General features: G+C 40.7%; 1 non-coding gene across 1 annotated transcript; it reads left to right on the top strand.

Moving 5' to 3' along the window:
- Nucleotides 1-46,443: 46,443 nt before the first annotated feature.
- Nucleotides 46,444-46,550, top strand: LOC131238300 (small nucleolar RNA R71). The gene has a single exon (XR_009167704.1). It is a non-coding gene; the product is annotated as a small nucleolar RNA R71 (small nucleolar RNA).
- The last annotated feature ends 25,539 nt before the right edge of the window (nt 46,551-72,089 follow it).

Below are 72,089 nucleotides of genomic sequence, written 5' to 3'. Positions count from 1 at the left end.
GGTGAAGGCCTAGTGACTCAAAGGCTATCAAAATTTGACATCTTATATAAAGCTTAGATCGTTAACTCAGGAATTAAATCCAAATAAGAAAGAGAGCTATTAGGCTTTGATACCAGTTGAAATGGCCAAGCTATATGTCCTAGAAGGGGGGAGGGGGTAAATAGGACTATGCCAAATTTAAAATAAATACAGCGGAAATAAGGAAAAAGATATAGCCTAATAAATAAATCAATACACAATGTAATCTCAAAATATTGATTGTTCGAAGGACAACCATGCACCATAAAAATGGCAGGGCAACCTTACTAGAACAAATAGAGAAACTGAAGCTCAAACTGATAATGAGATAGCAAGGAATAAATTGCATAAATATAAATCTAAACTATTACAACATTCCCCACTGAGCTTGAAATAAATTGATTACAACATTCACATCCACATATACATCCCACAAATGAATAATTAAAGATATGAAATATAAATCACACAACCACAAAACACAAGGGATTATAGTGGTTCGCCTGTGTGTACACCAACTGTTAATAAACAACCACATAGCTACTCCACTCCTAATATCCTCATACAGGGGATATCAGCGTTCACTATCAAAGATAAGTTTTCCAGGTTCACCCAAAACCTTCACAATTGTGTCTTTCTCTGTGGGCTTACACAATTAAAAAAACCCCTCTTCTGAGTTTTCCTGGCTCTCCTCAGATAACCAATACAATGAGATTTTTCTGGCAAATTCCAAAAGAAAACCAAATGACAGTAAATTACTTAAACGTAAAATGCCTAAATTTCTCCTTCGTTGTAGCAGTCCAGAAGAACCAAGTCGGAGTAGAGATTTGAATGTCAAAGTTCCATGTCCAATACTCACTTTATAATGGTTCTAGGTTCTAATAGGTTTTAAATTAAACCAAATGGGGCTAGCTCTAATTGATTTTGATTCCAGAAAAAGGAAAAATGAAACTTCCTCTTTTTCAGATTAGATTGGAATACAAGAAACAAAATCAATTTTAAAAGCTAAAGAAAGATAATATTAAACACGCACACTTAGCTTAAATGGAGCACAGACTTATCTATCAGAAGGCCGAATTAAATTAGCATGAATTTCTTATTTTATTATGAGATTCGTTCTCTATTTATAGGTGAGAAAATCACGTCTTTGATTAGTCTAAAGATCTCTAGACTGGTCGTAGAACTAACAGATATTTGAAAATTCAGATGCGATAAGATCTGGCGGTTTCACAACTGGTCGTAGGTCTCCTTCGACTGGTCGTGGGTTGCTCATGACTAGTCGAAGTTAGTCAAATTTCAACACTGTACTTTGAGTCATAGGTCTATGACTGGTCGAAGAAACAGTCAATATTGTTCATACGACTAGTCGAACAGTCCCTAAGACTAGTCGAAGCCTAATAGAAAATTTCTAAATTTTGTAACAAACTTACGACTGATCTAGGAAATTCTTAGAGAGATCGAAGCAGTGCTAGGACTAGTTAAACAAAGTCCAAGACTAGTCTTAGAATAGACTAAACTCACTTATATAAAATATATGAATTATGTATCCAAAATAGCCTACTCTAATGGTCAACCTATGGTCAGTCATACCTCAATAGTGAAGTAAGGACATTGAAACTTAGAGACGAGTGACCTTTGAAAGTAATGAAGCTTGAAGTCTTGATGTAGCTCAAACTTAAAAGCTTCTTGAGATCTTGAGGTTGAACTTGAAAGCTTCTTGAGATCTTATCTTGAAAACAGTGCTTGTCAATCAAAGTTGATCTTGAGTAGAGCTTTGTTCTTCACATATGGAAGCTTCATAATAGTGTCTTTGGCACCACAAATTTGACAACAAAAAGGGGCTATCAACTATAGCACTTACATTTTACATTTGTCCATACCCATTGCTGGACATTCCGACAAGAGGGAAGGAAAGAGAGGTAGAAGAAGAGAGAAGATAGAGAGAGAAAGGAGTAAGTGGGAGAAAGAAGAAAGAGAGGAAGGAAGAGGATGGTGAGTCGACTCGGCGGGTCATGGTTGAATCTGCGACTTGTCATTTGACCTAGATATAAGTCCTCATGTTGTGCTACCAAGTCTAGGTAAATCGAGACCTAGTTTAGTCGTTTTACCGAGTAAACTCAATGGGTTTTCACTGAGTCCATTGTTGTATATGACTGATTGTCAGTGGTTTCCCAAGCATTTTGACCAGGTCACAGACACACATGTAATGGTCAAGTTTAACTCTATTAGGTGGCGGTCGTGCTATCTAACGGGCGGTGTAACTAGATTGCTTGTTCGAGGTGAGGACTCACCCTTTGAGCATTCCACTTAAATTCATCAATATGGACATAAATGATGGTTTGATTTCTCTCATTTAGTATCTCCTAAGTTACTTGATTAAGTTACTTACCTCACTATTGAACATGCTAATTTATTGTGCAATTATTTCCTATGTTAAATGATAGACATTTCTCTTTAATTATATCAACCATAAATGATTTGATGGTAACATGAAATCTTTAGTTGTACATTTATTAATTAATTGTATGTTTGCCTCTTACGATTAAGTGATGAAATGAATGAAACTTGTCATGGACTCATAATTTTACAGTCCCTATTTGATTTACGCAGCCTTGATCGCACATTGTCCTTATGTGGCTTGGATCGCATATTTGCCCTACGCGGCTTGGATGGCTTATTTGCCCTTTATGGCTTTGATGGAACATTGGCGCCCTTTTGTCGCTTATTGGTTATATTCGCATATCTTGTTAATTTTCAGGTCATTATGCGGAGTTCTATATAATTTTCAAGTGGAGCTAAAGTTCGCTTGTCAATTTTTTAATCATCTTGCGGAGTTTATACGATTTTCAAATGACGTCAGAGTTCCTATGTTAATTCTCTCTTCATCTTGCGGTGTTCAGTCATATGGTGATTATCAGGTGGAGCTGAAGTTTGCTTGTTGATTTTCTAGCCATCTTGCGGTGTTACCATACGATAAGATTTTCGGGTGAAGTAGAGGTTTGTATGTTGGTTTTCTCACCATCTTGCAGTGTTCAGTCGTACTGTGATTTTTGAGTGGAGCTGAAGTTTGCTTATCAATTTTCTAACCATCTTGCGATGTTCTCATACGATATGATTTCCGAGTGGTCTAGAGTTTGTATGTTGATTTTCTCTTTATCTTGCGGAGTTCAGTCGTACCATGATTTTCGAATGGGGCTGAAGTTCGCTTATCGATTTTCTAACCATCTTACAAAGTTCACGGACGATATGATTTTCGGGTGAAGTAGAAGTTTAAAGCTTGATTTTCTATTCACCTTGTGGAGTTCGCTTGTATTGTGATTTCCGTGTGGAGTGGGAGTTCTCTTATCGATTCTCTAGCCATCTGGCGGAGTTCACGTACAATGTGATTTTTGGGTGCAATAGAAAGTTGTATGACTGATTATTTGACTATCTGGACATATTTCCCTACATTACGATTGTTATTATATTTTACTTATGATGAGTTTATGTTGATTGGCTTAATTTTTAAGTATATGATCATGATTATGAAGTGCACTGTTTAATATATCTAATCTCATGACTTGAGATTTATCCTAGAATATGAATGATGAGTGTGTAATTTTATAGGGTACTCCTCACTGCGATAGCCATTGATGCTATCAAACCATATCAGTTGATGCAGGCATAGAGCGAGCCGATGTTGTTCACCAAGTTGCTAGAGCAGATCGGGTAGTTGAGGAACAGGAGAGGGTCCCGGTGACCCATATTGAGCTCCATCATTAGATGATAGATCTCCATTTTTATTTAATGAACTTTGTTATTTGGGATTGTATAAGTCCTGTATGGGCGCTAAATTTGGATTTTTATGGTGATTGGAATGTTTTTATGCAATGCATGGTTTACTCCGCTTATGTTTGTTGCTAACTATGATTAATGATAAATGGTTTAAATTTAGACTGAATTTTAGAGGCCAACACTCGGGTTTTTAGAAAACGAGCAGTATACTCGGGTTTTAAAAACTGGGTCGTTACATGAGAAGAGACAGAAAGTCATGCCCCTCCAATAGAAAATTCAGTTGGTGGGACTTAGTGCGCAACTTCTATTATCACCAACCACTATGCGCAAAAAAATTGCTTGACCTATTTTCCAGCCATGGGTTGCCACATTTAGATAAGTAACTCAATTGGTGGGCATGATGAAACAACAACAAGATCAAATTGGTGCCTAAATGAACATAAAAGTTAATAGGGGTCAAGCTCCTCTAGGACAGAGGAATCCATCTTTTGTAAGGCAGGAGCAACTCCGCGAAGTGGACTTATTGGAGAAATTCACAAAACCATGACCGCCTATATTCAATGGAGCTTCAAATCGAACAACAATAGAAGACTATCTGACTTAAGTTGAGAATATTCTTGAAGTAGGAGACGTCCAGAGGACCAGAAGGTCCGGATGGCAACGTTTATACTAAAAGGAGAAGTGGATATATGGTGGTGAGTAGCAAAAAGGATGGTTGCAGTAGTTCACGTGTGGACCTAGAGTGAGTTTAGGAGTAAGTTTCACGAAAAATATTTATCCAAAACCTATTACCTTAAGAAGATGGTGGAGTTTTCAAAGTTGAAGGGGCTATGACAGTGGCCCAATACGAGGCAAAATTCGTAGAATCATCTCATTATGTTCCGAAGTTAGTGGAAGACGAAGAATATAAAGTTAAGAAATTTGAATAAAGACTCCATTAGAACATTAGAACCAAATTTTATTGCACAGATATCACAAAATATTCTAAGACCATTGATAAAGTCATATGAGCGGAAAGAAAGAGTGAACGGACCCATGCTCAGATGAGAGAGTATTAGAAAATGACAACACCAGCTCAGCAACAACCATTAGAAAAGAGGCAGTGGACCACCACCCCAATCATGACACTAAATAATAAAGAACACCAATTTGTCGGGAATTGCACATATTGTGAAAAATACGGATAAAAGACGCAATTTTGCAGAACTTGACTCAGAGATATCAGTTAGTTACTGCCACTCCAGCAGGCATCTTCATGAGTATCACCCCCTGCATCAGTGCGCACCAGTCTGTTCAATCACCCCAGACATCCATACCATCACACTCATACCCTCAAGCATCAAACTTTACACCATCTTGATTGCCTTAAAATTAGCATAACTGCCCTCATCAATCATCACAGTTTACAAACCCTCAAGGAGGACAACCGGTCAGATAGTAGCCTACATAAGCTAAAGTTTATGCCGTCACCTCTACTGAAGAAACGAAAACAGAAAACAACATCATAAAAGGTACAATCATATTGCATGATCAACCCATTGCCATATTATTTGATTCTGGAGTTTCATTACTTTTATTTCATCTGCGGTAGTTGAACAATTAGGCATGAAATATGTAGCTCTTAGTAAAACAATATTGGTAGAATCACTCGTGGTAAAGACTGTCACCTTAGACAAAATATGAAAATCTTGTGAAATTGAAATTGAAGGAACCCCAATGCCAGTAGATATAGTTGTGATTGGAGATGATGGGGTATGATGTTATCTTATGAATAGATAGGCTTACTACTTATCACGCTAAAGTTATTTATCAATCACTTTCTCCATTCTAGGGTGAGAGCCTTTCCAAATCTGAGGGCAGTAGAAAAATGAAGGAGTAGAATGCATTATGGTGTTGAAGGATGGAGAATCGCCATAGTTGATGATACAACAGATTTCGATTATGAAAGACAATACAGAGATTTTCCAAAATATTCCTCGATTGTCGCTTAGAAGAGAAGTGGATTTCAACATTGACCTTATGTCAGGAACCATGCCTATATCAATGCGGCCTTATTGTATGCCACCGATGGAGTTGTAAAAGCTTAAGAAATAGCTAGAAGAACTGAAGGACCAAGGTTTCATTCAACCAAGCATATCACCATGGGAAACACCAATATTATTTGTAAAGAAAAATGATATGAGTATGCAGTTATGCATATATTATCGTCAATTAAATGAACTGAATATTAATAACAAATATGCACTCTCATGTATCGATGACTTATTCGATCAATTAAAGGGGGCTTATTACTTTTCTAAGATTAACTTAAGGTCAGGATATATATAACCAGCTACAGATTAAGGAAGAAGACATTTATAAGATGGCTTTCTGGGCCCGTTATGGGCATTATGAGTTTCTGGTTATGCCATTTGGTTTAACCAATGCCCCAGCTGTGTTCATGGATCTGATGAATATGATATTTTAGTCGTATTTAGACCAGATCGTGATTGTATTCATTGATGATATATTGATTTATTCCAAGATGAGGGAAGATCATGAGGAGCACTTAGGAACGACGCTATAGACACTAAAAGAAAACCAAATGCACGCCAAGTTCTCAAAGTGAAAATTTTATAAGGGGAGTATGAAGTTCCTCGGGCATATTATCACAAAGGACGGAGTTACAGTGGATCTGGTAAAAATTAAAATAGTAGTTCAATAGGAGCAACCCACAACTGTATCTGATATCAGGAGTTTTCTTGGACTTGCCAGATATTACAGAAGATTAATTAATAACTTTTCAAAAATTTCTAACCCATTGACAAGTTTAACACAGGAGGGTGCACACTTTATATCTAAAGTGTAGGGCATGGCAAATTTCTTCTTCATTTAACCCTTAAAAGATATGTTATATATGACATTTATTTAAGCAAATGTTGTGAAATAATAATGATGGTTCATTTCCATCACTTCACCATAAAAATTGTGAAATAAATAGGCCTTAAGGGGTGTTTGAGGAGAACAACGATGAATAACTTGTGGTAAAAAATTTGTGTCACCAGAGATCCAATGACCAACAGTAACATTTGAATATTGATCTTAATCAAGCTTCTTTTGATCAATGGTGATCTTCACCACATGGTGTGGGACCACTTGATTTTTGTGCTAGGTGATCTTGATGGTGGGCAACCCTTTTTGCACTTTTTGGGTTAATAACTTACATGGTGGGTCTCATGGTCTGCAGTGGACTATTGAAATAAATTACTTATTTTTACATGGGCGATTTTATATTTGTCAATTACCGACATGTTATTAAGAGACAAGATTAGTAAGCCTCCTAGAATTTTCAACTTTTATCAATTGATTTTTTTCATGTAAACATAGCCTCCTTAAGTAGCTGAGAAAGCTTTCGTAATTCAATTTAATCATGCTGATATAGCTATTAGTAGAAATTGGAGTATTTTTACTTACCCTCTGCCCACTGTACGAAGCCCATCATGTGGATAGTTTAGCTCCCAATCCAACCGTTACTATATATGCTATTGCAATTACTTGGGATGTATTCTAGCAAACCCCTTCTTAGCCTGCTGACACAGGGATGAACGTGATGAGGTCGAACACCGTCTTCCTCAAGAGGATAATTATTCTGAATCCATGAAATTTCTCTCTACTCCTCACAAAGGCTTCTCAAATCCACAAGAAAGAAAGCAAGCAAAATAGAAAATAAATTCTATAAAATTTAAAATTGATTAATGAATGAAGTAAACAAGTTCACAACCCTTTAAATAGGGATACCAAGTAATGGGAGAGAAATTAGAAGAAAACTATAATTAAAACTCCTAGAATTCGTAACTTACTATAAATAGTAAACTTACTATTTATAGATGGTCGTGATGTCTACTAGTGCGCAAGGTTTTCTATTAAAATAGTAAGTGTCCTATTTAGCTTCACCAAGCTATTCTCCTTATTATTCTAAGCTCTTTTCACGTTGGGCGCAACTCCTAAAGCCCAGCTGATGAAGAGTTATAATCAAATTAAAAGTTACTATTTATAGTAAAAAATGGAATTAAAATAGGGAAATGACCGTTGATACAGGGGTATTTCACAAATTCGGCTTGCGCAACCAAGTGAAGTGGGATTATGTGGCTAAAGCAGCTCGTTCTACCTCAAAATCATATATTTTACACCCGATAACTCATTCCAAATTGTGAGATACGCCCGATCTAAGGTCCGACGGTCCAGATCACTTTTGCTGTCGATCGGGCCTTTTCTGATCCATCTTGGCTATGAAACTATCCGCGACCCACTCTACATCAGTCCCCTCCACTTCAAAAGAACTCGTCCTGCTGTGGTTCATGATACTCAGTCAGGTCTGCGACGTTGAAAGTCCATGAGATCGACATGTCATCTAGAAGATCAACAACATAAGCATTGTCATTGATCTTTCGGATGATTGGTATGGTTCAATTTTCTTATTCTTCAACTTTTTGTAAGTCCTAGTTGAAAATCTCTCTTTGTGTGGATGGACCATAACGCGGTCGCCCACCTCGAACATTTTTTTATCACCAATGCTTGTCCGCTTGTTCCCTGTACTTCTCGTTCGAGGCATATAGCTTAGTCTGCACTTCTGCATGGATGCCCATGATCCTATCTGCCATATGTTCTGCTGTAATGTTCATGCCTGGGAGCTTGGGTAAAGGGACTAAGTCAAGTGTGTGGCGAGGCACTCGTTCGTAGATAATCTGGAACGGTGATTTTCCTCTCTAGCGGTTCACCATGTTGTTGAATACAAACTCTACTTGAGACAAGGCCAAATCCCCCTACTTCCATTTTTCTCTTGAAATACAGCGAAGGAGGTTTCCCAACGTGCGATTCATAACCTTAGTCTACCCATCAGTCTGTGGGTGGTAGGCGCTGCTGAATTGAAGTCGTGTATAGAATCTAGTCCACCAAGTCCGCCAAAAGTGGATAATGAACTCCGTGTCATGATTAGAAGTAATGGTCTTAGGGACCCTGTATAGCCGTACGACCTCCTTGAAGAATAGATTCGCCATGTGTGTTGTATGAAAGGTCTTTTTGCATGGGATCACGAACATCGAATCCAAACCGTGTTGTGTTCATGGGAGATCAAGTACAATGTCCATAGATAAATCCTCCCAAGGACCGTCAGGTACAGGTAACAGGGTGTAGAGGCCCATATTCTGAGATTGCCCCTTGGAGGTCTAACAAACATGACAACGTTGTACGACTTTTCCCACATCACATACCAATTACGGCCAGTAATACCGTTCTTCCACAATAGCTAGTGTCTTATCTCGCCCAAGGTGTCCACCGAGGCCACCTCTATATAGCTCCCAAATAATCTACTCTCTCAGAGAACTTTGGGGGATGCACAATCGATTCCTTTGAAGAGGAAACCATCCTATATATGAAGGTCACTAGGGTGACCTTCTTAGCACTTCATCCAAGAATCTTTGAATTCCTTGTCCTTAGCATACAGGTCCTTGAGATTGTTAAAGCCAACCACCTCATTGCTCATCATAACAAGTAGTGATGCACGATGGTTAAGTGCATCGGCCACCTTATTATACTACCCTGACTTGTGCTTCAGAATGAACGTGAATTCTTGTAAAAATACAACCCATCTAAAATGCATACAATTCACATTAGTCTGACTAGTAATAAACTTTAATGCTTGACGGTCACTATACAAAACAAACTCTCTTTGAATCAAATAATACCACCAATGTCGCAATGCCTGAACAAATGTGTACAACTCAAGCTCATATGTCAACCACTTCTTTCAGGCTTCGCTGAGCTTCTTGCTGTAGAAGGCTACCGGCCTGCCTTCTTATGATAATACTCCTCCAATTCTGACATATGAAGCGTCACACTCAACCTCAAATAGCTTGTTGAAATTAGGAAGCACTAAGACTGGTGTTGTGGACAAACGATGCTTGATCTCATGAAAGCTCTTGTCAGCTTCATCAGTCCACTGAAACGGTTCTTTTTCCATACAATCTGTAATAGGCGCGACTATTGTGCTAAAATTTTGCATGAATCGATGATAAAAGGTCGCCAACCCGTGAAAACTCCTCACCACATGAATGTTTATCAGGATCAGCCATTCCCTAATGGCTCACACCTTTTCATCGTCCACGCGGATGCCTGTGGATGTTACAATAAATCCTAGAAACAATAGGTTGTTTGTTAAAAAGCTACACTTCTTCAAGTTGAGGTACAACTTGTTAATTTGTAGGACCTGCAGCACCTGCCCGAGATGTTTCCTGTGTTCCATCTCATCCTGACTATATATCAGTATGTCATCAAAATATACTACTACAAATCGGCTAGTGAACGGTTTTAGAACTTGATTCATCAAATGCATAAAAGTACTTGTTGCATTCGATAGACTGAAGGGTATGACCAGCCACTCATACAACCCTTCCTTGGTCTTGAATGTCATTTTTCACTCATCATCGGGTCGGGTAGGAATCTGATGATACTCACTCCTCAGGTCTAGTTTAGTGAATACCTTGGCCCCTTCTAGCATATGAGCATGTCGTCTAATTGCAATATTAAAAACTGATATTTGATGGTAATTTTATTAATTGCTCAACTGTCGACACACATATGCCAACTCCCATCTCTTTTTTGGCATTAATAGTGCTAGTACGCTACATGGTCTCATGCTCTCTCTCAAGAGATCCTTACGGATCAATTTCATCGCTTGCCCCTGAACTATCTCACACTTCTTTGGACTCATCCGATAATGAGGGCGGTTGGGCAGGTTAGCCCCATGAATGAGGTTTATGTGATGTTGAATATCCATCATGGGGGGCAATCCATCAGGTAAATCTTCAGGCCAGACTTCTTTGAATTCGTTTAGCAATAGTCTTAAACTTAGAGGAATGTTTGAGGGTTTTGATTCCTCGCCCTTCGCCACCACGGTGTATGCCTCGCCAGTTTCCTTGGATTCCTCCATGAAATCCCGAATGGTCAAGAGGGAACTCCCCTCCACTTTAGAGGCTTCAGGGTGGTTCTCAGGTGTCATAGGGCCAATGATTATTTTTTGACTATCCTTGACGAATATGTAGACATTACCTCATCCTCGATGAGCCGCATCACGGTCTAACTGCTAGGGTCGACCGAGTAACATATGACATGGTCGACCACATCACAAAGTATTTGATCCTTATAATTTTTACCAATTGAAAATGAGATAGTGCATTGTTTGGTTACCTTGGTCTCATTTACCTTTTTTATCAAACCAATTGAGTATAGAGAATGATGTTTTATCATTAATAACTGCAACTTTTCCTCTATCACTCTTAAGATAATGTTCTTGCTACTACCACTATTTATGATCACATCACAGACCTTTCCGTTCATAGTGCACCGTGTACGGAATATATTGTGTCGCTGTGGATGTAATTCTTTCTGTGGGGTATACAGTGATTGCCTCACAACTAGAGATTCGCCATGATCCTCGCCTATCAATTCATCATCATCTACTGTTTCCTCCATGGCTTGTTTATGTTCATTAAAGCCAGGGTCTCCTGTGGCCTCACCTTCAGTGCCCCTTTCGTTTATAACCATGTGTGTTGTGGAACGTTAAGGACATGTATCTGATAGGTGGCTCGGTTGGCTACATCGATAACAATTATTTGACCTTGGTCGAATGTAAGGATTTGAAATCCTACTATAAGGCCCATATCCTACTCCGTACCGTTCCATAGGTTCCCACGATCCTCCTAATCGAATTTCAGCAACCTTCGACCCTTATCTGACATTTGCACGTGATCCAAAGCTGAGTCCTGCAAACCAGAGTCACTCAACCTGAGACTTATACCCTAGCGATCGTGTCATTATCGGGGTTCCGATGCCGCGTCTCGCGCGTCGAAGCGATAACCAAGCCAGGAGATGTGGGCCCGCAGTCAGTTCGAGAAAACACCATGCATTTGCAAACCCAAGAAAGATTTCAAATCATGTCCCATCAATTCCATCAATCACACCTCATGTAAAGTACACATCACCCCATCCCCAAGTAACCCCTAAAGTCAACACTCTCTTACATAAAGTACACCTATTACTCACCTTTTCACCCATCACACCCATCTCTCTCTCTCTCTCTCTCTCTCTTACACCTCTCTCTCATCTCTCTCTCTCATTCTCCCAAGCAACCCCATGAGGGTCCATCGTCCAAGCTCCATGAGAGAAGCTTGGTATGGCCCACTCACTACCCCCCAATCCAACCCTTGGATCATCATCTCAACCGTCGAAATTGTCCCCTTAGAGCTCTATACCGCATAAGCGGAAGGAGGAGGAGATCAAAGGTGGGTGCTTTCATTTGTTGATTTTGTGATTTGAGGGCCCACTTATGGTGGGACCCATCTTGATGTATGATTTGTACCAAGAGGGACCCATAGTGGCGGGGTCCCTCCACTACTCCGATCTCCATCTCTCTCTCTCTCTCTCTTTATTGTATGATGGCCCACCTGATGTATGTATTTTTCGGGCCATCCAGACGATGCTGGACCCACCTTGATACGGTGATAGATGCACCTTGATGTGTGTGTGGTGTCCACACCATCCAGCAGTGGGAACCTTGCTGTGATGTATGTGTACTATCCACGCTGCCTAGTAGCCGTGACCCCACTTGATGTATATGTATTACATCTACACCATCCATTTATGCTAGATATGGACGGACGGTGTTGTGGACCACCATGATGTAAGAGTTTTAAATCAATCTTGTCCACCTGATGGACGAGTAGCGGGTAGCTATTGTAGGGTGCCAGCAACTCGGTGGACCCCATCCATGTGAGACGCCACATGATGGATGTGTTTCATCCTACCGTCCATCAGCTGGATGGTAGTAATAAGATCTGTACAGCTGTCCAGCTGGTGGACCACATGCTGTGGGGCCCAACCCTGATGTATCTGTTATATCCTCACCGTCCATCAGGGATGGTGGGATCCACCGTGATTAATGGATTTAAATCCACACCGTCCACTAGACGTGGGCCACCTTGTTGCAGGTATTTTATCTACACCATCCACCGTGTGGACCCATCTCAACGTGCATGTACATTCAGCAGTTGGATGCTGTTGCTGTGGGTATTGACGCCACCAAGCTCTGTGGGTCCCACTGACGTCAGCAAGTGGTTGTGGGTCCCACCATCTATGCTGTCCATTTGTTTGATCGTAGGCTAGCAGCCACTGTAAGCAGCTACTGTATGTGCAGCAACACTCTATGGGTCACCGTGATGTATGTGGAAATCCACTCCATCCGTTTGTTTGGGCAGTAGCAGCTGCGGTTTGATCAGGGTGCTTTGACAATCCAAACCGTCCGTTAAACGGACATCCAAACCCCCTGGACGTTGGAAGATGGGGAACAAAAATATCAACTTGATCATGAAATTCTGGTGGGCCACACTCACGTGGAAACCCCACCAGATGCATGTCGTTCATCCAGATTAGGTGGGACCCACCTTTCATGTATGTGTTATATACACGCTGTCCGTGGATCCCATCCACGTGGCCCACCCTTACGTGATGTGTGGGTTTAATCCACACTGTCCACCCCTTTTTCAACATGTGGGGCCCACCCCACAAGTGTTGCACGTGGGGCCACCTTGCGCATGCGTTGAATCTATACCATCCAACCATTGTAGAGACGGTTTTATGGCATTGAGAATAAGATAGATCTAAGTTTCAAGTGTGATCCACCACATGTACGTGGGGCCCACTAATGTGTCTGTTTCATTCGGGCCATCTACAGGCTAGATGTTTAGCAGGCCCACCATGTTGTGTTTCATTCCAGCAGGCCCACCATGTTGTGTTTCATTTCAGCAGGCCCACCATGTGCACGTATTTTATCCAGATCGTCCATCTGTTTGGATGACCAATCAGGGCCTGTAGCAGTAAGTGTATGTGTTATATTTCCACACTACCCATCCACTTTCCTAGGTAATGTAAGGGTCATGGGCCCGTTGAGAGGCAGCCCAAATCCCAAGTGGACCACACTAGGGGATAGTGGTGATTGAGCGCCCATTGAAGGGCTGCCCTGTGATGCCCACCATGATGTATGTGTGCTACACGCACTGTCCATTTACTTTTGGGCCGTAGGCCTCGTTACCTTGAGAGGCCCACTTATTGTACACATGAAGCCCATTGAGATGTATGCAAGGTCACTGTGATGGGGCCCAAAGAGATATATGTGGCCGATTGTGATACATATGAGGCCCATGAGAAGCGGTCCATTGTAATGTATACGAGGCTCTTATATGAGGCCCAATTATGGTAAGTGATCCCACCTGTTATGTGTTTGTGGCCTTTTATCGAGGCCCAATATGATGTTTTTATGGCCCCACCTGCATGTATTTATGGCCCATCGATGAGGCCCACTTGATGTATGTTGAGGCTCATGGGTGAGGCCCATTGTGATGTATTCGAGTCCCATGGGCGAAGCCCATTGTGATATATTCGAGGCCCATGGGCGTGGCTCATTGTGATTCGTTTAAGGCCATTGCACAATGCCCAACGCAACGTGATGTATGTCTGGCTGATACATTGTGTGTGAATCCCTTATGTGGGCTACTCCATGGGAACAATGTTGGTTAAATGGACACATTGATGGGCAATGATGGTTTAATGTCCACATTGTGACCTTCCCTTAGGCCTTGTTCAGCCCATTCTCATCGAGGCCGATTATCGATTTCGATTCCGATTATCATGAGCAATTGCCGATTCTGATTGACGTGATTAATTTGCTAATTCTGACTATCGATCGATTTCGATTGTCTTGACCGATTGCCGATTCCGATTGACGTGACCGATTTGCCGATTCTAACTATCGATTGATTCTGATTGTCATGACTAATTGCTAATTCTGATTTGTCAATTCTGACTATCAATCGATTCTAATTGTCATGACCAATTGCCCATTTCAATTGATGTGACCAATTTGTCGATTTTGATTATCGATCGATTCTGATTGTTGTGATCGATTACCGATTCCGATTGATGTGACCGATTTGCCGATTATGATTATCGATCAATCTTGATTGTCGAGGCCGATTCTGATTATCGAGGTCGATTATTGAGGCCGATCCCGATTGTCGAGGCTGGATATCAAGGTCGATTGACAAGGCCCAATGTGATGTATATGCAGTTTGTATTTGACGCCCATTGTGATGTGTATTCAGCCTGTGTTTGAGGCTCAATGTGATGTATATGCGGCATGTATTTGAGGCTCATTTGATGTGTATTCGGCCCGTGTTTGGCCTACTGTGATGAATATGCGGCCCGTATTTGAGGCCTGTTGTGATGTGTATTCAGCCCGTGTTTAAGGCCTAATGTGATGTGTGAGAGGCCTATGTGATGAGGCCCATTATGATGCATTTGAGGGCTAGGCAATGTAGCTCATTATAATGAATGTTAGGCCCATGTGAAAGGCCCATCGTGATGTGTTAAGCCCTTGTATGAGGCCATGGGTCCATTATATGTTTGACTCTATGTGGGCCATTCCTTGGGGGCAATGTTGGTTAAATGTCCACATTATCGAGGGCGATCGTTGATACCGATTATGAATATGTGATAGCATAACATCATGATACATGCCCATATGCATCAACTGCATGTTTGTTATGAGATATGGTTGATCATTACATATGTCATAAAGCATGTTGTTATGAGACTCCCTGATAGGTGGAAGTTATCTCACATGAGCGCACGGTATACGCAGGATTGGTGAATGACTGGATTGTATGACTCATGCAACTTGCATTATGATTACTGTATGCCCTAGCGACATCAGGGCCATAGCCTCCACAGGTATATCGTGGATGGCCAAACGGGGCCTCAAAAATTTGTTCTAGCATCGGGCTCCATAGATGGCCCTAAGTGAAAATCTCTAAACCCTCTTGGTACCAGAGGACGCCCCAACATCGAGACGAAGTGGATACATGAGCGCCCGAGTGCCGAATACTAGGAGGCCGTGTCTCCCACTGTGTCGTGGTCGGTTGGGAGGGGGTGTGGCCTTACCCGCCCGAGCGTAGGGGGTATTGCTAGGCTGAGTTTGACCAGCTCGTGAATGGGTCCACTATCGACATGCCGAATAGGTATTGGCAGAATATTGGCCAGGCGGTTAGTGAGGTGTCTTATGCTCACTCGGACTTTGCGGTTGGGAGAGCGGTAGTGCCATTTGGAGTGTATTAAACCTCGGTGATGATCCCAGAGATGAACAGTACTAATATATGTACTTATTAAGCAGGAGTTGCATACTCATTCATTCATTCTTTCATTATCCACTCGGGCTGGTGGTACGCAACTATTTGTTACGTGTACCTTCGCAATGGCCAGGATTTTGGTTGGGGTGCCCGACTAACCTGAGATCAGGAGTTTACCACATTGAGTCTGACTATCCAAATTAGGTATGGGACTAGTTTGGATAAAAGTTCCTTGTGATGGACCTCATAGCCTGTGATACTACGTACTATCATCCTGACTTCACACTCCAGCATGGTCATTCCATTCGCACCGCATATTGCATTACATTCGTGGCATATGGCATTTTGGGTTACCTATGTTTTTGCATTTATATGGTTGATACGGCATCTGATGTTCGACTCTTTATGACTCCTCATTTGTATAGTTGATCTGTATCGCGTATTCTGATATTGTTCCTCATTTGTATAGTTGATCTGTATCGTGTATTCTGATATGGTTCATCATTTGTATAGTTGATCTGTATTGCGTATTCTGATATTGTTTGACTCTTGGACCTGTCAGTAGTTTTGCTTACTCTGATAATGTATGATTCCTAACCTTGTGCCTATTTCGACATTGTATGATTATGACATTGCGTTGAATACTTGGCACTTACCTTGTGCACACACTTTCACTACCCACTAAGCTTTTTATAAGCTTATGCACGATAGATGCGTGCAGGTGGCGTTAGGTTGTAGCAGCGTTGAACTTGGAGCGTGCAGCGGACCTCTGGAGCGTTGACTTTCGATTTATGTATTTCCCTTTCAGCACTATATTCAGATGTATTATATTAGTGGATATGTGATGATGATGTTGCCTTTGTGATTTGGGTAAACTTGTGGTTATGCTTATTACGAGTTAAATGTACAAAAAAAAATTCCTCTTGGTAGGATCCCAGGATCGGAATCTGGTGTATGAGCGTTGGAAGCCGAGAATGGGGTACTATGGAGGCTGTTGGCACCAGATTTGGTGACCGGGATTCCTGTGAGTCCGATCTCCAGGTTTGGGGCGTAACAGAAGTTGGTATCAAAGCATAACTTGGGAATACCTGAGGATAATATCACATATCTATCGATAGCTACCCTTCACTTCATGATTGTTGAGAACTTTTAGAAATAGCTCTCTACCGATGAGATTGTAAGGCTACATAGTATTTCAGTTTCAATTGTTTCTGACCAGGATCCGAGGATCAGTGGGGTCATTATGGTGCTGTTGAGGCGTCTTGGGAGCAGGAAGTAAAGATTCGAGGGTGTTATCCCCATCTCTCAGGTGTTCGATTATGTTGGTATATTTTCTGATAAGATTTCCCTCCCTTTAAGAGCTCTGTATTAGTTGTATTGTGGTTTAAATTTCGAGGATGAAATTTTTATTTGGTGGGGAGAGTTGTAAGGCCCGTATCCTACTCCATACCATTCCGTAAGTTCCTGCAATCCTCTCGATTGAATTTCGGCAACCTTCGACCGTTATCCGTCATTTATGTGCGATCCAAAGCTGAGTCCTGCAAACCAGAGTCAGCTCAACCTAAGACTTGTACCATAGCGACCGCACCGTCGCCGCGGTTCCAATGTTGTGTCTTGCACGTCGAAGCGATAACCAGGCCAGGAAAAGTGGGCCCTCGGTCAGTTCGAGAAAATACCGCTCATTTGCAAAGCGAAGAAAGATTTCAAATCATGTCCCATCAATCCCATCAATCATACCGCATGTCAAGTACACATCACCCCATCTCCAAGCAACTCCTAAAGTCAACACTCTCTTACAAAAAGTATACCCATTACTCACCTTTTCACCCATCACACCCATCTCTCTCTCTCTCTTACACCTCTCTCTCATCTCTCTCTCTCATTCTCCGAAGCAACCCCATGAAGGTCCATCGTCCAAGCTCCATGAGAGAAGCTTGGTATGGCCCACTCCTTGCCGCCCAATCCAACCCTTGGATCATCATCTCAACTGTTGAAATTATCCCCTTAGAGCTCTAGACCGCATAGGCAGAAGGAGGAGATCAAAGGTGGGTGCTTTCATTTGTTGATTTTGTGATTTGAAAGCCCACTTATGATGGGACCCATCTTGATGTATGATTTGTACCAAGAGGGACCCATAGTGGCGGGGTCCCTCCGCTACTCCGATCTCCGTCTCTCTCTCTCTTTATTGTATGATGGCCGATGTATGTATTTTTTGGGCCATCCAGACGATGCTAGACCCACCTTGATGTGGTGATAGATGCACCTGGATGTGCGTGTGGTGTCCACACCATCCAGCAGTGGGAACCTTGCTGTGATGTATGTGTACTATCCACGCTGCCTAGCAGCCATGACCCCACTTGGTGTATATGTATTACATCTAAACCGTCCATTTATGCTAGATATGGATGGATGGTGTTGTGGACCACCATGACACACGAGTTTTAAATCCACCTTGTCCACCTGACGGACGAGCAGCGGGTAGCTGCTGTAGGGTGCCAGCAACTCGGTGGACCCCATCCGTGTGAGACGCAACAAGATCTGTACAACTGTCCAGCTGGTGGGCCACGTGCTATGGGGCCCAACCCTGATGTATCTATTGTATCCTCATTCACTATCCACTCGGGCTGGTGGTGCGCAACTTTTTATTACATGTGTGAGGCACGTATCTTATACCGTACCATTCCGTAAGCTTTCGCGGTCCTCTGGTCGAATTTCGGCGACTCGCGACTTGTAAATAGCATTTGTGCGCATCCTTGAGTCGTATCTCGTATTCCAGAGTTAGCTCAACTCGAGACTTGCACCTTAACGACCGCACCGTCGTCGCGATTCCGATGCCACGTCTCACGTGCCGGTGCGATACCCAGGCCAGGAGTTGTGGGCCTGAGAATAGATCGAGGAAACACCGCGGGAATTGTATGCGCCGTTTCCAGAAAGATTCCTGGTTGAGAGAATGGAATCTCTACCCATACTCTCTCTTTCCACCAAGTCAACCAAGACATTACCTCTCCCATACCTTTCATGCCAACAAAGCAATGCTACCCATACCCTATCTCATCTCATGCCCAAAAAGTCAATTAGCCCCATCCCTCACCCATACACTCCATGTCATCCATCCTTACAACTTTCATCACTCTTTCATTTCTCTCTTCACCCCATTCAAGCAACTCCCAAGAGAGCCAACGTCCATGGCTTCCAAAGAGATTAAAGAGTTATGTATGGCCCACCTTCTACCCCTCTCATCTCCCATCTCCACCTTTCAAATTTCATCATCCACCCTTAAAGAATGAGCTAAGGAGTTCAAGGAGCTAAAGAAGAAGACCGATCGGTGGGTGATTTTGGATTTTTGTATTTCATTCATTTGTTTGATTTAAGGGTCCATATATGTGGGACCCACCTTGATGTATGCTTATGTTTAAGAGGGGCCTATAGTGGCGGGGCCCCTCCGATATTGCCGATGTCTCTCTCCCTCTCCCTCTCTCTTTCTATGATCTTGGCCACCTATGATGTGTGTATTTCATCTATGTCATCTACCAGTGGACTCCATCTATGTGGGACATACCATGATGTTTATATGCCATCCCAACCGTCCATAGGGGAGGCCCACGTTGAGGTGGCTAACAGTGGGGATGGCTGCCAGTAAAGTGTGATCTGATGAGGGCCCACCCAGCTCCACAGCACAGGTGGCAGGCCGAGTGAAGGATGCCTCGTTGCAACACTGGAGGTCTTGGTATTGATCCCTGTGGTGGTGGCTAACTTGGAGTGTGTACTGACAGGAGAGTACTGGTGTGAGTGTCGACTGGTCATGGGACCCATCCACTCCCTCCATCCGTCTACTTTGGTGGGCCACACCATGATGCATGTGTTTTATCCAAACCGTCCACTGCCCTGGACAGTGGGGCCACATCCTTGTGGGGCCCATTTTCCACACCCAAATCCATAGCCCAGCTGGTAAACTGAGTGAAAGACACCTCGTTTCAACGTGGGACCCACGTCCCATGGCTCAGGTGGTAGACAGAGTGAAGGATACCTCGTTCCTGCGAAAGGCTTTCGCAGGAAATCCGCGTCCAGGAAGGTGTGTGTGACGGTGGAGTACATGGGACCCATGCGCGACGTCCATCTAGTTTGGTGGGCCACACCACCGTGTATATCCGAGCCGTCCACTGTCCATGGACGGTGGGACCCACCCCACGTGTGGGGACACCATGATAAATTGATATATGTGTATGTCCAGGCCGTCCAGGGCCTGGACGTTGTGTGTATAATATAATATATTAATATATTATATTGTATTACATTAACATATAATATAATATAACACATATTATATTATATTATATTATAATATTAGGTATATATATTACAAATATATATGAGGGTGGGCCCTGCGTGGGACCCACCTCTGCCCTCTCCTTAATGTGTAAAGCTGCACTAGCAGCAGAGATACATATATATTAAAATACATACCTTGTATATATTTAAGGGTGGGCCAGCAGCAGCTGAATGCTTGTACACGGCAACTATTTTGCTGCTATGCACAGCAGCAAATGTACCCCACTGCTAGCTGCTGTACACGGCGACCAGTTCCAGAGTCCCACCTATTCTATCCATGCCGTTTATCTATGGGACCCACCATAATACATGTGTTGTATCCAAACAATCCAACCATTTGTGAGATCATTTTATGGCAGGGCGTAAATGAGTGAGATTTAAAGATCAAGTGAACCCCACCATTTACAATAATAATGGGGTGCAGTAGCATCCACTGTTTAAAGCTTCTTGGGAGCCATAGTGGTTCCCGCCCAAGCTGATATTTGATTCTCACTTCACCTATCTCTATGCTAACTTATAAATAGGTTGGATCTCCTAAAATGCATTGGATTCGGCCCATTAGTGCGGCCCATTGGTGCAGCCCACTTGATGTATATGAGGCCCATGTGTAGGGCCCACCTATTGTGTAATTGAAGCCCATGGGTTGTGGCCCGTTGTGATGTGTTCGAGGCCCATGGGCAAGGCATGATGTGATGTGTTTATGGCCCATATGATGAGGCCCATTGAGATGTATTTCCAGCCCATTCGACTCGGCCCATTGATTCGGCCCACCTGATGTATTCGAGGCCTATGGGCGAGGCCCAATGTGACATATATGTGGCCCATGAGTGAGGCCCTTCGTGATGTGTATTCAGCCCTTGAGTTAGGCCCATGGTGATGTACATGAGGCCCTTGTGGGCCCACTATATGTCTGGCTCTACGAGGGCCACTCCTTGGGAGCAATGTTGGTTAAATGTCCACATTGATGGGCAATGATGGTTGGATGTCCTCATTGTGACCTTCCCTTAGGCCTTATTAAGCCCATTCATGCCGATCCGATTGTCGTGACTGATTTGCCGACTCTGATTATTGATCGATCCCGATTACCGACTCTGATTTGTCGACTCTGATTATCGATCGATCCGCTTGTCGTGACCGATTTGCCGATTCTGATTATTGATCGATCTGATTATCGTGACCGATTTGCCGACTCTGATTATTGATCGATCCCGATTACCGATTCTGATTTGTCGACTCTGATTATCGATCGATCCGATTGTCGTGACCGATTTGCCAACTCTGATTATTGATCGATCCGATTGTCGTGACCGATTTGCCGACTCTGATTATTGATCGATCCCGATTACCGATTCTGATTTGTCGATTCTGATTATCGATCGATCCGATTGTCGTGACCGATTTGCCGATTTTGATTATCGATTGATCCGATTGTCGTGACCGATTTGCCGACTCTGATTATTGATCGATCCCGATTACGGATTCTGATTGTCGATTTCGATTATTGATCGATCCGATTGTCGTGACCGATTTGCCGACTCGATTATTGATCGATCCGATTGTCGTGACCGAGTTTCCGATCGATTATTGATCGATCCCGATTACGGACCGATTTGTCGACTCGATTATCGATCGATCCGCTTGTCGTGACTGATTTTTGATTTCGATTATTGATCAATCAGATTGTCGTGACCAATTTGCCGATTCTGATTATCGATCGATCCAATTGTCGTGATCGATTTACCGACTCTGATTATCGATCGATCCCGATTGTCGTGACCGATTTGCCGATTCTGATTATCGATCAATTTCGATTATCGTGACCGATTTGTCGATTCTGATTATCGATCGATCCCGATTGACGTGACCGATTTGCCGATTCTGATTATCGATCGATTCCGATTGATGTGACCGATTTGTCAATTCTGATTATCGATCAATTCCGATTATTGTAACCGATTGCCGATCCCGATTGTCATGGCTGATTGCCGATTCCGATTATCGAGGCCAATGTGATGTGTATCCGACCGTGTTTAAGGCCCATTGTGATGTGTATCCGGCCCGTGTTTAAGGTCCATTGTGATGTGTATCCAGCCCATATTTAAGGCCCAATGTGATGTATATTGAGGCTTAGGTGATGAGGCCCATTGTGATGCATTTGGGGGCCAGGCGAAAGAGCCCATTGTGATGTATGTTAGGCCCATGAGCAGGGCCTGCCTGTTGTGTATATGTGTCCCTTGAGTAAGACCCATTGTGTTGTATATCAGGCCTTTGTGTGAGGCCGTGGGCCCATTATATGTTTGGCCCTATGTGGGTCATTCCTTGAGGGTAATGTTGGTTAAACGTCCACATCGTTGAGGTCGATTGTCGATGCCGGTTGTTGATACCGATTATGAGTATGTGACAGCATAGCATCATGATACATGCCCATATGCATCATCTGCATGTTTGTTATGAGATATGGTTGATCATTGCATATGTCATTGAGCATGTTGTTATGAGACTCCCTGATAGGCGGATGTGATCTTACATGAGCGCATGACATGCGCAAGATTGATGCATGACTGGATTGTATGACTCATGCATCTCGCATTATGATTACTGTACGCCCTAGCGACATCAGGGTCGTAGCCTCCACAGGCATATCGTGGATGGCCAAATGGGACACCGGAAATGTTTGGTTCTAGCATACGGGCGCCATAGATGTCCCTGGGTGAAAATCCCTAAACCTCCGTGGCCAGGAGACGCCCCAACGTCGAGACCGAGTGGATACATGAGCGCCCGAGTGCCGAATACCAGGAGGCCGCGTCTCCCACTGTGTCGTGGTCGGTTGGGAGGGGGTGTGGCCTTACCCGCCCGAGGGTAGGGGGCAATACTAGGCTGAGTTTGACCAGCTCGTGAATGGCTCCGCTATCGACGTGCCGGATAGATATTGGCAGACTATTGGCCAGGCGGATAGTGAGGTTTCTTACGCTCACTTGGACTGTGCTGCTAGGAGAGAGACAGTGCCATTTGGAGTGTACTAAACCCCGGTGATGATCCCAGAGATGAACTGTATTGATATGTGGATTTAGTGAGCAGGAGTTACATACTCATTCATACATTCATTTATTCACTATCCACTCGGGTTGATGGTGCTAACTATTTGTTACGTGTGCCTTCGCAATGGCCAGGATTTCGGTTGGGGCGCGCGACTAACCTGAGATCAGGAGTTTAACACATTGAGTCTAACTATCCAAATTTAGGTATGGGACTGGTTTGGATAGAAGTCCCTTGTGATGGACTCCATAGCCTGCGATACTACGTACTATCTTCCCGACTTCACACTCCAGTATGGTCATTCCATTCGCACCGCATATTGTATAACATTCGCAGCATACGACATTTTGGGCTATTGTGTCTCTGCATTTATATGGTCTAGGTATGGCTGACGCTATTTGTGTTACTCATCAGGAATTTATATTGTATTGCATCCTCTGCATCTGATATTTGGTTATCTTTGATTCCTCATTTGCATAATTGTTCTATATTGCGTATTCTGACATTGAGTGACTCATGGACTTGTCCGTATTTTAGCTTACTCTGTTATCGTATGATCTTGTCAATATTCTTGCTTACTCTGATAATTCATGATCTTATCAATATTTCTGCTTATTCCGATATTGTATGATTTATGGATTACCGGTATTTCTGGTCTTATATGATGATGTCATTATGTTGAATACTTGACACTTACCTTGTATATACACTTACACCACCCTCTAAGCTTTCTATAAGCTTATGCACGATAGATGCGTGCAGGTGATGTTAGGTTGCAGCAGTGTTGAGCTTGGAGCATGCAGCGATCTTTTGGAGCTTGATTTTCGATTTATGTATTTCCCTTACAGCATTGTACTCAAATGATTATATTAGTGGATTTTGTGATGGTGTTCTTGAGGTTATTGTTCGTGGGTTATGCTTATTATGAATCAGACTGATGATTATAAATCCTCCTTGTAGTATCCCAGGATCGAAACCTGGTGAATGGGTACCGGGAGCCGAGAATGGGGTTCTACGGAGGCTGTCGGCATCGGATTCGGCGATCGAAAATTTTGTGAGCCGGTTTCCGAGTTTGGGGCATCCACACCGTCCGCCAGATGTGGGCCACCTTGTTGTAGGTATTTTATCTGCACTATCCACCATGTGGACCCATCTCAACGTGCATGTACAATGCTGTTGTAATGGGTATTGACGCCACGAAGCTCTGTGGGTCCCACTGACGTTAGCAAGTGGTTGTGGGTCCCACCATCTACGTCATCCATTTGTTTGATGGTGGGCCAGTAGCCGCTGCAAGCAGCTGCTGTACGTGTAGCAGTACTCTGTGGGTCACCGTGATGTATGTGGAAATCCACTCCATCCATTTGTTTGGGTAGCAGCAGCTACGGTTTGATCGGGGTGCTGTGACAATCTAGACCGTCTGTTAAATGGACATCCAAACCCCCCTGGACACTGGATGATGGGGAACAGAAATATTAGCTTGATCATGAAATTCTGGTGGGCCACACTCACGTGGAAACCCCACCAGATGCATGTCGTTCATCCAGATTAGGTGGGACCCACCTTTCATGTATGTGTTATATACACGCTGTCCCTGGATCCCATCCACGTGGCCCACCCTTACGCGATGTGTGGGTTTAATCCACACTGTCCACCCCTTTTTTTCAGCATGTGGGGCCCACCCCACATGTGTTGCACTTGTGGGGGTGGGGCCACCTTACACATGCGTTGAATCTATACCATCCAGCCATTGTAGAGACAGTTTTATGGCATTGAGAATAAGATAGATCTAAGTTTCAAGTGTGATCCACCACGTGTACGTGGGGCCCACTGATGTGTCTATTTCATTCGGGCCATCTACGGGCTGGACGTTTAACAGGCCCACCATAATGTATATTTCCAGCAGGCCCATCATGTTGTGTTTCATTCCCGCAGGCCCACCATGTTGTGTTTCATTTCAGTAGGCCCACCATGTGCACGTATTTTATCCAGATCGTCCATCTGTTTGGATGACCAATCAGGGCCTGTAGCAGCAAGTGTATGTGTTGTATTTCCACGCTACCCATCCACTTTCCCAAGTAATGTAAGGGCCGTGGGCCTATTGAGAGGCAAGCCCAAATCCCAAGTGGACCACACTAGGTGATAATGGTGATTGAGCGCCCATTGAAGGGCTGCCCTGTGATGCCGACCATGATGTATGTGTGTTACACTCACTGTTCATTTATTTTTGGGCCGTAGGCCTCGTTGCCTTGAGAGGCCCACTTATTGTACACATGAAGCCCATTGAGATGTATGTAAGGTCACTGTGATGGGGCCCATAGAGATATATGTGGCTGATTGTGATACATATGAGGCCCATGAGATGTGGCCCATTGTAATGTATACGAGGCCCTTATATGAGGCCCAATTATGGTAAATGATCCCACCTGTTATGTGTTTGTGGCCTTTTATTGAGGCCCAATGTGATGTATTTATGGCCCATCGATGAGGCCCACTTGATGTATGTTGAGGCCCATGGGCGAGGCCCATTGTGATGTATTCGAGTCCCATGGGCGAAACCCATTATGATATATTCGAGGCCCATGGGCGTGGCCCATTGTGATTCGTTTAAGGCCATTGCACAACGCCCAACGCAATATATGAGAGGCCCATAAAGGGGCCCAACGTGATATGTGTGGCTGATTCATTGTATTTGAATCCCTTATGTGGGCTACTCCTTGGGAGCGATGTTGGTTAAATGGCCACATTGATAGGCAATGATGGTTTAATGTCCACATTGTGACCTTCCCTTAGGCCTTGTTCGGCCCATTCTCATCGACGCCATTATTGATTCCGATTTCGATTACCATGACTGATTGCTGATTCTGATTGACATGACCAATTTGCTAATTCCGATTATCAATCGATTCCGATTGTCGTGACCGATTGCCAATTTCGATTGACATGACCGATTTGCTGATTCTGATTATTGATCGATTTTGATTGTCATGACTAATTGCTAATTCCGATTTACCAATTCTGACTATCAATCGATTCTGATTGTTGTGATCGATTGCCAATTTCGATTGATGTGACCGATTTGCCGATTCTGATTATCGATCAATTTCAATTATCGTGACCGATTGCCGATTCTGATTGACGTGACCGATTTGCCGATTCTGATTATCGATCAATCTTGATTGTCATGGCCATTTGTCAAGGACGATTTCGATTTGTCGAGGCCGATTGTATAGGCCGATTCTGATTGTCGAGGCCGATTATCGAGCTGATCCCGATTGTCAAGGCTGGATATTAAGGTCAATTGACGAGGCCCAATGTGATGTATATGCGGTCCGTATTTGAGGCCCATTGTGATGTGTATTCAGCCCGTGTTTGAGACCCAATGTGATGTATATGCGACCCATATTTGAGGCCCATTGTGATGTGTATTTGGCCCGTGTTTGAGGCCCAATGTGATGTATGTGCGGCCCATATTTAAGGCCCATTGTGATGTATATTCGGCCCGTGTTTGAGGCTCAATGTGATGTATATGCGGCCCGTATTTGAGGTCCGTTGTGATGTGTATTCAGCCCGTGTTTAAGGCCCAATGTGATGTATGTGAGGCCTCTGTGATGAGGCCCATTATGATGCATTTGAGGGCCAGGCGATGTAGCTCATTGTAATGAATGTTAAGCCCATGTGAAAGGCCCATCATGATGTGTTAAGCTCTTGTGTGAGGCCATGGGTCCATTATATGTTTGGTTTGGCTCTATGTGGGCCATTCCTTGGGGGCAATGTTGGTTAAATGTCCACATTGTCATGGCCGATCGTTGATACCGATTATGAGTATGTGACAGCATAGCATCATGATACATGCCCATACACATCATCTGCATGTTTGTTATGAGATGTGGTTGATCCTTACATATGTCATAGAGCATGTTGTTATGAGACTCCCTAATAGGCAGAGGTTATCTCGCATGAGCGCACGGTATGCGTAGGATTGGTGCATGACTGGATTGTATGACTCATGTATCTTGCATCATGATTACTATACGCCCTAGCGACATCAGGGCTATAGCCTCCACAGGTATATCGTGGATGGCCAGACAGGGCACCAAAAATTTGTTCTAGCATCGGGCTGCCATAGATGGCCCTGGGTGAAAATTCTTAAACCCTCATGGTACCAGAGGACATCCCAACGTCGAGACCAAGTAGATACATGAGTGCCCGAGTGCCGAATACCAGGAAGTCGCGTCTCCCACTATGTCGTGGTCGGTTGGGAGGGGTGTGGCCTTACCCACCAGAGCGTAGGCGGCATTGCTAGGCTGAGTTTGACCAGCTCGTGAATGGGTCCGCTATCGACATGCCGAATAAGTATTGGCAGACTATTGGCCAGGCAAATAATGAGGTTTCTTATGCTCACTTAGACTGTGCGGCTGGGAGAGCGACAGTGCCATTTGGAGTGTACTAAACCCCGATGATGATCCCAGAGATGAACAGTACTGATATGTAGACTTATTGATCAGGAGTTGCATACTCATTCATTCATTCTTGCACTATCCACTAGGGCTGGTGGTGCGCAACTATTTGTTACGTCTACCTTCGCAATGGCCAAGATTTCGGGGCACACAACTAATCTAAGATCAAGAGTTTATCACATTAAGTCTGACTATCCAAATTAGGTATGAGACTAGTTTGGATAGAAGTTCTTTGTGATGGACCCCATAACCTGTGATACTACGTACTATCATCCCGACTTCACACTCTAGCATGGTCATTCCATTCGCACCGCATATTGCATTACATTCGCGGCATATGGCATTTTGGGTTACCTATGTTTCTGCATTTATATGGTTTAGATACGGCATCTGATATTCGACTCTTTATGACTCATCATTTGTATAGCTGATCTGTATCGCGTATTCTGATATTGTTCCTCATTTGTATGGTTGATCTGTATCATGTATTCTAATATGGTTTGTCATTTGTATAGTTGATTTGTATCGCTTATTCTGATATGGTTCCTCATTTGTATAGTTGATCTGTATTGTGTATTCTAATATTGTTTGACTCATGGACCTGTCAATATTTTTACTTACTCTGGTAACGTATGATTCATGACCGTGCGCCTATTTCGACATTATATGATTATGACATTGCGTTGAATACTTAGCACTTACCTCGTGCACACACTTTCACCACTCACTAAGCTTTTTATAAGCTTATGCACGATAAATGAGTGCAAGTGGCGTTAGGTTGCAGCAGCGTTGAACTTGGAGCGTGCAACGGACCTTTGGAGCTTTGATTTTTGATTTATGTATTTCCTTTTCAGCACTATATTCAGATGTATTATATTAGTGGATATGTGATGATGATGTTGCCTTTGTGATTTGGGTAAACTTGTGGTTATGCTTGTTATAAGTTAAATGTGTAAAAAAAAATTCCTCCTTGTAGGATCCCAGGATCGGAATCTGGCGTATGAGCGCTAGAAGCCGAGAATGGGGGTACTACGGAGGCTGTCGGCACCGGATTAGGCGACCAGGATTCCTGTGAGTCTGATCTCCTGGTTTGGGGCGTGACACCTACTCGGGCTCGCTGTTGTGGGTGTTAAATGTTAAGGCCTAGATGAGCTGCTTCTTGTATCACGGTTTGCGGTCACAAGTGGTTGAGGACATTCTCCTACTGGTTCTTTTCCTCATGTCAGCACTGGATCCTGCCCGGGACTCGTTATAGGAGGTTGAGTTGAAGGATAAGGACGATTCGAGACTCTTGCAAACTACATTTTTACCTTACCTGTCAACTGAACCGCTTCATCCATGGTCCCAATTGGGTGTATCTGAACTCGATCCTGAATTGTTGATCGTAACCCTCCTATAAATCATGCCACCTTCTGTGACTCAGATTCTAACAGATCATTTCGTGTTGCTAACCGCTAGAATTCTTTAGTGTAATTTGTGACGGTTCGATTTTCTTGTTGGCAATTCTGATATTGTTAGAATAATATCTGCTCATAATCACTGGGGAGGAATCGTGATCGAAGAAGACGTCTTATCAGCGACCAGGATGAGATGGGCGCCTTATTCTGACGGACACGGGGGAGTTGTAATTACTCCTACCATGTAGAACTACCAAATTTTAATTTAAACACTACCAAATTTACCTTTTTATGATCTGGCACATCCATGTAATCAAAATATCTCTTTACCTCATCTAGCCAATCAAGGAAATCTTCTATGCGTAATAAACCATTAAGACTAGGAAGTTCAGTCTTACCTCGATAGTCTCTTTCAACACGATCTAGATGATCGCCTCCATGGATTGGTTATCGAGCAAAGCCTTCATTAAGGTCATCGTTACTAGAACTTGAATCATCTGGTGTAGCCCTACGATTTGCCACTGGTAGTGCTTTACAAAAATCGAGGTTGTGTCATTCAAACCATAGGCGGTGAGGCATCGCCTAGGGCTTGGGGTGGAAGTAGCTCATCGACAAGATGGTCGAGGGTTACCTACAGACCTTGCATGGTCAACTGACTCTCCCGGTGAAAAGCTTCCATTCTTCTCGTAAGATAATGATCCCTGAATCACCGTCCATAAGATTTTGACTCATACCTTCGTTGTTTGTCATTGGCCCGAGGGGAATCCCCGCTTTGATACCAATTGATGCAAGGATGAACGTGATGAGGTTGAGCACCGTCTTCCTCAAGAGGATAACTATTCCGAATCCACGAAATTTCTCTGGACTCCTCACGGAGGCTTCTCGAATCCACGAGAAAGAAAGCAAGCAAAATAGAAAATAAATTCTATAAAATTTGAAATTGATTACTGAATGAAATAAATGAGTTCACAACCCTTTAAATAGGGATAGCATGCAATGGGAGAGAAATCAGAAGCAAGCTATAACTAAAACATGCAAAATTCACAACTTACTATAAATAGAAAACTTACTATTTATAGACGGTCATGATGTTTACTAGTGTGCAAGGTTTTTGGCCAAAAATAGTGAGTGTCCTATTTGGCTTCATCACTGTTCTCCTAATTTCCTAAGCTCTTTTCATGTTGGGTGCAACTCCTAAAGCCCGATGGATGAGGAGTTATAATCAAACTAAAACTTACTATTTATAGTAAAAACGAAATTAAAATAGGGAAATGACCGTCGATCCGGGAGTATTTTGCAAATCTGGCTGGCGTAACCCAGCATAGCGGGTTGGGTGGCTAAAGTAGCTCGTTCTACCCGAAAATCATATATTTTACGCCCGATAACTCATTCCGGATTGTGAGATACGCCCGGTCTAAGGTCCGACGGTCCAAATCACTTCTGTCATCGACCGGGCCTTTTCTGATCCGTCTTGGCCATGAACTATCCATGACCCGCTCTACATTACCTTACCACATGTGGGTGTAGGCCAGCCCATCCACACTCACTCGATCACCCATTCAAAATCAGGCCGTCTCACTCCTTATGTGGGTGATCACAATGTACAAAATTAGTGGACATCTTAAATAAATTTTCGAACCATCCATGTGTTTCGTAGTATACGGCCAACCTGAGAAGTGAGACAGCTTGAACATCGGGCCAGAAAATCTTGGTGTGGCCTAACTGTGGAAGGCTCCGGTCTTATAGTACTCGGATGCCACTTACATGGGGATGGGCATAGCTCCACCTGCGTGTGGGCTAGCTAAGTAAATAAACTCCCCATGTCAATGTCTCGCTAAATTATTTGAAATTTTGGACACATCAAGGAGAGCCACCTATCTTGGCGCCATCATAAATTGCGTAATGGGTCACTATCTGTGTAAATAGACAATATCTAGCAATTAATGAGGGTGCGTTTGGTTGCATAATTGAATGGAATTGGAATTACATGTCTAATGTAGTGGAATGGCCAAATCATAAATTTCCGTTGGTAGTATTGACATTGAGGGAGTAGGCACCCATTCGCAATGATGTTATTTTCATATTGGAATTTAAATGAAGGCAATTGGAATTTAAGTGCTCTTTCTCATTATCATTACATAGAGATGTGGTCGTAGTAATTTTTTCATAGCCTCAAGTGTCCATTTGCAATTTAACTCACTTGTGCATCCAAACGCAGCCTCAAGGTTCATAATATATAGCACTTCCCTTCATCCACCTATGGCTATTTTTGTACTTAGTTAAGTTCTCTCTTCACACTGGGAAGTATACAATATCCAGGCTACAGTTCGCACAGTGCAATTTTGATTTTCAGTTTGTAAGCTGGCCCACTAGTTGGTGAACACAGTCGTTGACATTATAACTATGAAAGTGATTGATGCATGCACCAACAATACACGAGGCTACAAAATCCTAGATATAGAATCTAGTGTTTTGGGTTGAATGTGAACCCTTGCTGGATTTGCTTTGTAATTGTTTACTTGTTGTACGGTACCTAGTAAATGGTTAAGCTTCTTCCAAGTGATAAATGGCCTGGCCCCACCAGGACTGAGCCATTGACGCTAAAGTAGATTATTCTATTTTGTATAGAACATCTGGACAAGCAAACTTAGGGAAGTTACACCACTAAAATCAATGGACCATAAATGGTGTGAATAAATGTTTTTTTGTAGCATACCAACGAGAGGACAGTACTAGATTTTTCCCTGGCTAGTTGATCTTATAGGATCATTGCCACTCTTATCAAGGAGTGTGCTTCTTTTGCTACCACTCCTATCACATGTAGCAAGATGGTACGTGAGAGAGATAGAAGACATGTTATATTATCTGGATGCGGAAATATCTGAGAATGAACTGTGCATAGGACAGTGAGATCAAAGGTTCAGATGGCTTACCTAACTGAGACGCCATAGATACCGGATTAAAATACCAGAAAACCTCTGCTATAATCGTCCTCTCCTTCACACCAATATACATAATAATAGATGAGACTTAGGGTTCTGTCGTTGTGTAGGATTGGGGACCCAGCTCTCTCTTATATAGAATTTGTGGAGGTGAGAGATTGAATCCCATCATAACTCTCTCTCCCAGTGCTCCACATTACTGTATCCAAGTTTAACTCAAACAGCCCTGCGTGCGTAAGGCTATAACACTCTACCCCTAACGCAGAGTATCTACGTAAATCATATAGAAGTGGGTCCACTAGTTTAGATAATCACACAGTCCAACATTTAGATCAATCTAGATCGTTGATCAATAAGGCCGACCTTATAGAGTTCTTACATTCTCCCACTTAGGACATGTTGAACAACGTCAATGATTAATCATGTAGAAATACTTTTGAAAAAAATAAGTTTTGATTTAAGAAAAACATCCAAATGGTTAGCCAATGAAATTGTTGGACAATATGTGTAGTGTTATTCAATCTGGTCCATCAAGACTGATAGTATCGAACCCTGGTAGTCGTCACAACATTTAATTTAAGCGAAATGAGGCTAAGCGCGATCATGAGTACTTTTAATCTTAATGACATAGATCAAGAACTAGGAAATGTGGTACAAGGATTACACATTTAATGTGATAATATGTGCCTATCCTTAAGAGGTCCTGAAGCTTTTACATGTCTCCAACGAGACATGATTGAAGTTCTACTTACTTAAAATTTGCGCATATATATATATATAAGCAGAAATAAATCTTTATATCAAAATCAACAAAACTGTATAAAATGAGATCTCTAAATGTCTGTGAAAATCAAAGTACGCTCAACTCCCACTATCTGAAAATATCTATGGGATCAATGACTCCCATGGATGTCACATGCTCTTGAAATGGCGTGATCGGGCCATTTAGTAAGCAGCTCTGTAATCATTTGCTTAGTGCCGATAAATTCCAACGACACTTGATGATTCTGAACTCTTTTCTTTACAACAAGATATTTGATGTCGATATGTCTCGACCTTGATGAATGCTTATTGTTGTTAGAGAAGGAAATAATAACTGAATTATTGCAAAATATTCTCAATGGTTTCGGGATATGCTCCAGTACCTACAAACCTGAGAAGAAACTCTATAACCATAGTGCCTGATTAGATGCCTCGTGGCAGGCAATAAATTTAGCTTCCATGGTGGACGAGGCTGTGGTAGACTGTTTCATGCTTTTTCAAGACACACCTCCTCTAACTATTATGAAGATATATCCTAAGGTGGACTTCTTAGTGTCAACGCAGCTAGCAAAATCTGCATCTGAGTATCCAATTAATTCTAATTGATCAGATCTTCTGTATATGAGTCTAAAGTCCTTCGTTCTCTGTAGATACCATAATACTTTCTTTGCAGCTATCCAATGTTGCATTCATGGATTAGATATGTATCTTCCCAACATTCCAATAATAAAGGCAATGTCGGGTCGCATACAGACTTGAGCATACATGATACTTCCTACTACTGATGCGTATGAAAATTCTTTCATTTGATTTTTTTCTAAATCATTCTTTGGACATTGAAATATGCCAAATCTGTCGCCCTTTACAATGGGCGACTGTCTGAAAGCATAATTTTGTATGTCATATCTTTCGAGTACCTTAGTAATATAGGCCCTCTGTGACAGGCTGAACAGTAAAAGTGATTTGTCATGACAAATCTCAATGCCGATGACATAAGAAGATTCACCAAGATCTTTCATTTCAAATATTTAAAATAAGAATTTCTTGATATTGTTCAACATCCTGGTATCACTGCTAGCCAACAGAATTTCATCAACATACAAAATCATCATAACGAGCTTACTCCCATTGATTTTAATGTAGATGCATTCATCTGCTGTGTTTTCTACAAAACTATATGAGGAAATTACTTCATGAAACTTTAGGTACCACTGTCTTGATGCCTATTTCAACCCATAGATGAATTTTTTTAGTTTGCAAACCAAATGTTCTGATCCATTAGCTATAAAACCTTCGGGCTACACCATGTATATATTCTCATTTAGATCCCCATTTAGAAATATAGTCTTTACAAGAGCCATTATAATTCTAAATGAGTCTTTCTTAGATACTGGTGAAAAAGTCTCCTTAAAGTCAATGCCCTCACGTTGGTTAAAACCTTTAGCAACAAGTCTAGCTTTATATCTTTCGACATTACCCTTGGAATCCCTCTTGCTTTTAAATATCTATTTATATCCAGTGGATAACCCTATAAGATCCCATACTTTATATCCCGCTTGGATTTCAACTCATCTTTCATGGCATCAAACCAACGAGAAGGATCAACACTTTGTTTGACTTGTGTAAAGAATTCTGAATTTTTTTCACCCCCATATCAAAGTCGTGCACCTGTAAGTATATGATGTAATCATTTTGATTTACAAGCCTTCTTTCTCTTTCAGTTCTCAATAGTTCTTCTTGTTGAGTGTGTTTTTTATCTTTATTTTCCTCATCAGTGGTTGGTATATGATGTTTTACGTGGTGTTCTATAGTGACTGCAGAATCAACTGCATCATTAATATCCACGTGATCTTGATTGACTATGACTGGAGTTACAGTCCTTTGTTTCTCAAATACAAAATTTCTGATATTCGTGCTCCCACTGTTTTCAGTGTCCTCAATAAATCTGGCATTTCCAGTCTCAACAATCCTGATAGAGTGAGAATGACAGTAGAATCGATAGCCCTTTAATCTTTTTGGATATCCTATGAAGAAACAACTTACGGTTCTAAGATCAAGCTTATTTTCATGTGAGTTATAAATTTTGGTCTCAGCAGGAAAACTCCAAACATGTAGATATTGGAGACTTAGTTTTCTCCCATTCCACAACTCAAAAAGATTTGCTTACTGCTTTGTTGGGGACTCTATTTAGTATATGAACTGCGGTTTTGATCGCATCACTCCACAGTGCGTCTGGCAATGTCGAATTACTAATCATGCTTCGTACCATATCCATAAGAGTGTGGTTACGCCTCTCAACCACACTATTCTGCTCTGGAGTACCAGGCATAGTGTACTGGGCGACAATGCTCCAATCTTGTAGGTATCTAGCGAATGGCCCTGTATTGCATACTGATCCGTCATATCTACCATAGTATTCACCACCACGGTCAGATCTTACAACTTTAATCTTTTTATCGAGTCGATTTTCAACTTTGGCCTTATAAATTTTAAAAGCATCCAAGGCATCTGATTTCTCATTGATAAGGTAGAGGTACCCGAAATGAGAGTAGTCATCTATAAAGGTAATAAAATATTTGTGTCTACTCAATGAAGCTGTAGGGAATGGTCCACAAATGTCTATATGTATCACCTCTAATAGACCTACACTCCTGGTTGCACCTTTCTTTCTAGTTCTAGTCTATTTTCCTTTTATGCAATCAATACATACTTCATAGTCGGAGAAGTCTAGAGAATGCAGAATTACTTCTCGTACAAGCCTGTCTAATCTCTCACGAGATATATGATATAGTCGCCTGTGTTACAACATGGAGGAATTCTCATAGTCTAGCCTTCGCTTGGATCCTACTTTATTTCCGTGCATGGTATTAATATTATAGACGCGAGAGGCAATCAAGTCTAACTGGTATAATTTGTTCACCATAGAGCCGGTCCCAACTTTGATTGAATTAAAGTAAATACTAAAGCTTTTATTTTCAAATTGAAATGAATATCTGAATTTATCTAAACGGGAAATTGAAACTAAATTGCGTCTTATAGACGGCACACAAAATGTATCTACCAAATCCAAAAAATAACCAGACTTTAACTTAAGCCTATAGACTCCTATTGCCTACACATTTGCCTTGACACCATTACGTATGTATACTGAGCGCTCTGCATCAGTTGGTGACCTTACCTGTAGTAATTCCTACATAGAATTGCATATGTGAATAGTAGTTCCTGAATTTATCCACCAGGAATCTACCGATATATCTGTAAGATTAGTTTCAAAGTAGACAAGAACAGAATGATTACCTTTCTTTATGAGACAATTCTGAAACCCTTCGCAGTCTTTCTTTAGATGACCCGTCTTTTTGCAAAAGAAGCATGGTTTGCCTTTAACCCGTTTGTGTTTTGATCCATTTTCAGATTGATTCTCATGGTTTCCAAATGGAAGACTATAGGATCCATTATTAGAACTGAAAAGGTCGAGCTTAAAGTCCTCACTACGTGAAAAAGGGAAAAATAAGACGAATTTTGAGACAGTTGTGGACCATCTGCAAAATCCCTTGGTTTAAAGACGACTCTTAACCGTCTCGAAAATTTGAGACGGCTCTTAACCGTCTTTAATACGAAGCAAAATCGTCTAATAAATGTTAAACGTCCACAAATCATTTAAGACGGTTAGAATCTGTCGGTAACTTTTGAGAAAAGACGGCTATCGACCATCTAGAATTAAAGACGGTCCTTAGCTATCTTATATGCAGTTATTTGAGATAGTCAATGACCGTCTATATTTGAGACGGTCATTAGCGGTCTTATAGCAGTCATCTGAGACGGTCAAAGACCATCTGCATTAGAGATGGTCATTAGTCATCTTATAGTGGTCATCTGAGACAGTCAAAGACTGTCTGCATTAGAGACAGTCATTAGCCATCTTATAGTAGTCATCTGAGACGGTCAAAGACAGTCTACATTAGAGACGGTCATTAGCCATCTTATAGTGGTCATCTGAAATGGTCAAAGATCGTCTACATTAAAGACGGTCATTAGCCGTCTTATAGTGGTGGGGTTTATCACTACCTTAAATGTTAAACTTAAACAAATACCAACTTTTATTGGCCAATGGGAGTTGATGGTCCTACGGTTCATAACTTTTAGGTGCGATGATAATTGCCACTAGAAGTGGGAGGATTAGGAGTGGCTCGATGATAAACGTCAATTTTGTGTATTGATGCATGCTTTATATGATAAGCGGGGGCTATTGATTTGTCATCCAGACTGTTGATCTAATGGGCCTACTAGGTGGATGACCAATAAATCACCTAGATTGAAAGATCTTAACCATTTGTTGAATAGAAACGGATTAGTTACTCCCCCGGCCATTAGCCAATGGCCAGTGGTCTATGCTTTGTGGGCCCCACCTTGATGTATGTGCTTCATCCATGCCGTTCATCTATTTTTCTAGATACTTTTATGGTATGAGCCAAAAAATGGTATATTCCAATCTCAAGTGGCCACATTACAAGAAACAATGTTGAATGAACGTCGATCATTAAAAACTTTTTGGGGCTATAAAAGTTTTAGATCAAGCTGATTTTTGTTTTTTCCCTTCATCTAGGTCTGTATGACCTAATCAATAGATTGGATGTCAAATAAACAGTACAGTGGGCCTTAGGAGGATTTTAATGGTGGATATCCAATCACTATTGTTTTCCTGTGGTGTGGTCCACCTTAGATTTATAATCATCTCATTTTTGGTATGAAGCCTTAAAATGATATAAAAAATGGATGAGCAGCATGGATAAAAGACATACTTCATAGTGTGGCCCACATGACTAGTGGCGAGGGAGTAGCCAATCTGTTTTCCCTCGTGTGTGTGTGTGGTACAACAGGGATGCGGATTAGCGATTGACAGATTGGGTAGCGAGACTCTCACTGCCGAAGTGACATCACCAAGTTCTGTGGGCCCACCATGATGTATGTTTTGTATCCACACTATCCATCCGTTTGGAGAAATCATATCAGGGGTGATCCAAAGAATGAGTCAAATCCAAAGCTCCAGAGGAACCCACCAAAGAAAACAGTGGGGAGAGTGACGCCCACCATTAAAAAGTTATAAGGGCCACAAAAGTTTTCCATCAAGCTAATACTTGTGTTTTCCCTTCTTTCATGTCTGCATCAACACATGAACAGGTTGGATCTCAAATAAACACCATGGTGGACCTTCAGAAGGTTTCAACTGTGGACGTCACTCTCCCCACTATTTTCTGTGGGGGGTTCCACTCCAGCCTTGAATCTGCCTCATTCTTTGGACCATGCTCTAAAATGATCTCTCCAAATGTATGGACAGTGTGGATATAACACATACATCATGGTAGGGCCCACGGAACTTGGCGACGTCACTTCAGAGTCTCCTACTCAACCGTCAGTATCCAATCTGCGTTCGTACGGTAGCTAATCCGGAGACGTGGTTTGGCCAGTTACGCTGCCACCAGGTAGGTGGCTACTGGTCGGTGCTATGTGGACCTACCATGATGTATGTCAGTATGTGTTTCATCCACGCTATCCACCCATTTTAAAAGATAATTTTAAGGCTAGATCCCAAAAATGAAGTAAATCTAAATTTCAGGTGGACCATACCTTGGAGAAACTGTTTTGATTGAACGTCCACCATTAAAAACCTGCTAAGGCCCACTGTAAAGGTTATTTTACATCTGACCTATTGATTAGGTCATACACACTTAGATGAAGGGAAAAATATATTTCAGCTTGATCTAAAACTTTTGTGGCCACCAATAAATTTTTCAATGGTGAGCGTTCAATCAACACTGTGAGGTTCGCTTGAGATTTGGATAAACCTCATTTTTGGGCTCGTACCATAAAATGATATGAAAGAATGGGTGGACGGCATGGATGAAACACACACATCATGCTCGAACTCACACAGCACCGACCACTAGCCATTCGCTAGACGGTTAGCAAGCAATCCGTTTCCGGGATTTCTTGCCAAAGCCTTCCGCACGAAGTTCTGTGCTAGAACCTAGGTGGGGTCCACCATGATGTTTGTGAGAAATCCACCCCATCCATCCATTTTTTGAGATCATGTTAGGACATGGGGCAAAAAATGAGCTAGATTCAATACTCAAGTACGCTTGAAACGTGAGGATTGAATGTCCATAGTTTAAATATTCGTGGGACCAGAAGTTTTGAATCAAGATAACATTTGTGGTTTTAGTTCATCTCGGTAGGAATGATGTTATGAATGGTGCGGATGGAATGCAAGCATTATTGTCAACCCCAGGGAGGTTTCAAAGGTAGGGATTTCCCTACCCACCTTTTCCCTTAGTGTGGCCCACTTGAGTCTTGGATCCTTTTTACTTTGGTCTCAAGTCCCAAAATTAGCTTACAAAATGGATGGAAGGGGAAGATTTCTCCCAAATATAACGATGGGCCCCACCCAGATTTCCGGTGCAGGAACTTCATGCAAAAGGCTTACACGGGAAATCCGTTTCGAGCTAATCCGCTCCCCTTTTTATGTGGCGGAATTAGAAAGGACTCAGACTGCATCCTACCTGCCGTATCCAGCTAGTAATGGCACCAATCTTTGAGTGGCCACCGTGAAGTATGGGTCCTATCCACGCTTTCCATCCATTTTTCCTATAATTTTAAGATACAAGACTAAAAATGAGGCAGATCCAGGGGTCTAGTGGACCACACCATAAGAAGCAGCGGTGATAACGATTCTCACCGTTGAAATTTTTGTTGGGCCAACTGTCATGTTTATTTTCCATACAATGTATTCATAAAGTTACGTAGACCTGTACGAAGAGAAAACACAAATATCAGCTCCATCCAAAACTTATGCGGGCCCCAAGAAGTTTTCAATGGTAAGAGTTTAATCCCGATTGTGTAGTCCACTTGAGGCTTGGATACGCCTCATTTTTAGGCTTATACCTTAAAATGATATGAAAAAATGGATTGATGGTGTAGATATGATTCATACATCTCGGTGGCCACTCAAAACTCATGTGCGTGCCTAGCCAGAGACCCACGGGTGCCAAAGTCTCCCGCCGCTCGAAAATCAAAACTCATGCCCGTTCCGTCCCTCAATTTCCCTTTTCCCTCCACGTCTCCGATCAAAACCGGTTTGTGTGAGAGAGAGGTGGAGTCTTCACCACATGATCCAAGCTATCAATAGGTAGATCCAACTCAACCAAACCATCTCCAATTGAGTACCTTTCCATTGTCTCTTTTGAAATTTAATTTTATCCTTTAGACATGATCATGATAACGTAAAGGGACCCACTGATGGATGGCCCACTTGTTGGATGATGTCCTTGATGATCCAACCATCCATCCATAGGGTAAATCCACCTTGATGCTTGTATTGTATATTCATTATGTCCATCCAGTTTGACAACTCCATTTTGTGATTTGGGACCCATTGGTGTAGCTTATCATGATGCACATGTTCTATCCAAGCCACCATTTTGGTGGGGCCCACAAATAACTTTGATGATGGCCCCAAAGTAGACCTAACATCAGGTATACCAATCTCAAAACAATCCAACATGGACAAACCTAACCATGTTGGATTGTTTTGAGATTATTTTGGAGACTGAAATTTTAAGAAAAAACCAATGTTAGGTTATACATTTTTACCTAATTTCTTTTGCAATGTGTTCAAGGATTAAACATGATCCTATACCTAAAGTTGTGCTTGGTTGAAGGGATAATATATATCATGAAATTTCATTATACTTCATGATTAATCAACCTAATTTGTGCAAAATACAATGAAATTTCATGATATTAGATGTAACCAAACGCACCCTAAACAAGAACCAAAATCACAGGTCTACCAAATTGGATAGTTTTCACTCTATTCCTTCAATTAGGTTTTTGATTAATGATTGGGTGAGATGTTCTAATGAAATAGTAGAATGTGGGCTACCCCACTTTCACTTGATAGGGTGTCATCAGGGCTGTTCATTTATGTGAACACGGCATGTGATATTACCTTAGATCTAAAGAGCCTTAGCAAATTATTTTGATAAGATCAGTGCAATGTGAAATTTGATTGCATTTTTCTCTGTCATACAAGTTGTGGCTATTAGAGATATAATATCACCTCCTCGTAGGAAAACATTTAATGATGTGTACATTTCTTATGAGCTCATGGACACTAATCTTCACCAAATTATCCGTTCCAATCAAGCTTATTAGAAGAGCATTGTTAAGTTATATTTAAGATTTTTATAGTAAATAGATTAAGAGCCAATGATAATTGTAAGTAGACTTATAAAAATTATAAATAGAATTGAGCAAGGCTTTAGAAGATGATGATAAATCTCTATAATCATGAGAAAAGTTTTTGATTTTCAGATTTCGGTGAGAAAATATTGGAATTGCTCCTATGACTTTCAGTCTGTAGTGAAAATCTAAACATGCATATCTGGCCTTGTTAATGCATCTTTATTGACATTAAACAAAGGTGAGTTGACTTGCACCAAGTTGAGAAGCTTGTATATGCATTTTATTCTTGCACCAAATGTAGCATTATAAATAGGATTATTTTGTGGAATGTTGTTAAGCAACCAGCATAACAACATTGATAATAGTGCTAATTTTGATAAATGGTTTGCTCTCATTTTTTTTTTTTAAAGCAAATGAAGTTTCTTTTTAAGCTTAGCAATTATACTTATTATGATTTATATCTATGTTTTATTGGTTGAATAATTTTTGTGCTATTAATAGAAGGAACACAAACAAAATTTATTCTGTTTTTTATAATGCAAGAAAATTTTCAACGATGATGATAAATCTCTATAATCATGAGAAAAGTTTTTGATTTTCAGGTTTTGGTGGAGAAATATTGGATTTACTCCTATGACTTTCATGGTGAAAATCTGAACATGCATATTTGGCCTTGTTAATGCATCTTTATTGGCATTAAACAAAGGTGAGTTGACTTGCACCAGGTTGAGAAGCTTGTATATGCATTTTATTCTTGCACTAAATGCATCATTATAAATAAGAGATTATTTAGTGGAAGGTTGTTAAGAAGCCAGCTTTGTTGGAGAACCTTACTCGTACCAAAGGCATTGTGTGATGGTCTTGATACATGAGGTTGGAAATAAGACAGATGTGGCTAGTGATTTAGAGGTCTATAATGGATTATGCAAGTTGTTATGGATTTGACTTTTGGCTATGGAAATGCTAAAAGTTGATTTGGCTAAACACTTGCCAGTAAAAATAGTTTGCTAATATCATGAAAATAAATTTCTAAAACTCTATAAATGCTTCATGGTTGCAAATTCACATGGACCATAAAACACATGAATTTAATAGCCTTTTGTTTTATGCTACTAGATTTTATAATGTCATTATATTAGAAGTTTGTAGACTGTGAAGGCCATCTCATTAAATGAATACTGTTGTTTCTATTTTTTTCAAACCCTCTTTTAATTCATTGATTAGTTTCCATAAGATTATACATATTCTGTTGCAAAGGAAAAGAAAATGGCTTGATTAGTTTTTGATCTCTTCTAAGCTTCCTTATCATTCATATATGGCAGTGCGAACCTTTGCTAAACTGTAGCTCTAATCCAAACTGTGTGCAATCTGATCAAGTACATTAATGGTTCAATTTGATCAAGTACATTAACATTTAATACTATCTTATTTCTTTGCAGGATAACATTGTCGTATTTATGGACCCTTGTGCGGCAATTCTTGTTCTCATCATCATTGGACTCTTATGTATGAGAATCAATGAGGTATCCCTTTAACACATGCCTCTTTTACAAAGCTTTAATTTTTGTTGTTGTTTCTAATAACTTGAATTGGAATACTTTTCTTTATTATTTCCTTGTCCACTTAAATGAAGCTTCTATTTAAGTTTAACAATTGTTCTTAATTCTAAATTATAACCATGTTTTGTTGGTTGAATATTTTTTTATTAAATTAAAGAAACACAAAAAGAATTGTTGTTGATTTTTTTTTTTTAATACAAGAAATTTTTCGACGGCTTTAGGCCGTCCATATTTTACTAAAATATTGAAATCCGAGACAGCCCATAATCATCCTTTTAACATCCATCTTAATGACGGTCCATGATTGTCCTTCATTACACACGATCCATAACCGTCCCTTTTTAAAGACATTAAATGCACGCTAACGAGGGCCACAGATCGTCAGTGTTTTAGATGGTTTGTAACCGTCTAACATTAGAGATGGTCTATAGCAGTCCTTTTGTTTTCCATCTTTAATGACGGTCCATGACCCTCCTTCTTTACAGACGGTCCATAAGCGTCCTTTTAACGTCCTTCTTTAATGACGGTTCATGACCGTCCTTTAACTAATACGATGCAGCAAAATAGGATGGCCCATGCGACGGTTCAAAACTATCCTTTTTTGAGATTTGAGACAATTTTCAGAGTCCTTTTTTCACTATTTTGGAGAAGCGCATAGGGAGGGGGGGAGGTGAATAAGACTATGCCAAATTAAAAAATAAATGTGGAATACAAAGATATATAGCACAAATAAATAGCAACGTGAAATATATTAATCTTGAGAGGTTGATACAAACAGTGTTCTAAGGACAACCTAACACCAAAAACCAAAGGCTTATGGCAGGACAACCTTACTAGAACATTTGTAAGTATCATAAACCCAAACTAATAAAGAGGCAAAGGAAATAAACTAAGATATTACACCATTCACCACAAATGTATAAAGTAAATTATAACATTCACACACATAAACAAATCCAATCATCAACCACAACTCCAGGAATTATAGTGGTTTGGTTGTGTGTACATCAACTGTTAGTAAACAGCCACACAACTACTCCACTCCCAATATCCACACCCACGGGATATTGGCTTTCACTATGAAATAAAGTTTTCCAAGGTTCACCTTAAAACCTTCACAATTGTGTCTTTCAAATGAGCTTACACAATTTCAAAAACCCCACAATGAGTTTTTCTTAGCTGAATCTCACAAACCACAAAATGTAGAAAATTAAATTGTACTTATCTGAAGATTCTCCTTCTGATGATGCCTGGTAGAACCAATTCGATGTACATGAAGATGTTCAATGTCTAGCCTCACAAGTGAATGGGTTCTAGGTCTAAATTAATTTTAAATTAAATCAACCTGGGCTAGCTTAATTTGATTTTGACCTCAAAAGTGGGTAAATCACAATTCCCTTCTTTAATGAAATAGAGGTGAATGGAGATCACAAAATCAAATAACAAAAGCTATTAAAATGAATCTAAAATGAGCACAATATAGCTTAACAAATGCAGGAACTTATCTCTCAAAGTGATGACTTGATTTTGCTTGGAATGAATGAAACACTTTGAAATTCATCATCTATTTATAGGTGAAAATACTGTTCTCTCGACTGGTCTAAGGGTCGGTTTGACTAGTCAAAGGACCAACCAATTTTCAAAATTTCTGGAGCGATAAGATAAGATCGTTAGTCGACTAGTTGAGTGGGACCAAAAAACCTTGCTGGACTTTGAGTCGAGCCTGCACGATTGGTCGATCACTATTCACTCGACTGGTCGAGTAGTCTCTATGACTGGTCAGAAAATTCTAAAATTTAGAACAAATCTTGGACTGGTCTAGAAACTCTTGGACTGGTCTAGCCAGAGCTTGGACCAGTCGAACAAAGACTAGGACTAGTCGAGGAAATGACCTATAAACTTATAAAATGATCCAAATAAAATATATAATGAATATGACTCATCCTATAGTAATCTAGGGTCATCCATACCTTGTTTGTGAGTTTGAACACTTGGAACATCGTTCACTCTGCAAACTCATTCACTTGAAATGCTTAAAGCTTGTCTTCAAAATCTTAAACTTGAGTTTGAACTAGGGCTTGAGTTCTTGAGTTTTTTAAGGTATTGAACTTGAAGAATAAACTTGAACTTGAACCTTGAACTTGAACTTGTACTTGAGCTTGAAATCTTGAACTTCGACAACGTTCTTCAACTTGAATACGTAGAAAAGTTCGACGAAGACGAGGACAACTTTAAAATGCACGAAGTAGATTTACTCATCTCATCAACACATGATACAGATTCTAAATGATTTGACACAACAAAATTTGACAACTCTGGGTGCTAGATTTACAATATAGCATTTACAATCTCCCCCTTTGTCAAATTTGTGACAAAACCAAATAAAGAATCATGCACCAATTACCAAATAAAGAATCATGCACAATAAAGAATCATACACCAAATGTGCAGCGGTTACTCTCCCCCTCAATCCAGGTGAGGTGATATGTAGAACCTGTATAAAACAAATACATGTCCAATCCAAAAAAATACCATATTTTCCACAATCACACATCACAACCCCAACAATCATCATAATCATCATAATGAATTACAAACATTCCACATTCTCTCTCCCTTTTTGTCACAATATGGCAAAGGAAAGAAATACAATCTGATGATATAGTTAAACAGATATGAGAAGTATAAGAAAGAAGAGAGTAAAGCATAAGCATGTTCATTAAGATATAATCATGAAGCTTACAGTCATGTCCACATAAAGTAGCAAATAAAAACACATAAGTCCAAGTACTATCCAAGCAAAAATAGAGATAAGAGTTAATACATGCCCAAAATAAAAAGTCTAGTCAGAACCAGAAGATGGAGCAGGGATAGACAGATCAATTTGATGTAATCCCTTGTTAATGCGCCTAAGGTATTTGCGCATATACTTAAATTGAGTTTCCTGGGATACATGCAAACCTTCTACCTTATCCTCTAGGGCTCTCAACCGCTCATCAAAATCAGATAGCTGAAAGTCAGGATCCGCTTCAGAATCAGATTCTAATTCATCAAATAAATCATCCATGTTCACATCATCAGGAGGTAAAACATCTTCCTCTCTAGCTTCTTCAGCAGCTCCACCAGCATTTACAATCATGAATTTCGCCCAAAAGGAGGATGAAACGATTACCAGCATTTTGATTAAAGTAACCTTAAGGGGTTGTAGTTTGTCTATTCCTCCAACTAAAATTTGGATGATTTTTCCAACCAGGATTATACGTATTAGAGGTAGGTCCATTAAAAGCTCTTTGATAGTTATTACAGCATTGGCTTGTTTACTCAACACTCCTCGAAAGGCAGGGATTGTAGGATAATTTTCAGTTGTGTGAATGTTACATTCACAAATGCCGCAAACAATTTCATTAACCTTATCCTTCTTTCCTTCCATGGCCTCAAATTTTCTTATGAGATTAGTCACTTTATATTTGAGATCATCCTCTTCTTTACGGAGATACAATCCACCTTTATCCTTAGATTGAGTCAGCCTAGACGTGGTGTTCGAATTTGAGTAATGGTCCCATGATTGTGCATTTTCAGCAAGTCTATCGAGGTAATCTCATACCTCATCGACATCTTTATTCATGAATTCTTCATAACACATTGTCTCGACCAATTGGTGCATGTAAGATGTCAGTCCATCGTAGAAAAAGTTTGTAATGCACCACGTTTTAAAGCCGTGTTGTGGGCATGAACTGACAAGATCCTTGAACCTTTCCCAACATTGGAAGAATATTTCATCCACCTTTTGGGCGAAGTTCATAATTGCTTTTCTAAGGGTAAAACATCTTCCTCTCCATAGACGGTCATCAGATATACAAAAGGAATATCACTATAGCCAGGATGGAGACGAAACTGAATTATGATATAACAAAAAAGAGACGGAAGACATACTTGAATACTAGAAACAACTGAGTGAAGAATGCGCACCATGAAAGATGTTAACTTAGTTTTGTTACCAGACCGAGGATACACATTTGAAATGAAAATACGATGTAGAACTTTGTATCTGGGTAACATATTTTTAGAACTGAGCGCAATACTGGAATTCCATTCTGCATTCATGTTGCACGAAACTCTAGTTAACATACGTTTTTCTGATTCAGATGGTCTTGCAACTAACGTAGAGATAGGTATTCCTTCATCATTTACAGGAATATCCATCAAACCAGAGATCAAGTGATGGTTTACATCAACTGGGCCTTCTCTAGTTGTCACAGTAAAGGTAAAGTTTTCAACAGAGAAGTCACTAATACATGCGTACATGGCCTGTGTAATGGACTGGTACGCAGGACTGCCCCAATTCAATATGTTAGTCCATCCTACAGCCTCAAGGAGGGGAACGATATTGAAATGACTCAAGTGGTTGGAATTAACAGTCCGCTCAACAATAACATTGCGGAGACGAATATCCTGCACGTATTTGGGGTCTTCTTTGGGTGGTCGAAGAGTACGCACCGTAACCGGTGTGGAACGGGAAGAAGAAGGACCACGAGAGGATCTCTTCTTGTATATCCTTTCCATTTTACAATACGCAGAAGGAATACAAGAAAGGAATAGAGGGTTTTACCCAAATCAGATTTTAAGCAAGAAAACCAAAGAAGCCACTAGAAATTTTGAAATAAACCTCAAAATCAAGGAAATAGAAGTGCAAAGATCCTAAATCCAAAAGGAAAATGGAAAAGATGCACTAACCAAGTTGTAATAGAAGGTAAGTTCGACCGGTCGTGGAAGGCCTTGTTGGAGAAGATGAGAGAATGGAGAAAAAAGTGTTTTTTCCACATTTAAAACCCCCAAACCCGAGCTACTTGACTGGTCGAGTACATACTCGACTGGTCATGCCATGAATGGTCGAGCGTGCACTCGACTGGTCGTGCAACTGCAAAAATTTCTAATTTTTTCAATAATTTTAAAAATTACAAAAAATAAAAACATGCAAAATATTACAAGAAAATACTATTAACTCAGATCACATTACACATACCAATATCTAATTTCAATTTAGCAAACTCGTTTCTGTCAAGTGGTTTTATGAAAATGTCTGTAAGTTAATTTTCAATTTGAATATAATCTAATGAAATAATCTTATCTTCCACTAATTCATGAATATAATGATATCTAATAACAATATACTTAGTTCGTGGTTGCTGGATTGGATTTTTAATAATGTTGATTGCGCTAGAATTATCACAATACGAAACTATATAATCTTACATAAATTCGTAATCATTTAACATCGTCTTCATCCACACAAGCTGAGTGCATGCATTATCGGCTGCAATATACTCAGCCTTAATAGTGGAAAGTGATATGGAACTTTATTTCTTACTATGCCACGAAACTAGACAGTTCCCGACATTAAAAAAAATTACCGCTGGTAGACTTGCGGTCATCAATATTACCAGCCCAATCAGCATCCGTATAACCGGCTAATTGAACATTAGTATCGTGTGGATACCGAAGGCAAAGATTGGCCGAACTTGCAACATATATCAAAATATGGTTAACATCAATCAGGTAGGATTCTTTAGGGTCAGATTGATACCTAGCATAGATTCCTACTCTTAATGCAATATCGGGTCAGCTCGTAGTTAAGTATAATAAACTAACTATCATACTACGATACAACTTAGGATCTACACTTTTACCTGTCGAATCCTTAGAGAGCTTCAGAGTCATACTCATAGGAGTATCAAAGTTTTTACCGCTCTCGAATCCAAACTTTTTCACTAAGTTTAGAGCATACTTGGTTTGAGAAATGAAGATCCCGTCTTCAAGTTGTTTCACTTACAGACCTAAAAAGTAGTTGAGTTCTCCAGCCATGCTCATTTCAAATTTGGATTTCATTAAATCTACAAACTCAACAGACATGTTAGAACAGGTAAATCCATAGATAATGTCATCAACATATATCTGTACTATCAGTATGTGATCATTATGTTTCTTTACAAACAGTGTCTTATCAACACTCCCCATTACAAAGTTATGACTTAGTAGAAACTTAGTGAATTTCTCATACCATGCCTTAGGAAATTGTTTTAATCCATAGAATGCCTTTTTCAGGCGATAAACATCATCAGTATGTTTAAGGTCTTCAAAACCCCTAGGTTGTTCAACATATACTTCCTCATGTGGATCACCGTTCAAGAAAGCACTCTTAACATCCATTTGATAAATTTTGAATTTTTTGTAACAAGCAATGGATATGAATAGTCTGATAGATTTAAGACGAGCTACTAGGGCAAAGGTTTCATCATAATCGATGCCTTTTATCTAAGTGTACCCACATACAACCAGTCTGGCCTTGTTTCTTATAATGTTACCTAATTCATCAGACTTATTTTTAAAAATTCATTTAGTTCCAATATTATGTTTATCATTAGGTCTAGGAACTAAGTACCATACATCATTCCTTATGAATTGATTAAGTTCATCTTACATAGCCACTATCCAGTTTTCTTCAGAAAGCGCTTCTTTTACGTTGGCCACCTCAATCTGGGATGTGAAGCACATATAATTACAAATGTTTTCTAATTATCTATGAGTGCACACACCAATGAGAGGGTTTTCAAGTATTTAATCAGTTGGATGGTCTTTAACTGACCGTAGTTCAGTGTTATTTTGATTAACTGAAGAGTTTGGTTTATCAAATAAAGAGACTTCATCATCTTCTGAACTTGAGACATGTGTATTTAGGTGATCATCTATAACCACATTAATGGACTCCTGAATTACACCAGTCCCCTTATTGAGAACTCGATATGCTCGATTTATTAGAGTATATCCTAGAAAAATCCCTTTGTCACTTTTAGTGTCGACTTTTCCCAGATTTTCCCAGTCCCGTAGAATATAGCACTTTCTGCTAAAAACTCGAAAGTATTTGACAGTAGGCTTCCTACTGAACCATAGTTCATAAGTAGTCTTATTATTTGATTTTCTAGTATAAACACCGTTAATAATATAACAACCCGTGTTCATTGCTTCAACCAAATTTTTTTTGAAAGTTTCATGCTATTTAACATCACATTAGCCATATCTTGAAGCACACGATTTTTTTTTCAACAACCTTATTCTGTTGAGGTGTCTTAGGAGCAGAAAATTTATGCGATATACCATGATCGCTATAAAATTTCTCAAAACTGTTATTGTCAAATTCGAAACCATGATCACTACGGATTTTAGAGACGTGATTCCTTCTCACTTTGGATACGCTTGAGGATCCTTTTCATTTCATCGAGAGTTTCAGATTTCTCTCTCATGAAAACTACCCATATATACCTAGTAAAGTCATCTAATATTACCAGAATATATTTCTTACCACCTCGATTCTTCATTTTAGTTGGTCCAACGAGATCCATGTGGAGGAGTTCAAGAGGTTTGAATGTGGCATTGGAGTTCACTTTCTTGTGAGCACTCTTAGTTTGTTTCCCAATCTAACATTCGCCACAAATTTTATCTATTTTCTTAATCTTGGGTAGACTTCTTATTACATCACCTTTGCTCAGTCTATAAAGATTATGGTAGAGTACATGTCCTAGGCGTTTATGCCATAAATCGATCTCATTGGTCTGGACCATGTAACAGGATAACTTAGACAAGCTTGAATCACAGACTATATAGCAGTTCTCAGATGCTCTACAACCAGTTAATATCATAGAACCATTCTCATTAGATATCTCACACCCTTGATTGGTGCATTTGATGTTATGTTTATTATCACAAATTTGAGAAATGCTTAAGAGATTATGCTTAAGGCCCTCTACATACAAAACATTCTCAAATGGAGGAAGATTAAAGAGTTAAACCGTACCTTGGCCAACAATTCTACAGTTGCTACCATCACTGAATGTGACTGAGCCATTAGTCATATCTTTAAGATTGGTGAACAAATCTTTGTCACCTGTCATGTGTCTAGAGCAATCATTGTCTAGGTACCACTTTGATTTACTCGAAGCATTGAAAGCGATATGGGCAACCAGACAAGCAACCTTGGGGACCCATTTCAATACTATTTTAGGTTTTGAAGCATAGTTGGTTTTTCTATAGTTGTTATACATTCTACCATTTGAGTTAGATTTTAGAAGTTCCTTGAGTAAATCTACAATTTTCTCAGCTAAGGGGTCATGATTCTGATTTCTATAATTGATATGGTTGCTTTTAGGTTTCATAGCCTGAAAAGTTTTAGGATTTTTGAAAATATTTTGATTTAGACTTTTCCCTTTTGAGTTAGAGGACTCCCCTTTAACAAACTTAGGAGGAGTGGACTTACTTTTAGGAGGTGTATTCTTATCGTAGCCCGGACCAGATCTATCGCCACATTTCCTTGATCCGGTTAGCAATTGTTCTAATTTAGGATCACAATGGGCATACCTCCAAGTATCCTTTAAACTCAAGAGAGAAGAGACTTCTTGTTTTAGTTTTTCATTTTCTGATTTAAGGTTTTCAAATTGGGATGTTTTGAAATCTAAATCACACTTAGCTTTTTCAAAACAATCAAAAAAATGCAATTTTTCTAAAACTAGGTAATCAAAATCTTCTTTTAACTTTAAAAACTTTTCCTTTTGAAGTTTTAGTTTTACAGCTTACAACTTTCCCTGTATAGGACATTATAGGCATCTTATAAATCATCATCATTTTCAGGGTTGCCTCTCAGATTTTCATCATAAGTTGAATTACAACTATCTGAAGAAGTGACTATGGCTAGAGTCATTAAGGCCTTGACCTCATTAGTAGACTCAGGTTCAGAATCATCTGACTCAGAAGAAGCTTCAAAGCAAGACGATTCATCCCATGTGGCCAACATACTTTTCTTTTTTAGGTTTCTCCCTCTTTGGACATTTGTTTGCCAGATGCCCGTATTCATGGCAGTTGAAGCATTGGCTGTCTTTAATAGATTTTTAATTTTTAGATCTAGTCCTTTCTTTTCAGAAGGTTTTTGAAAATCTACTCTCTTTTTGTTTTTGAAAATTTTATAAAACTTCTTGGCTAATAGTGCCATATCATCTTCAAATTGTTTACAATCAGAATTACTAGCATTATCTGAAGAAATATTTTTATAAGACTTAAGGGCGATGGACTTACCTTTAGGAGCCTTAAAATTTAACTCGTAGGTTTGTAAAGAACTGATAAGCTCTTCAACCCGCATATTATCTGTATTATGAAGTTCTTGAATGACAATCACCTTAGAATTGAACCTATCAGGCAATGAGCGCAATATCTTTGCACAAACTTTACTTACTGGGATGCTATCACCAAGACCTCAAATAGAATTGACTATGTCATTTAACTTAGTATAGAAGTCCATGAAAGTTTCACTTTCTTCCATATGTATCTCCTCAAACCGAGTGGTGAGGATTTGAAGTTTAGATTTCTTGACTATAGTCGTACCCTCATGTGTCATTTCTAGAATGTCTCAGGCTTGCTTTACTGTATCACAAGATATAATTCTTTTGAATTCATCCAGTGATAGTGCGCAAGTGATTGCATTTAAAGCCTTTGCATTAGCACTACTCTCATTTTTATGAATAGTGGTCCATGAAAAATAGGGTGCTAAGTTTATAATCTTAATTCCATCAGTGTCAGCTACTTCATGAGTAGGAGGGGTCCATTTGGTCACTGTGGCTTGCCACACGCTCTCATCTATAGACCTAAAAAAGATCTTCATTCTGGCTTTTCAATAGGCATAATTGGAGTCATCAAAAGGGGGAGGCTTAGTAATTGAGAGGCTATCAAAATTTGACATCTTATAAGCTTAGATTGGTTAGCTCAGGAAATAAATCCGAATAATAAAAAGGAGCTATTAGGCTTTGATACCACTTGAAAAGGTGGAGCTTAAAGTCCTATAGGGGGGTGAATAGGGCTATGCAAATTAAAAAATAAATGCAGAATACAAACATAGATAGCACAAATAAATAGCAACCTCAAATGCACTAGTCTTGAGAGGTTGATACAAACTGGGTTATAAGGACAACCTAACACCAAAAACCAAAGGCTTATGGCAGGACAACCTTGCTAGAACATTTGTAAGTATCAAAAACCCAAACTAATAAAGAGGTAAAGGAAATAAATTAAGTTATTACAACATTCACCACAAGTGCATAAAGTAAATTACATCATTCACCACAAGTGCATAAAGTAAATTACAACATTCACACACATAAACAAATCCAATCATCCACCACAACTCCAGGAATTATAGTGGTTCGTTTGTGTGTACATCAACTGTTAGTAAACAGCCACACAACTACTCCACTCCCAATATCCACACCCACGGGATATTGGCTTTCACTATGAAATAAAGTTTTCCAAGGTTCACCTTAAAACCTTCACAATTGTGTCTTTCAAATGAGCTTACACAATTTCAAAAACCCCACAATGAGTTTTTCCTGGTTGAATCTCACAAATCACAAAATGTAGAAAATTAAATTGTACTTAAATTTTAAATTAAATCAACCTGAGCTAGCTTGATTTGATTTTGATCTCAAAAGAGGGTAAATCACAATTCCCTTCTTTAATGAAATAGAGTTGAATGGAGATCACAAAATCAAATAACAAAAGCTATTAAAATGAATCTAAAATGAGCACAATATAGCTTAACAAATGCAGGAACTTATCTCTCAGAGTGATGACTTGATTTTACTTGGAATGAATGAAACACTCTGAAATTCGTCTTCCATTTATAGGTGAAAATATTTTTCTCTTGACTGGTCTAAGGGTCGGTTCAACTGGTCGAAGGAGCAACCAATTTTCAAAATTTCTTCCGCGATAAGAAAAGATCGTTACTCGAATGGTCGAGTGGGACTAAAAAACCTTGTTGGACTTTGAGTCGAGCCTACACGATTGGTCGAGCACTATCCACTCGACTGGTCAAGCAGTCTCCTCGACTGGTCAAGCAGTCTCCACGACTGGTCGAGAGTCCAACAGAAAATTCTGAAAATTTACAACAAATGTTGGACTGGTCGAGAAACTCTTAGACTGGTCGAGCCAGAGCTTGGACTAGTCGAACAAAGACTAGGACTAGTCGAGGAAATGACCTATAAACTTATAAAATGACTAAAATAAAATATGTAATGAATATTATTCATCCTATGGTCAATCTAGGGTCATTCATACCTTGTTTGTGAGTTTGAACACTTGGAACATCGTTCACTTTGCAAACTCATCTCTTGAAATAGTTGAAGCTTGTCTTCAAAATCTTAAACTTGAGCTTGAGCTAGGGCTTGAGTTCTTGAGTTTTTTAAGGTACTGAACTTGAAGAATAAATTTGAACTTGAGCCTTGAACTAGTACTTATACTTGAGGTTGAAATCTTGAACTTCAACAATGCTCTTCAACTTGAGAATGTAGAAAAGTTTGACGAAGATGAGGACAACTTTAAAATGCACAAAGTAGATCTATTCATCTTATCAACACATGATACAGATTCTAAATGATTTAGCATAACAAAATTTGACAACTCTATGTGCTAGATTTACAATATAGCATTTACAATCTCCCCCTTTGTCACATTTATGACAAAACCAAATAAAAAATCATGCACCAGTTACCAAATAAAGAATCTTGCACCAAATGTGCAGCAATTAATCTCCCCCTCAATCCATTACTCCCCCTCAATCTAGGTGAGGTGATATGTAGAACCTGTATAAAACAAATACATGTCCAATCCAAAAATATATATACCATATTTTCCACAATCACACATCACAATCCCAACAATCATTATAATCATCATAAAGCATTAAAAACATTCCACATTTTCTCCCCCTTTTTGTCACAATATGACAAAGGAAAGAACTACAATATGATGATATAATCAAGTAGATATGAAAAGTATAAGAAAGAAGAGAGTAAAGCATAACCATGTTCATCAAGATATAATCATGAAACTTAAAGTCATGTCCATATAAAGTAGCAAATAAAAACACATAATTCCAAGTACTATCCAAGCATAAATAGAGATAAGAGTTAATACATGACCAAAATAAAAAGTCTAGTCCGAACCATAAAATGGAGCAAGGATAGACGGATCAATTTGATGTAATCCCTTGTTAATGCGCCTAAGGTATTTGCGCATATACTTAAATTGAGTTTCCTAGGATACATGCAAACCTTCTACCTTATCCTCTAGGGTTCTCAACTGCTCATCAAAATCAGATGGTTGAAAGTCAGGATCAGCCTCAGAATCAGATTCTAATTAATCAAATAAATCATCCATGTTCACATCATCAGGAGGTAAAATATCTTCCTCTCCAGCTTCTTCAGTAGCTCCACCAGCATCCCTATCAACTTGGCCGAGTTCCAACCTCAGATTTATCTTATTAATGTTGGAATTGTTGAAGGATAGATGGGAAATAGGAGCTTCACCAACAGGCATGACCACAAGACTATGAATAGCTAGGGTGGTCATCAGATATGCAAAAGGAATATCACTTTGGCCAAGATGGAGACGAAACTGAATTATGATATAACAAATAAGAGATGGAAGACATACTTGAACAACAGAAATAATTGAGTCAAGAATGCGCGCCATGAAAGATGTTAACTTAGTTTTGTTACTAGATCGAGGATACAAATTTGAAATGAAAATACAATGTAGAACTCTGTATCTGGGTAACATATTTTTAGAACTAAGCACAATACCAGAATTTCATTTTGCATTCATGTTGCACAAAACTCTAGTTAGCTTACATTTTTCTGATTCAGATGGTCTTGCAACTAACATAGAGATAGGTATTCCTTCATCATTTATAGGAATATCCATCAAACCAGAGATCAAGTGACTGTCTACATCAATTGGACCTTCTCTAGTTGTCATAGAAAAGGTTAAGTTTTCAACAGAGAAGTCATTGATACATGCGTACATGGCCTGTGCAATAGACCGTTATGTAGGACAGCTCCAATTCAATATGTTAGTCCATCCTACAGCTTCAAGGAGGGGAACGATATTGAAAGGACTCAAGTGGTTGGAATTAACAATCCGCTCAATAATAACATTGCGGAGACGAATATCCCGCACGTATTCGGGGTCCTCTTCGGGTGGTCAAAGAGTACATTCCATAACCGGTGTGGAACGAGAAGAAGAAGGACCACGAGAGGATCTCTTCTTATATCTACTTTCCATTTCACAATGCACGAAAGGAATACAAGAAAGGAATAGAGGGTTTCACCCAAATCAGATTTTAAGCAAGTAAAACAAAGAAATCACTAGAAATTTTGAAATAAACCTCAAAATCAAAGAAATAGATGTGCAAAGATCCTAAATCTAAAAGGAAAATGGAAAAGATACACTAACCAAGGTGCAATAGAAGGTGGGTTCGACCGGTCGTGGAAGGGCTTATTGGAGAAGATGAAAGAATGGGAAAAAAGTGTTTTTTCCACATTTAAACCCCCCAAACTCAAGCTACTCGACTGGTCGAGTACATACTTGACCAGTCGTGCCACGGCTGGTCGAGTGTGTACTTGACTGGTCATGCAACTGCAAAAATTTCTTATTTTTTCAATAATTTTAAAATTTTCAAACAATAAAAACATGCAAAATAGTACAAGCAAACATATTTAACTCAGATCATATTACACATACTAATATCTAATTTCAATTTAGCAAACCTGTTTCTGTCAAGTGGTTTTGTGAAAATGTCTGTAAGTTAATTTTTAGTTTGAATATAATCTAATGAAATAATCTTATGTTCCACTAATTCACGAATATAATGATATCTAATGTCAATATGCTTAGTTTGTGAATGCTGGATTGGATTTTTAGAAATGTTGATTGCGCTAGAATTATCACCATACAAAATAATAGAATCTTACACAAATCCGTAATCATTTAAAATCCTCTTCATCCACACAAGCTGCGTGCATGCATTACCGGCTGCAATATACTCAACCTCAGCTGTGGAAAGCGATACGGAACTCTGTTTCTTACTATGCCACGAAATTAGACAATTCCCGACATAAAAACATCCACTGCTGATAGACTTGTGATCATCAATATTACCAACCCAATCAGCATCCGTATAACTGGCTAATTGAACATTAGTATCATGTGAATACCAAAGGCCAAGATTGGTCGAACTTGCGATATATCTCAAAATACGTTTAACAACAATCAGGTGGGATTCTTTAGGGTCAGATTGATACCTAGCATAGATTCCTACTCTGAATGCAATATCGAGTCAGCTCATAGTTAAGTATAATAAACTACCTATCATACTGCGATATAACTTAGGATCTACACTTTTACCTGTCGAATCCTTAGAGAGCTTCAGAGCCATACTTATAGGAGTATCAAAGTTTTTACCACTCTCGAATACAAACTTTTTCACCAAGTTTAGAGCATACTTGGTTTGAGAAATAAAGATCCCATCTTTAAGTTGTTTCACTTGCAGACCTGAAAAGTAGCTGAGTTCTCCACCCATGCTCATTTCAAATTTGGACTTCATTAAATCTGCAAACTCAATAGACATGTTAGAACAGGTAGATCCATAGATAATGTTATCAACATATATATGTACTACCAGTATGTGATCAATGTGTTTCTTTATAAACAGTGTCTTATCAACACTCCCCATTACAAAGTTATGACTTAGTAGAAACTTAGTCAATTTCTCATACCATGCCCTGGGAACTTGTTTTAATCCATAGAGTGCCTTTTTCAGGCGATAAACATTATCAATATGTTTAAGGTCTTTAAAACCCTTAGGCTATTCAACATATACTTTCTCATGTAGATCACCGTTCAAGAAAGCACTCTTAACATCCATTTGATAGATTTTGAATTTTTTGTAATAAGCAATGGATATGAACAGTCTGATAGATTCAAGACGAGCTACTGGGGCAAAAGTTTCATCATAATCGATGCTTCTATCTGAGTGTACCCTTATACAACCAGTCTAGCCTTGTTTCTTATACTGTTACCTAATTCATCAGACTTATTTTTAAAAATCCATTTAGTTCTAATAATATGTTTATCATTAGGTTTAGGAACTAAGTACCATACTTCATTCCTTACGAATTGATTAAGTTCATCTTGCATTGCCACTATCCAGTTTTCATCAGCAAGTGCTTCTTTTACGTTGGCTGGCTCAATCTAGGATGTGAAGCACACATAATTACAAATGTTTTCTAATTGTCTACGAGTGCGCACACTAGTGAGAGGGTTTCCAAGTATTTGATCAGTTAGATGGTCTTTAACTGACCACAGTTCAGTGTTATTTTGATTGGATGAAGAGTCTGGTTTATCAAATAAAGAGACTTCATAATCTTCTGAACTTGAGACAAGTGTATTCAGGTGATCATCTATCACCACATTAATAGACTCCTCAATTACACCAGTCCTCTTGTTGATAACTCGATACGCTCGATTGTTTAGAGTATACCCTAGATAAATCCCTTCATCACTTTTAGTGTCGACTTTTCCCAGATTTTCCCGGTCCCGTAGAATATAACACTTGCTACCGAAAACTCGAAAGTATTTGACAGTAGGCTTCTTATTGAACCATAGTTCAGAAGAAATCTTATTATTTGATTTTCTAGTATAAACACGGTTACAAATATTATAAGCCGTGTTCACTACTTTAGCCTAAAGATTTTTTGGAAGTTTCATGTTATTTAACATCACATTAGCTATTTCTTGAAGCACAAGATTTTTTTTCAATAACCCCATTCTATTGAGGTGTCTTAGGAGCAGAAAATTCATGCAATATACCATGATCACTATAAAACTTCTCAAAACTGCTATTGTTAAATTTGGAACCATGATCACTACGGATTTTAGAGACATGTGATTCCTTCTTACTTTGGATTCACTTGAGTATCCTTTTCACTTCATCGAGAGTTTCAGATTTCTCTCTCCTGAAAACTACCCATCTATACTTGGTCTATTACCAGAATATATTTCTTACCATCTCAACTCTCTATTCTATTAGGTCCAACGAGATCTATGTGGAGGAGTTTAAGAGGTTTGAATGTGGCATTGGAGTTCACTTTCTTGTAAGCACTCCTAGTTTGTTTCCTAATCTGACATTCACCGTAAATTTTCTCTATTTTCTTAATCTTGGGTAGACCTCTTATTACATCACCTTTTCTCAGTCTATAAAGATTATGGTAGTGTACATGTCCTAGGCGTTTATGCCATAAATCGGTCTCATCGGTCTGAACCATGTAACACGATAACTTAGATGAGCTTGAATCACCGACGATATAGCAGTTCTCAGATGTTTTACGACTAGTTAATATCACAGAACCATTCTCATTAAATATCTCACACCCTTGATTGGTGAATTTGATGCTATGTTTATTATCTCAAATTTGAGAAATGCTTAAGAGATTATGCTTAAGGCCCTCTACATATAAAACATTCTCAAATGGAGGAAGATTAAAGAGTTGAACCGTACCTTGGCCAACAATTCTGTTGTTGCTATCATCACTAAATCTGACTGAGCCATTAGTCATATCTTTAAGATTGGTGAACAAATCTTTGTCACCTATCATGTGTCTAGAGCAACCACTGTTTAGGTACCACTTTGATTGACTTGAAGCCTTCAAAGCGATGTGGGCAACTAGACAAGCAACCTTGGGGACCCATTTCAATACTATTTTGGGTTTTGGAGCATAGTTGGTTTTTCTATAGTTGTTATACATTCTACCATTTGAGTTAGATTTTAGAAGTTCCTTGAGTAAATCTACAATTTTCTCAGCTAAGGGGTTATGATTCTAATTTCTACAATTGATATGGTTGCTTTTAGGTTTCATAGCCTGAAAAGTTTTAGGATTTTTAAAACTATTTTGATTTAGACTTTTTCCTTTTGAGTTAGAGGACTCCCCTTTAACAAACTTAGGAAGAGTGGACTTACTTTTAGGAGGTGTATTCTTATTGTAGCCCAGACCAGATCTATCGCCACATTTCCTTGATCCGGTTAGCAATCATTCTAATTTAGGATCACCCTAGGCATACCTCCAAGCATCCTTCAAACTTAAGAGAGAAAAGACTTCTTGTTTTAGTTTTTCATTTTTTGATTTAAGGTTTTCAAATTGGGATGTTTTGAAATCTAAGTAACACTTAGCTTTTTTAAAACAATCAGAAAAATGTGATTTTTCTAAAAATAGGTTATCAAAATCTTCTTTTAACTTTAAAAACTTTTCCTTTTGAAGTTTTAGTTTTACAGCTATCTTGTAACTTTCCCTATATAGGACAGTATAGGCATCTTGTAAATCATCATCATTTTCAGGGTCGCTTCTAAGATTTTCATCATAAGTTGAATTACAACTGTCTGAAGAACTGACTCTAACTAGAGTCATTAAGGCCTTGACCTCATTAGTAGACTCAGGTTCAGAATCATCTGACTCAGAAGAAGCTTCAGAGCAAGACGATTCATCCCATGTGGCCAACATACCTTTCTTCTTAGGTTTGTCCCTCTTTGGACATTTATTTGCCAGATTCCCGTATTCATGACAGTTGAAGCATAGGCTCTCTTTAATAGATTTCCAATTTTTAGATCTAGTCCTTTTCTTTTCAGAAGGTTTTTGAAAATCTACTTTGTTTTTGCTTTTGAAAATTTTATAAAACTTCTTGGCTAGTAGTGCCATATTATCTTCAGGATTTTCATAATCAGAATTACTAGAATTATCTTGAGAAATATTTTTAGAAGAGTTAAGGGCGATGGACTTACCTTTAGGAGCCTTAAAATTTAAATTGTTGGTTTGTAAAGAACCGACAAGCTCTTCAACCCGCATATTATCCGTATCACGAAGTTCTTATATGACAGCCACCTTAGAATTGAACCTATCAGCCAATGAGCGCAATATCTTTACACAAGCTTTACTTTCTGGGATGCTATCACCAAGACCCTACATAGAGTTGACTATGTCATTTAACTTAGTATAGAAGTCCATGAAAGTTTCACTTTCTTCCATACGTATCTCCTCAAACCGAGTGGTGAGGATTTGAAGTTTAGATTTCTTGACTACAGTCGTACCCTCGTGTGTCATTTCTAAAATGTCCCAGGCTTGCTTTGCGATATCACAAGATATAATTCTTTTCAATTCATCTGATGATAGTGCGCAAGTGATTGCATTTAAAGCCTTTGCATTGGCACTACTCTCATTTTTCTAAAGAGTGGTCCATGAAAAATACGGTGCTAATTTTATAGTCTTAGTTTCATTAGTGCTAGTTTCTTCATGAGTAGGAGGGGTTCATTTGGTCATTGTGGCTTGCCACACGCTCTCATTTATGGATCTTAAAAAGATCCTCATTCTAGCTTTCCTATAGGCATAATTGGAGCCATCAAAAGGTGGAGGCCTAGTAATTGAGAGGATATCGAAATTTGACATCTTATAAGCTCAGATCGGTTAGCTCAGGAAATAAATCCAAATAATAAACAGGAGATATTAGGCTCTGATACTACGTGAAAAGGTCGAGCTTAAAGTCCTAGAGGGGGAGGGGGGGTGAATAGGACTATGCCAAATTAAAAAATAAATGCAGAATACAAAGATAGATAGCACAAATAAATAGCAACCTCAAATGCACTAGTCTTGAGAGGTTGATACAAATTGAGTTCTAAGGACAACCTAACACCAAAAAATAAATGCTTATAGCTGGACAACCTAACTAGAACATTTGTAAGCATCAAAAACCCAAACTAATAAAGAAGTAAAGGAAATAAACTAATTTATTACAACATTCACTACAAATGCATAAAGTAAATTACACCATTCACCACAAGTACATAAAGTAAATTACAACATTCACACACAAACAAATCCAATCATCTACCACAACTCCAGGAATTATAATGGTTCATTTATGTGTACACCAACTATTAGCAAATTGCCACACAACTACTCCACTCACAATATCCACACCCACGGGATATTGGCTTTCACTATGAAATAAGGTTTTCCAAGGTTCACCTTAAAACCTTCGCAATTGTCTTTCAAATGGGCTTACACAATTCCAAAAACCCCATAATGAGTTTTTCCTGGCTAAATCTCACAAATCACAAAATGCAGAAAATTAAATTGTACTTATATGAAGATTCTCCTTCTGATGAAGCATGGTAGAACCAATTCGATGTAGACGAAGATGTTTAATGTCCAGTCTCATAAGTGAAAGGGTTCTAGGTCTAAATTAATTTTAAATTAAATCAACCTGGGCTAACTTGATTTAATTTTGATCTTAAAAGAGGGTAAATCGTAATTCCCTTCTTTAATGAAATAGAGTTGAATGGAGATCACAAAATCAAATAACAAAAGCTATTAAAATGAATCTAAAATGAGCACAATATAGCTTAACAAATGCAGGAACTTATCTCTCTGATTAATGACTTGATTTTTCTTGGAATGAATGAAAACTTTGAAATTTGTCCTCTATTTATAGGTGAAAATATTGTTCTCTCAACTGGTCTAAGGGTCGGTTCGACTGGTTGAAGGACCAACCAATTTTTAAAATTTTTGGCGCGATAAGATAAGATCGTTACTCGACTGGTCGAGTGGCCTGCTTGACTGGTTGAGCAATGCACTCGACTGGTCGAGTGAGACTAAAAAATCTTGCTGGACTTTGAGTCGAGCCTGCATGACTAGTCGAGCACTGTTCACTCGACTAGTCAAGCAGTCTCCACGACTAGTCGAGTCCAACAGAAAATTCTGAAAATTTACAGCAAATCTTGGAATGGTCGAGAAACACTTGGACTTGTCGAGCCAGATCTTGAACTAGTCGAACCAAGACTAGGACTAGTCGAGGAAATGACCTATAAACTTATGAAATGACCCAAATAAAATATGCAATGAATATGACTCATCCTGTGGTCAATCTAGGGTCATCCATACCTTGTTATGAGTTTGAACACTTGGAACATCGTTCGCTTTGCAAACTCATTCACTTGAAATACTTGAAGCTTGTCTTCAAAATTTTAAACTTGAGCTTGAACTAGGGCTAGAGTTCTTGAGTTTTTTAAGGTACTGAACTTGAAGAATAAACTTGAACTTGAGCCTTGAACTTATACTTGTACTTGAGCTTGAAATCTTAAACTTCGACAATGCTCTTCAACTTGAATACGTAGAAAAGTTTGACAAAGACGAGTACAACTTTAAAATGCACGAAGTAGATCTATTCATCTCATCAACACACGATACAAATTTTAAATGATTTAGCATAACAAAATTCAACAACTCTTGGTGCTAGATTGACAATATAGCATTTACAAGAACCTCGTTTCCTTTTCCTTTTACCTTTATTCCCTTGCCCATGCCCATGACCTGAGGTCACCATATTAACATTTTAAACTTTGACCATCTGCTTGATCCTATCTTCTTCTTGGACGCACTGAGTGATAAGTTCATCCAATGTCCATATGTCCTTTAGAGTGTTATAGTTTACCAAGAACGTCCCGAATTGGGGAGGTAGGTTATAAGACCATTGACCTTAGTATCTATTTTGTTCCATCGGGTCCCGCAGTCCTACCGGTCGAATTTCGGCGACCCGCGACCTATGGTTTGCATTTGCAATGACCATTAAGTCCCATCATATAAACCCAACCCGAATTGACCTGAAACTATCACCATAGCGACCGCATCGTCGTCACGTTTCCAACACCGCATCTCGTACGACAATCCGAGTTGTACATAAAAAGATGAAGGTCATGCTTCTTGTGGACCGTTGATTATGTTTTGTGGGGCCCACCTAGGGTGTACACATTTTCCCATGCATGACATCATCTTATGTTTCATAATTGCCTAGCTAGCCTGCTAGCCTAGGTTATAGGTCCATAGCTAGCATCTCATGATGAGTTCTCTTCTCCAGGCTACCACTTTTCCCTCTCTCCCATGGCAATCATGCCTTTTTCTCTATCCTAGGCTAGAAAAGTCTGAAATTTCTCTTCTCAAGGAGAGAAGAGTCATCATTTTCTTCTAGTTTCTAACAATTCATGATTACTCTCCCTAAAACCACCTATCCTAGCAACTTCCCTCTCATTTCTTCCCATCCTCTCTCCCTCATTTCTCACTTTCTCTCTAGCTAGAGGAGCTTGGGCGTCCCACCTTGCTCAGCAAATTCCAACCCTTCCTCTCTCAAAAACCCCCTCACCCAACCCTCAACAATGGATCTCAACCATTGATCCTTGTGTATTGAAGCTTGAGAAGTCCATTGGTGGTAGAATCTTGGTGTTTTGAGAGGTGGGTGTTCTTGTAGCTTAGATTTTTATATTTTCTTTATTTAGATGTTCTTCCTCTTCCTCATTTCATCTTTGGGAGCATGTGGGGCCCATCAAGTGATGGTGGAGGTCCCCATGTCTCCATGGGTGTGGCCAATGGCCCACCCCTTGCATGCATGATCCATGGATGGGGCCATTCTCCATGGACCCCATCATGGTATTTTCCTTTAGGTTTAAGGCTTCTTAGGTCATCTAGACCCTTGATCCTTGGTGGGGATAGAATCCCCACCTTAGATCTTGATTAGTAGGGCCATGCATGCTTAGATCCATGTAACATCAATGATATAGTGGATATGTGTTTGTGTGATGAAGGAAAGGGCTTCAATATGGCGGAGCCCCTTTCCTTGTGGCCGGATCTCTATTTTTCCTTTATTCATCTCTTGATTCCAGATGTGTGTGACCCACTTTGTGGCCTGGAAATATCCAAACCATCCAAGTAGAGTGGACACCCATGGTTGTCCACTCTATGGATGTTGGTGTCCTATTTGCCCCATAATGAACACGTGCAATGGGTTTTGAGAAGGGGATTTGGTCAGGATATTTGTGGGGCCCACTAAGGTGGACCATAACATAGATTTTATGGGGTATTTTCCCCTTTTCTTAATACTTATGCTCAGTTATTTCCAAATGAATATTGTTGTCCAAAAAATTTTCTAGATTGTTTCTGGTTGATTTTGGCATGGATTTTTGGATTGGTTGGAAGGATGTTTTTACCCTAATGATAGATCATTTCTATAGTTGTGGACCCCACCTAGATGTATAGTAAGTTCCACCTCCATCTGACTTTGTTTAACCACCCAAAGGAGTGGCCCAATAGGGGTGGACAGTCCAGATTTTCTGGACTGTCTAGCCACCCTGCATGATGGAAAAGCATAAATATCAATTTGATTTTTAAATGGTGGGCCACTTTTTGTGGACCCCACCTTGTTGTATACATGTATATGGAGGTTGGCCATATTTTCCCAAATTTTTAGTAGACTTGGGCCCACTATAATGGGATGCTCAAATTAGGGACAACAATGTATTCCTACTAAATATTTTATTCTAGACCTTGCTGTCCATTTTTGTTACATGTGTTTAGGTGTGATGGTGGCCTTCGCCTTCACCCATCTTGTGGCCCACCTTGTAGGGACCCACCTCAGGTGCATGTGGGCCACCAAACTTGTAGGATTTTGGGGCTTATCTAGGGTTAGGACAACAGCACATGCGGGACGTCCAGCTAGGCTGAACGTCCAGCCATGGGCTGTCCGTCCACCCCACCTCAGGCCCACCATGATGTATGTTTTATCCAGCCATTCACCCTAGGGTGTGGCCCACTTGGATGGGGACCATCCCTTGGTGGGAGGTCCCCAAGTGGGGACCACCTTGGGCACCATGTAGCGGCCAACCGTCCCACCCCTTGGGACACCCAAGGAGGGCTGGCCGTCCTTACCTTGTGGCAAACTTTGATGTATGTGTTTCACCAGGCCGTCCTCCATGGTGTGGCCCAATGATGTGTGGACCACTCCCTGGAAAAATGTCCCCCTTTGGAGCCCACCTTAATGCATTTTACATGGTTGTCCAGGCCCTTGGGACACCCAGGCCCACCTAGGACGTCCAACATGTTTGGGGTGCTGCTGGACTTGCAGTCCAACAGCAAGCCCACCTCGTTTTGTGTGTCGTATTCACACCCTCCATCTGTTGGGGCCCACTATGATCATTAAGGGCCATTATGAGATTTATTTTCTTCCAAAATTTCCATGTGCTGGACCTCAGCAGGCCTAGGAAGCTGGGTGGGCTCAAAGTCCAACAATGTACTAAGGGGTGTATGATACATGTTGTGGGATATTTTAAGGATTGAGGCCCACCAAATGGAGAGTATTAGGTACACACATAATCAGTTTATTTCTGAGATAATTTTTGGCTTAATTAATGCCTTGTGAGGCCCATCCTTAGTTAAATATTGTGGGCCATCTATAAACCTAATTTTTTATGGTCCATTAGACCCAGATGGGCTGGAAGTCCACCATTGGAGCCTAGTATGCAAGGCCCACCTTGAAGCATGTTGGACAGGCCTTGTTAAGTCTTGGGCCGATGTTGTAAGGCCCACATGGATGATTTAGGCCTTGGCCTTGTGTTTTTGGGCTTGTGGGCTTCCCATTAGATCCATTTAATGCATGGGTTCGAGCCATTTTCCCATAATAATGTGTACCTTGGGCCATGACTTGCCCCCTTGGGCCCATGTAGTTGTATCTAGGCCTTGAGCCATTCTCTTGCAGCCCATTATGTGTTGTGATGAGTATTTATTGCTACCCATTGTATTTTCATGATGATATTCGGGCCTTGGGCCTTGATTTGGCTAGTTTTCTTGTTGGGCCACCCTCTTGGAGAAAATGGTGGTTAAATGTCCCCATTGTGGACCCCTCTAGGCCCATTGGTGGTTGAATGTCCACCTTAGGCCCATTTGTTAGGTCCATTCTCATCTACTAGTGGTCGAATGTCCACCTTAGACCTTGTTTGGGCCCATTCATACCCTTTAGCCCTGTTGTATTGTTTACTTAGACCTTATGGGCTACACAAACCATTGGGCACCCACTTGCAGTATGTATTTTTCACATTTTGAGGAATTGTCTAAGTATCTAGACTAAACCTTGGTAAAAGGAGAGTACAACATTGTTACATGTCATACTTAGTTACCTTCATGATTCATCCACGTGCATCATATGTATGCTTGGAGCGCGGTATGATTAATCATGACTTATGCCATTGGGCAGATTATTATATAAAACTCCCAGAGTTATGGAGTTGCCTTACATGAGCGATGGGTGCACTAGATTGATGCATGGTTGACTGGCGTGATTCATGCATCTTGCATTGGTATGACATAGATATCTGCCCTAGCTTCATTAAGGCCGTGGCCTCCACAGGCATAACGTGGATGGCCAAATTTGGACATCGAAAATATTATTTTGAGCACTATGGGCACTTAGGATGTCCTTGGGTGAAAGTCCCAAAACCTTCATGGTACCAGGAGATGCTCCAACGTCTAGACCGAGTGAAAATATGAGCGTCGGTGCCTACACCTTGAGGCCGTGTCTCCCACTGTAACTTGGTTGGTTGGAAAGGGATGTGGCCTTATCCGCCCGAGTGAGAGGGCATTTAAGCTAGGCTGAGTTTGACCAACTCGTAAATGGGTCCGCTACCGTCGAGCTTTGTCAGTGATTGGCTGTCCACAGGCATGTAATGAGGTCTCTTACACTCGCTGGTCTACGCGGCTAGGGAGGCGACAGTCAGCATGTAGTGTATTTGACCCCTGTGATTTCCTCGAGAGGAACTATATTGATATGTGGACTTGATATGAGGACTGGGATGATTGCATTGCACCTTACATATAGCATTTGGCTATGTAGGCCTCTTATTGCATCGCCTTGGTATGGCGCTCAACACTCATATGTTGCATTGGATAGCCTTGTGACGGTTGATAACATTCATGCTTGATATAGCATAACCTTGGCATGGCTGATGGTATGGATGATATTCATGGTCTTGCCAGCATTTCCGCATACTCAATTATTGAACCCTTGGCACCTGTCCTGTACACACTTACACTACCCTCTAAGCTTTCTATAAGCTTATGCACGATTGATGCGTGTAGGTGACGCTAAGCAGTAGCAAGTGCTGGAGTAGGAGCTTGCTGAGTAGCTATCTCTTTTGGAGTTTTATCATCTATCATTTTATCTTTCTTTATTTCGAGCCTTGTATTGTAAAAATTTTAATTCTTTGTGGATTTTGTAATACTGTTCTTGTAGTTATTTTCTATGGTTATGATGTTATGATCTTGGGTATGCTCGTTATGAATCAAACTTATGTTATTAAAATCCTCCTTGTAGGATCCCAAGATCGGAACTTGATGAATGGGCACCAGGAGCCGAGAATGGGGTGCTATGGAGGTTGTCGGCACCGGAATCAGGGATCGGGAATCTTATGAGCCCGGTCTCCGAGTCTGGGGCGTGAGAGGAGTTGATATCAGAGCATATCAGAGAATAACCTGCAGAATAACTCAAGACAACATTACATATCTGCTATGAGCTTAGGATACTTCATGTCCCGAGTGCATAACCCTTGGTTTGGTTCTCTAACATCTGAGCCTTCAAGAGGTTCTCAAGGCTAATAAATGCCTTTGTTGTTTCTATAGACCATGTCGCCCATCGTGGTACGAGAGGAGACCGTGGTGCTCAAGGTGCTCGAGCAACCCGAGCGCATTCGGCTCAACCTATTGAGGACCTTATCCCCAAGGTCCTAATTCCACCCCTAGTTGCATGTGTACCCCCGTCAGAGCCTACCGTATCCGTACCTAAGGCATCCGTAGTTCCTGTGCCTCCGCCTGAGGCCAGTGTCGCCCCCGTATTTCCTATAATCCCAGTCGAAGCCGAGCATTTGCAGCAGATGTTGCAGGCCATCACCGCCGCCCTCTAAGGACAGGGCAGGCATCATGTAGAGACTGAGCAGGGCGAGCAGATGTGACCGAGCACTTTGTTTCGAGATTTCAGATAGCATGATCCTCCATGATTCAGGGCTGAGCCAGACCCTTCTTTAGCCGAGTTGTGGCGCTCTGTTGTGGAGAAGATATTTGATACTATGTGGTGCACTACCCAGCAGAAAGTTCCCTAGCAGTTTTCCTCCTTCAGGGAGAGGTGTAGCACTGGTGGACTTCTGTTTTCAAATCAGCTAGACTAGACTTCGTTAGGACATGGGAGGACTTCGTGGCTCGTTTCGACCAGAAGTTTTTCCCTGAGCACGTTTGGGAGTAGAGAGCGCTGGAGTTCGAGACCCTTGTTCAGGGTGATATGACAGTGTCTTAGTATGAGGCGCATTTTGTTGCTTTGTCTAGATTCGCCACCTATCTTGTTGATGATGAGAAGTGGAAGGCCCGCCGTCTTGTGAGCAGCTTGCGTCCCGCCCTCCATAGCTGTGTGGTTAGGCATTTGTTGATGACATTCGACCAGGTGGTTCATAGGGCCTTGGTCTATGAGGAGGATTGAGCCATTTTGTTGAGGTCTAGAGATCAGAGTGGGGACCGGAAGAGGAAGGCACCTTCCAGTAGCTGCCGACAACATCAGCACCGTCGACATAAGGACCGTCCAGGGTCTAGAGCATAAGCAGCACAACTAGCGTCATCCTCTTCGTAGCCAACTTCTTCTTCTAGCACATTTACTGGAGTCTATTTTGGTTGTGGGAGGACGCAATATCGTAGGCACAAGTGTCCCCATCCTCAACTGTAGCATCAGTAGCAGCCGAGGGCACCGCAGCAACCTCCACAGCAACAGTAGTAGCAACCATAGCACTAGCCTCCTAGGCCTCCTCCGCAGCAGCAGAGACAGCAGGGTAGGCCGTCGTAGTGACCGCAGCAGTAGCAGCAGCAGAGACCGCAGATGCAGAGGGGACATGTACCTCCCCCACTGGCCCAGGGCAGAGTTTATACCACGGAGTAATGCGGGGTCAGGACCCTCAGACATCAGGCTTGCTTCCCTTGCTAGCCCAGACCAAATTCTATGCCGCTCAGCAGGACCCTCAGTCATCATCTGGAGGGGTAGTCGAGGGTATTCTTCCCCTCTTAGCTTTTATTGCTCATATGTTGTTCGATTCAGGTGCATCTCATTCATTCGTTGCCGAGGAGTTTTGCAGGTCGACTAGTCTACCATTGGAGTCTGCACATTAGGCTTTGTCAGTATCGACTCCTTTGGGGAAGACTTTAGTTTTGGGTCATTTTTGTCCTTCTTGCCCCGTCTTGGTTGGGGATATCTTCCTGCCAGTAGATTTGTTCGTGTTGCCAATGTTTGATTTTGATGTTATCCTAGGTATGGACTGACTTGCCGAATATCACGCTGTTTTAGACTGTGTTGCGAGGACAGTCACGTTCTATATACCCGACTTGCCATTGTTCCAGTTCGTCACTGAGCCCAGAGGAGAGCCATTGTCTAGTTTGTTGGCCTGTGTAGTTAAGGAGTCGATGGCTGGGAGTATTGACTAGTTCAGGAGATTCCGGGGTTGCTGCCGCGTCGGCATGTGGAGTTTCAGAAAAATCTTGTGCCCGGTACCATGCCTGTCTCGAAGGCCCCATATCGGATGGAACCGATAGAGTTGAGGGAGCTGTAGGAGTAGTTAAATGAGTTATGAGAGTTGGGTTTTATTCATCCTGGCAGTTCACCGTGGAAAGTCCCGGTATTATTCGTGAAGAAGAAGGATGGCTCATTGAGGCTCTGCATAGATTACCACGAGCCTAAGGTCACTATTAAGAATAGATACCAGCTCCTGAGGATTGATGATTTGTTCGACCAGTTGTAGGGTGCTCAGTTCTTTGATTAACTTGTGCTCCGGTTATCATCAGATTCGGGTCCAAGAGGTAGACATTCCAAAAACAGCTTTCCGGACGTGCTACGGTCATTTCGAGTTTCTGGTCATGTCCTTCAGGTTGACCAATGTGCCTACTGTCTTTATGCAGTTGATGAATGATGTTTTTCGGCCCTACCTCGACCAGTTTGTTGTAGTCTTCATCGATGACATTCTGGTCTATTCGAGGACCTGGGAGGATCATGAGGAACATTTGCAGATTGTGTTAGAGACCCTCCGTGCCCACTATCTACATGCGAAGCTAGAGAAGTATGAGTGCTGGCAAGAGGAGGTGAAGTTCCTCAGTCACCATGTGATCGAGGGAGGGTGTCGCTGTGGACCCCTGGAAGATCGATGTAGTGCATCAGTGGGGCCAGCCCATGAATGCGTCCGAGATCCTAGTTTCCTTGGTCTAGTGGGATATTATCGGCGATTCATTAAGGGATTCTCCCACATTGCAGCACCACTGACCAGGTTGACTCGGAAGGGCGCCGAGTTTGTGTAGAGTGACGCTTGCGAGCAGACATTTATGGAGTTGAAGGACCGTCTCACGTCCACTCCTGTCCTCACTCTTCCCTCTGGGAGTGATGGATTTGTTGTTTTCACCGATGCCGTGAGAGTTGGTTTGGGTGTTGTCCTGATGTAGCACGAGAAGCCAGTGACATATGCCTCGTGCTAGCTCAAGGTCCATGAGCTGAACTACCCCACACATGATTTGGAGTTAGCAGAAATTGTCTTCGCACTGAAGGTGTGGAGGCATTATCTCTATGGGGTTAGGTTCGAGCTCTTCTCGGACCATAAGAGCCTGAAGTATTTGTTTTCACAGTCGGAGTTGAATATGCGACAGAGGCGTGGATGGAGCTCCTGAAGGATTATGATTTCGACCTTCAGTACCACCCAAGCAAGGCAAACATGGTAGTGGACATGCACAGTCGTCAGCCACGTGGCCTGCTGGCGCAGATGATGGTTCGTGAATAGATGATGATCGAGGATGTTGCAGTGTACGACTTCGAGTTCGGTCTGCATTCTTCTATTATTCAACTATCGAGCTTGTCGATTCAACCCTGTCTTGTCACAAGGGTGATTGAGGCTCAGCAGACGGATAAGTCGCTACAAGAGTACCGAGCAGAGGGAGTATCCGTAGAGCAATCACACTGCCAGATTGGTTCCGATTGTGGACTTTGCTTTAAAGGCCGATTGTATGTTTCGGACGTGCCAGAGTTGCGTAAAGATCTGATGATGAAGGCACACCGATCATGACTTACTATCCACCCGGGCTCCATAAAGATATATCGAGATATGAGGAGGCAGTATTTTTGGCCGGGGATGAAGCACCAAAATGCTAGCTTTGTAGTCGAGTGTGACACTTGCTAGCATGTTAAGGCTGACCACCAAAGGCCCCTTGGTCCTTTGCAACTGTTGAGTGTTCCACTGTGGAAGTGGAAGCATGTGTCGACTGATTTCATCATGGGCTTGCCGTAGACTCAGTGCGGTCACGACGCCATCTAGGTTGTCGTCGATCATTTGATGAAGTCAGCACATTTTATTCCGATTCGTGCTACCTGGACATTGGATTGGCTTATGAAGTTATTTAATGAGGAGATAGTGAGACTGCACAGCATTCCGATTTTGATCGTTTCTGACCAAGACCCTAGATTTATGTCTCAGTTTTCGAGGAGCTTTCAGCAGGCAATGGGGTCTACTTTACAGCTCAGCACCGCCTATCATCCGCAGACGGATGGGCAG

Source organism: Magnolia sinica, chromosome 2 (genome assembly GCF_029962835.1).
Source record: "Magnolia sinica isolate HGM2019 chromosome 2, MsV1, whole genome shotgun sequence".
Lineage (NCBI taxonomy): Eukaryota > Viridiplantae > Streptophyta > Magnoliopsida > Magnoliales > Magnoliaceae > Magnolia > Magnolia sinica.
The sequence above is the reverse complement of the archived record's forward strand: the minus strand, read 5'-3'. Positions and strand labels throughout refer to the sequence as shown.